The sequence below is a fragment of the Lathyrus oleraceus genome, unplaced genomic scaffold, assembly GCF_024323335.1.
Source record: "Lathyrus oleraceus cultivar Zhongwan6 unplaced genomic scaffold, CAAS_Psat_ZW6_1.0 chrUn0443, whole genome shotgun sequence".
Taxonomy (NCBI): domain Eukaryota; kingdom Viridiplantae; phylum Streptophyta; class Magnoliopsida; order Fabales; family Fabaceae; genus Lathyrus; species Lathyrus oleraceus.
Genome location: NW_026112834.1, coordinates 1 through 58521, shown reverse-complemented (window position 1 = coordinate 58521; position 58521 = coordinate 1). Strand labels below are relative to the sequence as shown.

Sequence of the window (58521 nt, the reverse complement as noted above, 5' to 3'; positions counted from 1 at the left end):
ACTTTAATTTTACAGCGTCCTATTAAAGGTGTCCATCTAATGGGCGAAGTTGAAAAAATTCTCTGATGTGCAGATGTCAAATGAGATCAAAGCAAATGTCGTTGATGTCGGCTGATTCTGGTGGTGGATTGTTCCCTCACCATGCTCGACGCTATATGGTTGTTCTAGGGGTTACACCGATGATGGTCTTAGAGGAGTTCATCCATCCATCTAACTTAATATTGATCGTCTTATTTAAGACATTTAGGTTGTCCATCAATCCAATTTAATATTGGTCATCTCATTTAAAATGTGTGGGGTAAGTGTCTTTGTTACGAAGAATAAGGTGACATAGTTTATCTCTTCAAACTCGCTTAGTTTGTTGTTTTGTAAGAGAAAAACTTAGTTATGTTTCTAAATTTGTGATTCATTTTCTTTGGGGTACAACATTCTGCCGTTTGAGTTTTATTTCAACAATTAGGAATAATTGAGGTCTCCTTTCCATCATGTGTAATTCTACGGGGACATCACTTTATTCCTTTTATAGTTTGGGGTTTCCAGGACCTTATGGTTTCAACTTCTCATTTTTCAAAAGGTTCTCGTAGTTTCTTATGACCAACTTAAGGATTAGATTTCAACAGTTCTATAGCCTAAATTTAATTTCCTATAGATTTGACTCGTACTTAGGTACTTCGATCTCATAAGCCGACTCTCTTTCACATTTTGGGGAGTTTCGACCTATTTCTATAGTTGGTTCATAGTACAAACTTGTTACCAAAGTATTAGCAGTAAGGCTTGCAAATGTGATGGATATTTGATATCTCCTATTTAGTTTGTCTTTCTTAAAAGTTGTCTTTTGGTTGATGATTTGGTGGTGGTTAATTAGGCTTTCTATTTTGGCCAAAAAAACTAAGAACGATTGTCTTATCTTTAAGTTTTATTTTGAAAAGGCTTATGAATCTCTTAGTTGGAGTACATCGATTTGTGTGTGTGTCTTCTCTAGTTATCTTTTTATTTTGGTTAAAGATTTCCCCACCCTAGAGATAAATATTCATATATGCCTTAAGCAAGGCGATCTGTTGGCCCCTTTCCTCTTCCTTCTAGTGGTTGAGGGGCTTATTGATTTGGATAGGTAAGCGGTGGATTTGGGTAACTTATTTAGGTTTAAAGTAGGATGTTGTTGATTTCTCATCTCCTGTATGCAGATGGTACCTTGGTTCGGAAAGAGGCATGGGTTGAGATTCTTTGGACTATTAAGTATATTCTTCGAGTTTTTTAAGCTAGTTTTAGGCTTAGGTATTAATTTTTCCAAAAATTGTCTCATTGGTGCTAATGTTGAGTTGGTTTATTTATGTTTGGATGAAGATTTTCTTCATTGTCAATGAGATTATAACTTACATTGATCTTCTTATGGGTAGAATCCTTTGTTATGTGTATACCTGAGAGTCTCTTATAAATTGGATTACTAAAAATTGCACTCGTGAATTCATATGTTAGTTTAGATGGTCGTGTTATCATCCTTAACTCAATCATCAATTCTATCCTGATCTTCTAGTTCTCTTTCTTGAAGTTTCCTATTAACGCGTGGAAGGAGATCATTAAAACTCAGAGGAAGATTCTTTGGGGATAGGTCAAGGATTTGTTTAATATTTCTTGGATTAAGTGGACTAATGCTTGAATATATAATCATTTAGATGCGTTATAAGTTCACAACCTTAGGAAGATTTCTTGCGCTTGTTGTTGAGTTGTTTTGCTTTGGTTGTTTATGTGCTTAATAAACCTTTAATTTTCTTTTTGTATGTTTATAAATTCTTTTAGATTTTTCTAATACCAATGGAACCTTTCTTTTGGTGCCCTTAAAAAATGTCACATGCTAATTTCAAAATATGGTTGATACATATTGATATCTTCATATGAAATTTGCTATTAATTAACATAAAATATAGTTAAAAAAATTCAAACCTACAATTCCTCTTAATTAATTGTTTTTGGTTACTTTTTTAAATTTTCTCAAGGAAGAACTATAGATAATTTACTAAACATCAATAAAAATCAGTTTCATTTAGTTTATAAAAAATTTCTCGTGACTAAAAACCCTTCGATGTATGTATATTATTCTCTTAGTTTAAAATATATGTCACTTAAACAAAATATAGTAAATTGACTGTTAATTTTGTTTTTTAATGTAATATTTTTATCTTTCAATTATGTTATTACTATTATTTATCTTTGTAGTTACAATACTACAAAACACGCCAATAATTATTTCTTTATATAAAAAAATAATATTCAATTAAAATATTCTTTCTCTTTTTTGTATTTACGATACTGTAAAATACGTCGATAACTTTTTTTAATCAAATATATTATATATAAAAAGATGATAATCAACTAAAGTCCATTAATATAAAGACAGAGGACTAAATGTACAAGAAGTGTGAAACTAAACTACTATAATAAAAAATAGAAGAGTCTAAACAGAAAAGTAAAATACAACACATCAATTAAGATAGTTAGCCAAACCAAATCATGCTAAAAAGAAAAAGAAAAAAGAAATCAATAAAAGATAACACCTAATATAATGAAAAAATAAGTTAGATTTTAGGCTTCGGGACCAACATCAATAAAAACCAAAAGCATTAAAAGACACTAAAAAGACTATGTCTAAAGAGCTGGTCGAAGACTTTTAAATTGCTATTGACTCATATAGATTATAGGATTGTCGAGCTAAATGGAGAGATTCAAACCAAAAACATTAAAAGACAGCAAAAAGACTATGCCTAAAGAGTTGATCGAAGACTTTTAAATTGCTATTGACTCATATAGATTATAGGATTGTCGAGCTAAATGGAGAGAGCACATGATATAGACATAAACCTAATTAGGTATCATTTTCAAATAAGGAAAATTATGTTATCCTCTACATCTTCCAAATATATAAATGTATTAATAAAGACAATATCATTTTAGGATTTCCATAACGACTATACTATTTAGTGTAAAATTAGTAAGACAACACTTTAATCCTAAAAATCAACGAGGTCATGAAGGGAGCAACAATACAAATGAGAGACACCACATATTAACTAAAGCCTTAAGGCATTAGGTATATGGGCTCTCTCACTTTTAAAGTGTTTCACCTCCATTTTTTCAATCAATGTGGGACTTTCAACTCACACTTATATCTTAGTATCCACCTCAAGTATGAGTTCATCCCCTTGTATGTCACTCCCGAAGCGGAAGGTCTTTCATCCACATACACTTGTATTGTTGTTGATACCCTTATCACGTAACAAACACTTCAACATGACATGCCACCTAACCACTACCATATCACGAAGACTTTTGATATAAGAAAATGATCCTTTACTCAAACCATCGACTCTGAAACTACTGATGGATCATACAGTCAATAATTGTATTGGGTAAAAAGAAACCACACAAGTGAAAGAGATACATTACATATTCACTCAAAATTTTAAGACATTGGATATATGAGTCTTCTCACTTATAAAATTCTCAACCTCCATTTTTTAAAGCAATGTGAGACTTTTAACGAAACACTTCTATCTCAACAAAAACTTCACACAAAGAGATAAATAGCTTAAAAAGAGAGGATATTTATACAAAGAATTATTGAATTATAATTCCTTGTGTCGAAGCAGTTTGCTCGATAGAACAAGGAAGTGTCGAACCACCTAGTGTGTTGAACTGTGTTAGTGTGTCAAAGTGTCGAAGCATGTTGCTTCAGATAGGATTTTGACTTAGGCCTATTTTAGTAGTGTTAGCTATTTTGGACTTTGGCTTGAGGTCCAACTTAACCTAAATCTACTAATAGAGAGAGTAACCCTTATTTTTGTAATTAAGTGAATAAAGCATTCATAACATTGTATTCATAGTATTTTGCAATTACAAAGTGAATAAGAAGGTTTCCACAGTTTGTGGGCAGGGAGAAACTCTGCAGAATTATATTAGTCTTCTCCTTCATCGTTCTTTACTTTCTTTCTTTCTCCATTATTCTTATTTTCATTGTCATTGTGTGGGTGATAACAATCTTGTCCATCAATATTGATTGAAATTCTCCATAGGTTTTTGGGGATTTCGAACATCTGATATCAAGAGCTCCGGTTTAATCGACTCCTTGGAAGAAAATCACCATGGCAACGAATCATCCAAACGGGAATTTTACATCAAATCTTCTGATTCTCAAGAACAACAATTATGAGAATTGGTGCAAGCAGATAAATGTTGTGTTATGTTATTAAGATCTTTGGGATCTTGTGAAGGAAGGAGTAACAACGCTTACGGAAGTCGCGACAGATCAAGAAAAGGTTGCACATAAAGAATTGAAGAAGAAAGATTATAAATATCTCTTTATAATACATCAATATGTTGATGCATATAACTTTGAAAAGGTTAGTGATGCAAAGTCAGCGAAAGAAGCATGGGAAATTATGGACAAATAATTTGGAGGTGCGGAGAAGGTGAAAGAGGTGAGGTTACAAACTCACAAAAGGACGTATGAATTGCTTCAGATGTAAGACAATGAAAGCATAACTGATTTCTTCACCAAGGTTACGAAATTGTTGAATCAAATCACGGTATATGGAGAAATGTTGACATCAAGATCTGTTGTTGGAAAGATCTTGAGGTCGTTGGCTCCAAAGTTCGACCACGTGGTAGTAGCCATAGAAGATTCGAAAGATTTGTTAAAACTGACAAAGGAAGAGCTTCAAGGGACGCTTGAATCTCGTGAATAAAGAATGGATGAAAGAGTTGCAGGAAAGTCGAAGAGTGATATGGCTTTGCAGGCTCAATCAGCAAAAGAAAGAAAAGGAAAAGGAAGTCGGAATGGCAACAAAGGCATAAGAGGTTACAACAATTCGACTGATCGAAATCAGTAAGAAGGAAACTGGTCGAATCAGAGAAAACCCTGAAACTAAGGAAACCAAAGAGGTCGTGTTGCAGGTAGAGGAAGAGATGGTGGTCAAAAGCCAGACAAGAGTCACATTTAGTGTTACAATTGTCAAAGGTATGGTCACTATTCTAGTGATTGTCTAGAAAAGAAGAATAATCAATAAACTTATGCAAAGTTGGAGAAAAATGAAGAAGAAGAGACATTGTTGATGGTTACAACAAGAGAAGAAGAGAGATTCAAGGACCAGTGGTACTTGGACTCGGGATGCTCATCACACATGTCTGGAAGAAAAGATTGGTTTATCAACATAAAACCCTCAATGAAGAACATGGTGAAATTTGAAATGACAACACTCTAGAAGCTAAAGGTGTTGGTGATGTTTTAATTATGAGGAAAGATGACAAGAGGTCAGTGATTTCAAATGTGTTGTACATACCAGGCATGAAAAGCAATTTGCTCAGCATAGGATAGTTAGTCAAAAAGAACTACAGAGTTTCGATCAAAGACAAGATGATGAGAGTTCTCGACTTAAATGGAAGGTTGATCTTGAAGGCTCCAATGTCTCAGAATAGAACCTTCAAGATTGAACTAAATGTGATGGAGCATAAGTGCCTTGCAACAGCAGCCAATGGAGATGAATGGATATGGCATTATAGACTTGGCCATCTCAATTTCAAAGACATCATAGATTTGAAGAGAAAAAATATGGTTTCAGGATTACCAGAAATCGACATTCCAAACAAAGTCTGTGAAGAATGTGTGCAAGTGAAGCAGCATAAGAAAAACTTTAGTAAGGATGCAGGAAGCAGGTCGAAGGCAATTCTTGAAGTCATATACTCTTATGTATGTGGTCCTCTCCAGGTGGATTCAACTGGAGGTAACAAATACTTTGTTACATTCATAGATGATTTTAGTCAAAAACTGTGGTCTTACCTGATCAAGAAGAAAAGTGAAATGATCAACGTATTTTCCAAGTTTAAATCTATGGTCGAAAGACAGAGCGGTCGAAAGATCAAGATTTTAAGGACTGATGGTGGTGGAGAATATGTGTCGAAAGATTTCAATGCATTATGTGTGAAAGAAGGGATTATGCATGAGGTGGTGCCATCCTACACGCCACAACAAAATGGGGTCACAAAAAGGAAGAATAAAACCATTATGAATATGGTTAGAAGTATGTTGAAAGGAAAGCATCTACCTAAAGAGTTATGGGGAGAAGTTGTGTCGACTGCGACATATATCCTGAACAGATATTCGACGAAGAAGTTAGAAGGAATCACGCCAGAAGAATGTTGGTCTGGTGTCAAGCGTAGCTTGAGTCATCTGAAGGTGTTTGGATCTATAGCACATAGACATGTTCCAGATTAGTTGAGATGAAAACTTGATAACAAGTAGAATCAGATGATCATGGTAGGATATCATTCGACTAGAGGATACAAGTTGTTCGACCCAATGAATAAGCAAGTGGTGATTAGTAGGGACATGATCATAGATGAGCTTAGAAAATGGGATTGGATTGGGAATGTAAGGAAAGATTTAGTGAGAATCTTTTGTAATGAACCAGCTAGTGAAGTCGAAAGAGAAGTTCGATAGGAAGAACTCAGAGGTGAAGCAGGCCCAAGCAGACCTCAGAAAATAAGACACATGCCTGCAAGGTTGCAAGAATGTGTGATTACATCATATGATGTGGTCAATGAAGAAGGTGAGCTGGTACATTATGCTTTCTACGCAGATGTCGAACCTATCAATGCAGCTGAGGCATTGAAAGATTCGAAATAGATGAAAGCAATGAACAAAGAGCTGAAGCCAATCGAAGTCAACAACACTTGGTCACTTATAGAATTTCCCCAAGATAAGAAGGAAATCAATGTGAAGTGGGTATATGAGGTGAAGTTGAATCCCATAGGAGAAGTGACTCGACACAAGGAAAGACTTGTGACGAAAGAATTTCTTCAGAAAGAAGGAACGACTTCGATGAAGTTTTTGCACCTGTTGCTAGGATCAAAACAATCAGGTTAGTTGTTGGTCTAGAAAACATTAACAACTGGAAGATGTGCCAGATGGATGTGAAATATGCATTCCTGAATGGTCCCTAAGAAGAAGAAGTTTATGTTGCACAACCAGCTGGATTTGTGAAACAAGGCGAAGAAAGAAAGGTGTACAAGCTGCATAAAGCCCTGTACGAACTTAAACAAGCTCCAAGAGTTTGGAACAAGAAGATAAATGGCTTTCTTGGGGAGAAGGAATATGTAAAGTGCAAATCTAAACATGGAGTATATGTAAGAAGAAGAAAGAGTGAATTTCTTAAACTATGTTTCTATGTCGACGACCTGTTGATAACATGTAGTTGCAAGAATGAGATTGAAGACTTCAAAGGTGATCTCAACAAGGAATTCGAAATGTCAGATTTGGGTAACATTTCATATTTCCTTGGAATCGAATTCTACAAGAGCGGTAGAGGTTTGATGATGCACCAAAGAAGGTATGCAAGCGAAATACTCAAGAGATTTGAGATGCAAGATTGCAACCCAACTTCGACTCCAGCTGAGCCCAGATTACAATTGTTGAAAGATTTAGATGAAGATGATGTCGACCCAACCCAATATAGAAGATTTATTGGTCACTTCGATACCTTTGTCATACAAGGCCTGACTTAGCATACAGTGTAGGTATGGTGAGTAGGTTCATGCAGAGGCCAAAGGTATCACATCTAGCAGCGGCGAAGAGGACTCTAAGGTATCTGAAAGGAACTCTCGACTATGGAATTTTGTTTCCTGTAGCCGATGAAGGAAAAGAATGCAAATTAGTGGGATACATCGACTCAAATGGTGTAGTGATGTTGAGGATCGAAAATCCACAGTTGGCTATGTGTTTATGCTAGGTGGTGCACCAGTTGCTTGGAGTTCGAGAATGGAGCCAGTAGTGGCATTATCGTTGTGCGAGGCAGAATACATAGCAGCTTCTCTTTGTGCATGTCAAGTGACGTGGATGGTGAATCTGGTCGAAGAGATAACAAGAAAGAGTCATGGAGTAATTACCATGAAGATTGACAGCATGTCAGCGATCAATCTGGCGAAGAATCCGATAGCACATGGTCGAAGCAAGCACATCGAGATGAGGTTCCATTATCTTCGAGAGCATGTAGAAGATGGGTAAATAAATGTGGAACACTGCAGAATTGAGAATCAAATTGCAGACATCATGACAATCTAGTTGAAGTGTTTAGAAGACTAAGAGCTATGATAAATGTAGATAACTTAGACACAATGAATTAGGTGGTGTGTTGAATTATAATTCCTTGTGTTGAAGCAGGTTGCTCGACAGAACAAGGAAGTGTCGAACCACCTAGTGTGTTGAATTGTGTTAGTGTGTCAAAGCATGTTGCTTCAGACAAGATTTTGATTTAGGCCTATTTTAATAGTGTTAGCTATTTTGGACTTTTATAGTTTTGGGCTTTGGCTTAAGGTCCAAGTTAACCTAAATTTATAAATAGAGGGAGTAACCCTTATTTTTGTAATGAAGTGAATAGAGCATTCATAACATTGTATTCACAGTATTTTGCAGTTGCAAAGTGAATAAGAATATTTCCATGTGGGCAGAGAGAAACTCTGTAGAATTATATTAGTCTTCTCCTTCATCGTTCTTTACTTTCTTTCTTTCTCCATTGTTCTTCTATTCATTTTCATTGTGTGGATGATAACAATCTTGTCCATCAAGATTGATTGAAATTCTCCATACATTTTGGGCATTTCCAACAAGAATTAAACAACATCATAGTCATATAAATATCATATACAACAAGAAGGTCATCAACTCACATGTTACATACAAATGGGATCTCGATTCATCCCCATATACACGGTCGATGTAAAAAGTTTAGATGTGTTTAAAATATAAGACAAACAATTATAAAAATATAATATAATAGTTTTGAGATAAAATATATATCAGGAATCTTATTCCTATACTATTTTTTGGCACCAAATACTTACCCCATATACACTATTCACCGTATTTATACGGTGAACAGTGTATTTGTAAAATAAAAATATATATATTTATGAACAGTACGTCAACAATACATGAACAAGGCATATGGATCGTACACGTGAACAATGACTTAAAATGGTGAAAAAGATTGGTTAATTAAATGTAAAAAGTTGGTTAATGAAGTGACGAAGTTGGTTAATAAACGTCCAGATATTAAAAATAATTTTTAGTGATAAACAAAAGTTGGTTAACGAAAAATAAAAAAATAGATTAATGAAACTATGAAATTGGTTAATAAATATCCAGATATTAAAAATAATTTTGAGCAGCCCTCAAAGTTGATTATTACAAATTATGAAATTGATTAATAAAGTTATGAAATTTAAGATACTAATATATTATTATAATTTTTTCTATTCACTATATTGGTGAACAGTGAAATATAATAAGGTGGAAAATAGCATTTTTCAATATTTATTTTAAATCCGGAGAAGCATATTTAACTAAATTTCATAGTATCCATAATTTTTTAAAAGACAATTTAATCTATGTATCATTTTCAATTTTCCTTAAAAGTAATGATGTTGAAATTGCAAGCAACGATAACGAGAGTCATCCACTTATTTGAATTTTTCTTCTTTGCTTTTTCTTTCAAATTTAACAATATGTATGCATTTAGTATATCTTGGTTTTTTCTATGGATACAAATATGGGGCAATTAGCATTTAATGTTAACAATATTTTAGACAAATTACATTGCAATTTGTGAAATATATAATAATAAAAAAATTTCATCCATCCATGGTATAAACACAGGTAACGTTGTTGCCGACAGTGAATTAGAAAGAAAATAGTGACGTAATAATGAAACCACTCAAATTTTTAGAATCTTTTGAGCAAGACCAAATTAGTGCTTTAAATCGTATATTTTACAGCTTATCAACTCGCATGATAAAATTAGAGCTGTAAAGAAACTAATTTATAATATTATCTTTATAAATTGATATGTAATCTATACGGTATTCACTCATTTTTTATACCAAATAGTCTTATATGATGTAACCAAAAAATTGGCTTATATGAAATTTACAGAACCGCCTAAAACAATTCCTTCAATAATGGAAAGGTACTCGTGGCAATGGAATTCAAACATGTGGAACCAGAGAAAGCCACAAATATTTAGATGTTGATATCTCCTTTGCCAATTGCGACTTTAACATGAATAATGTCTTCATAAGATTTTATTGGTGAACAGACAAATCATCTTGTTGATCTTTTGCTAATTTTTATATCAAGTTAACAACATAATTATAACTTAATTACAATGATAAACATTTTATTTATGATATTAATCTATGCACTCATCCTTTTAGTTACTTAGGGGTAACATAATACCCTCTCTAACATATGAATGACTCTCTAGAGAGTCATTATCAACAAATCAATCTAGACAAAACAAATCAATCCTGAATATCAATAAAAAACCAAGAAAACTTCCAAGAACTATTAGATGTAGTTTCATGTAGGTCGTCATCACAATCATTTTCTTTGTAACTAGACATATCTTCAATCAGATCCACATGCGCATCATCTTTTTCAAAATCAAAAACAACATACTGAGATGAGGAAGCTCCAGCAGTTTGAGGATTCAACATCTTGATAATTTCTTCACAAACACTTTCCTAGAAGTGGACATAACAATAATATCCTTCATAACCTTTACTTAATGAATTAATGTGTTAAGAATATGATTTCTCACTGGTCCAGAGAAAGGAGCCACATCCTACACATCGTCATCAATTTCTAAACTTGTTTCATCAATAGTAGCAACAGTAGGAATGACATGTTCCACAATAAAACGCTTACAATTAAAGTCCAACACAATGGGGAAACACTTGTAGATATATGTTCTGAAAGGTATAATGTCTTCAACAGTCAACTGACTTATATGGTTTTGATTATGACAACATTATGAGGTGAAGTTGTCATTTGAAGTGATAATCAAGTTGTTATACTTGGGAGATCAAGATGTCAAAGCCATTCTCCTAAAGACAACTCCTAATGTCAATTGGTGTTCAGTGGAATCCCCGATGATCTCAGAGAAGCAATCTCTCTAATGATGATGTCTATCAAGAAGCCTTATCAAGTCTTTTAAGATAGAAGAATTTAAGTGTTAGATAAAATGCTAAATCATTTATGTATCAAGTAAGGGATCTTGAAGCTTCAGAATTTTTGAAAGAAAGGAAGTGCGAAAGCTTTCTTTGTCTGTGTCTGAGTAATCATAATTTTCTAATAGATACTAGAGAAATTTTTAAACCGTTAAGAAAATTCACACAATTAACTATTTGGTAAAACTCCTTAAAATTGTTAGAGGAACCATTAAAATGATTGTGGAATTGATAAAGGGTGTTCCTAAATATATAGGCGACATATATACATTTCCTAATCAATTAAGACCCTTTGCCAATCGATTTGAGCAAGGTTTACAACTTCCTAATAGATTAAGTACACTCCTAATTTATTAAGGCACTTGTCATTGTATGGTTTCCTTTTTGAGAATTAGTGTTTCCATTTTTACGAAGCACATAAACAATTAGACTTAACACTTAGTTGATTATGAGCATTAAAAAGTCCATGAATAATTTTACTTTTTGAGTGAGATTTCTCACCTATAAATAGAGGTCTTCACTCAATTTCACACTACACCAGAAAAATTATTTTGACATACTTTATCACTCTCTACTCATTTTATTCTCATTTCTTTCTTTTCACTAAAATTGCCTTAGTGTTTTATGAGTGAAAAGTATACGTGGGAATTTCATTGTGTAATTTGGTGCATGGTAATATAGTACTTTGTGCAAGAGGTTTTCATATCTTTTGGAATATCACTTGTGGGAAGTTTCTGATTGGTTTGTGAAATTGTTTGTTAAAATATCTATTTAGCTTATGAGTTTCTCATGGTAAAAAAGCTCTCATTTGACTCGTGAGGTTGTCCATTAAAATCATAGACTGGTTAGGTGTTGCGCTTGATATAAAAGCTCTCGTTTGGTTATGATATTAACCTGATATAAAATGTCGTGTTTGGTTGCATGGAGGTTCGTGGGCATATCATATGAAAATGTCACATCTATAGTGAAAATTCTCAAGAAGAATATTTTGGGGAGAGAAGTAGGCCAAGTGGTTTGGCCGAACCTCTATAAATCTATGTTCATATTTCTCATCCCTAACTCGTTTTTTTTATGTTATTTGTTTATTTCCGTTGTGCCTTGATATCTTATTTACTCTGAATTTATGCTTACTCTTTGTTCAAGTTTCAAAATTGTTTTAAATAATAGCTTTTTCCAAAAAAAATTTTATTAAACATCATTTTCAAAGGTTCACAAGTCACAGCCCATTGTGTATAGAGTCACTAGTCCAACAAGTGACATCATATCTTAACTTATCTTATAAGACTTATCGTCTCAGAAGGTAGAATAATGAATACCAACACTTTCGTTTTAAACAAATGTCTTTTCATGATTATACCTCAATCGTTTGATGGTAAAAGGTTTAACTTATGGAAAGCTATGATATAAAATTTTATCCAAGCAAATGATTTTGAAATGCGAGATTTTATTATCAGTAGTCCATTTATTCCGACTTATTTTTTGATAATAAAGTTGTAAATAAACCTGATTTACTTTGGATCGAAGAGTATAAAAACAAAGTCAAAATAAATTTTAAAGCCAAGTAATTAAAGATAAGTCTTACAATCACCAAAGATCACTTCAATGTTTTCTATTTTATTTCTGCCAAGGAAGTATGAGACACACTTGAAAGGATATATGAAGATTTTTTTAAAATTGACCAAGAAAGAATGAACCTATGAATTCGGGAAGATGAAACACCAAATGAATATGAAGGCTATCTTCATAGATGGTGCTCAAACATTGAAATCTTTGGAGGTCGTGTTAAAATTTTGTTATTTAACATATATATTATGTTCAGGAATTAGAGCCATAAATATGATCCAATCTTTTATTCAAAAGATAGAAGTGTATTTATTGAGTTTCAGGAAAAATCCAGGAAGAAGGAAATCATTGAGAAACTCAACGAAATGATTTAGATGTTGAAAGATGAAGGAATGAATTTAAGAATATTAGAAGAGTCGTCATCTTCATCAGAAGAAGAAAGAAGTCATAAATCAACACTAGAGGTGTCATTTGAAAGAATAGTTACGATAAATGAATGATCTTTTGAGGAGTATTTATTGAGTAGATGATTTGAAGAAGCTTCATATGATAAAATATTTGAAGAAGCTTTGTCTATTAAACAAACAGAAATAAGCCTCATCAAGTAGAAAATTTGAAGGTTTAGAAAGATCGTTTGGATATTAATCACATGAAGATGATACAACCTCAAGAAACTCTCGCAGAGATCTCTTATACAATATTCACGAAAATATGTTGGAAGACTCTCACAAAGTATCTTCTCAAAGAAGGAAATTGACGAAGAACATCATGTGTGCTTCAAAGCTTCAAGAGAAGATGACAACACTGAGGTAACATATGTATCTTATGATTAAATGTTTAACCTAAGTTTTAAAATCAGTAAAGATAATGATAAATGAAAAAATAGCATTGTCGATTTTAAAGAGTATATTTAATTTTTAGAAAATAATAATAAAATGTAAGGTGAAGAAATTGCTAGCATTAAAAATGAATCTTTAAATTTAGAAATATGAGAAACATGGGAATCTCTGAAAACTAAAGCAACAGTCTTGCGTGAAACCTTAGAAAAATTTACTAAGGGTAAATATAAGATATAATTCGGTCTAGTGAAACCTTAGAAAAATTTACTAAGGGTAAATATAAGATATAATTCGGTCTAATAAAAGAGCTTCGTATAGTAAAAATGTCTTAGGTTATAAATCTAATAGTTCATTTGGAAATATGTTTCATGTTAGGAAAAAATCCAATTGTCCTACTTTTAAGTACGATTTTTATAATAAGCTCGGACATTAGGAACCGTATTATTATTTTAAGTTAAATAATTTTATATATTCTGTGGGAAATAATTTTAAACCTCTTAAAACCACTAATGCACCAAGACCCAAAGAGATTTGAGTACCAAAGGTGAAAATTAATCTATTTTTTTAGGATTGCTTTACAGTTTCGAAGGAGCTAAATAAAAACTTAATAAAGCTGTGAAAAACATGTGTATACTCTAAGTATACAAAGAGAAATATGATATTTACTTTTTTTTTATGACCCTGATAAAGATTAATCAAGTTTTTGTTGTTGATGGTTTTGTTCAATAGTCATAGTGGTTCTGATGCTTATGGATTATGAGGATATTTGATATTCATGCCAATCTTGAGGATTGTTTTTAGCTAACTCTCGTATCAAGCAATTCACAAAGATTGAAATCTGACAATGGTTTCTCATTCCCTCTTAAGGGGGATTTTTCTCAAGGTATATTGAGATTTTTGTGGTAAAACACTTGGTAGGAATTGAATTTTAAAAACTCTGATGAAATTCTCTAGTATATAAGTGCCTAAGAATCATATTTTCATTAAGACATAATCGATTATGCATTTTCCTAATCGACTTGTGAGCTTATTTTGGAAAGATATGCAAATCAATCTCTTATATGCATAATCAACATGATTTTAGGTGATTTTCCTAGCCAAAAATAACTCTGAAAAATGTGATTTAAAGGTACACAATCCTAACCCTTCTTTTATCCCATTTTCTCTTGTTTTTAGTGCAAGTGTCTGTTATTATTATCATCGCCGCTATGGATGATAAGTAGTTTTTGCATCGTTTTGTTAGTTATGTTTCATTTTCTTTTTTTCCTTTTAAATCCTTTTTTATCTCGTTTTAGCATGGTTGTGTGTTTCATCTACTTTAATCTCTTATCTAATAAATGTTACATTTTAGTCCCTTAAAAATCATTATCTAACCAAATTGATCATTTATGTTAAATGTTGATAAAAAAAACATTAAGTTGTGATAATGTGGCATGACAACATGGAAAAAGTTAAAATAATGAGTTAGCAATTTAGTTAAGGGATTAAATTGAAACTTTATGATTAGTTAAGGGATTAGATCAGGACATCAATCAAACTGTAATTAAAGTGACTAGACCTGAAATTCATCTCTTTTTATCATATCATAACATGTTATTTACCATACTAGAATTTCATATCAATAGTTTCTTGAATTTAATGGTATAAAACTGAATTTTGTTACCTTCTTTGATTAAAACGAAAAGCAAAAACCAAAATGGAGAACCAAACAAGTGCTTATATGCACTAATAAATAATGAACTGGGTATTTCTTTTTACTTTGATTAAATAAAGTGTATGTATTCATGTGTATGTAGAGTATTTCTCTTTTGCTATCATTTGATTTAAAAACATCTTCGAATGAATCGCCATTAGAGTTGATGGCTCGTACAATCTTTTTAGAAAGAACTAATATTCCATGCTCAAGATTTGGATTCCAAACATATCCATGAAGGATTCTTGGCTCATCAAACTATTCTTCCATAACAATTAAATGCAATATAGAGCTTCTTTGACCATTTTTCCTGGACAAATAACATAAAATATAAGCATTCATGCTTAGAGAAGACAATGGACACAACACAATAATAGCAGTTTTTTCTTGGAATACTAAGAACAAAACCAACCTGATCATATGTATCAGCAGTTGAAGTGATATGGTAACCGTTGTCCCACCTTTGATGAATACCTTCACTAGGATACAGGAAATTAAGCTCCACAACCTAAAATGAATTATAAAAAATATTAAATATTATTAAGTGTGCAATTAAAAAATTAATTTAATTTTTATTTAAATAAAATACTAGAACCTTATCTAAAAATCCATCACCATGAGACGTAACAATTGCCCATCTACTTCCATAACTGGCCATAGCAATGACAAAAAATTCTTCTTACCATTTTTAATTAATCCACTTGCTACAATACTTTGTATCACAAACCAAACAAACCTCTTTATCAGTTAACCTAATCCCCTTAATACATCTATAACAATTCTAGTGACAGTTTCCATAACATCAAATTCATCATGGAAAGCACCATCATCATCATTATCATCGAAGTCCACATTAAAAGTAACAACAATAACATGTTTATCCCAAATTCGATACCTGGTACTCTAAATCTCATCGAGTCAAAAACACTTCCATTATTTATAAAAGAGTTTAAAGGTAACAAAAAAAGTCACAGTATGATCAACAATGTTACATTACTTGAAGATTTACCAATCTATTAATCACTGCGAGTTAAAATGCCAAAAGAAACTGCAATATGTGGTCTTGCTGAAATTACACGAACTAGGCGCTTCAAATCTGTAGGCCTTAAATTATTTGCTTTGACATCAACCAGAATGGAAAATGAATGAGTCATATACTTATTCACTTTCACTTTCTGCACAGAAATAAGATATTCATCAATGCACCATCATAATCTCATGTATTACAAATTTCACGAAACAATAATGAAAACATCAGAAATATACACTTAAATCAGAACCACCCTCTACATGCGTTCCATTTACATTATCTCCACCTGAATTTGCAATTTGAATAACCAGTAACGAATGTGCAACCTTTTTTTTTATGAAAGGAACACAATCTTGTTAAGATAAAGCACTCTCGAAGTAGAATGCTTATACAAAGAACCATTTGATGATAAATAATCAGGAACAATCAAACCCATTTTTTCACAATCTTGTGATTAAGTTTTTGTCCTAAAGTAGGAACACATTCAGTATCATAATTATTTGAAACCTAGCATTAACTCAACTGAACCCAAATCTTGTTGGTTTAACTCGTTAAAATAAAAACTCTCCTTCTCATAATCATTTGAAGCCCTAAAACCATCAAGCTCCACAATACTAGAGCCTCTAGTTCTACTGCTTCTACTAACTCCAATAAGTAACTATAACTAATATCACGAGGACATGTAACATCCTATCACATCATATCACGATTGTCATATCCCAATTTTGTCCAGGCATATTTAAATTTTCATAAATTCGATTTAATTTTCAGTTTACATCATATGTATAACATAACATGCATTTTATCATTAATAATATCCGAAATATCAGTCAGAATAAACTTATTAAAAATACAGACAAATCGGTTGAATCTTTCCTCAAGTACGGACAAAATCAGCAGATAAAGAGTTTCGAAATTAAAATCGCAGACGCCAGTATTATTAATCTACGGTTCATGTAGTTTAACCTGATGTGTTCTTTGTATTTTTCAGCGGCTGTTTCAGTTGCATTTTGACCCGCATAAGCCTTTTAATCGATGAAAATTTATTTCAAAATTTAAAGAAACGCTGTATTTTTTCAATAAGTATATTCCGCACTGATAATTTTCATGCATCCGATTTAATTTTTCGAGCAAATTTTCGTCCGACTTTTATTCATATTTAGTCATTTTAATTTTATTCTTTCGCCAAAATATTCGGATTAAATAAATAGAATTTTTCATGTCCTTGTTTTGTTTTTATCATACTCATTTTAGAAGTTGAGAATTTTATTTGATTCAATTGGTTTAAATTGTTCTAAATCAATTAAATCATATAAGAAAGACATTATATGCATTTTAATCTATTTAAAATAGTATGTGCTTCTTGGTGTGTTTCTTTGATTTGATCCAGGCCATCAATTCAAATTGATCAATGCTCCTCATTAGCAATCTGTGTCTATTTCTATCATCCAATCAAAAAATAGCATTTAAAATAATTGCATAATAAATAAAGAAAATGAAAAATATCTCTTCTTCTTTTGGACACGCCAACAGTCAGAAAGGAGAGAAAGGAAAACTCTCTCACACTCCAACGTCTCTCTCTGAGCCAAAAAGAACAAAAAGAAAAATAATAAAGACTCTAACGGACAAAAACACAAAAGATATCCCTCACGTCCCTCTCTCTGTTGCAACAAGAAAAAGAAGAAGCTCAGAGCTTTGAAAGAAAAAATAAAAGAGTTTTCATTGTGGAGGCACATGCACACTCACATTACATAACTCTCTCCACTGTAACTTCACAAAATCTTCCTTCACCCCACTCCATCTTCAACGTAATACTCTTTCTTTCTCTTATATCCAAGTCCCTCATTCTCTATCATATACCATTTCTTCTTCCCTTCAAAAGAACAAAACCTCCTGCTACTTCATTCCAAGTTCCAACAACACACAAACCACAAACTTCTCCCTCCATCTGCAAAGTGCATACTCACCACCTTACATCATCTTCTCATCTATCTAACACTCACAATCTAACCAACATCCAGCTACATAAAACAACACAACGAAATACCATTATTCATCCGCAAACCCTCACGCAATCCTCACGCAAATTCCAAATGCATCGTCTGCTACAGTGCGCAAACCGCCACGAGGTCGCCGAGCCACCACTTCAAGATACCGTTTCGTCACCGGAAAATCATGAGCATCACCGACAAGCCATAGTCACCACGTATTTAAAATGAGGAAGACGAGCACAATGAAGCACTCTGCGGGACCTGCGGCATAAATTACAATGCCGACGAGTGTTTTTTTTTTGGGGGGGGGGGGGGGGGGAGGGGGTTGTGATATATGTAAGGGGTGGTCCCATAGGAAATGCATGAAGATCACTCCTGCTAGAGCTTATAGAATATTTACCAGAAATCAAACACCGCAACAACAACTGCATCATGGTGGCATGCTTACATATCGACGTTCACGCAATAACACAGAGTGAAGGCACCAACTCATAACACGACAATAAAACTCAGCGAAAATGTTGACAGACGCAGCAACAACTTGTAGCATTGGGAATCCGCGTTTCGGTAACGATCTCGAGTTTTTTCAAACATATCTATTATGCTGCTTCATTTTGGTTCAAAATCATGCGTTTGTTTTTTACAAATTGTTACGAATTTCATTACCGTATTCCATATTTTACTATCAAAAATTGTTTGTCTTCGACTCGGTGCACCTGATGTGTATTTGCTGTTATGCTAGTGCTATTAATTTATGATTCTCGAATCGCCGTAATAATTTACATAATGGCATGCGAGTGTTGTTGTTCTGTTTTGGTAATTACATTATTTTCGTTTTTTGCTTTACGTGGTTGCGTTCGACTCTAAAACAACATTGCAGCTTTGAGTTTTGTTTCCAATACTTATTTGTGCGAGTTGTGTTGCGGTTTGGGTCCTATAAAAACAGTGATACCAATATTCTTGTTGCAAATAAGTAGTATTGCTATTTTTATCGGGGCAATCATTCTATATTGCGGTTTATTTCCGTTCGACATTAAGGTTGAAACCATAGCTAAATGTTGGAGATAGGTTGTCTTAATTTTAGAGTATGTTTTTTGTTGTTGCTTGTGTTTGTGGAGTATGTGTTGAATTTAAGAAGAAAACTGAGGAAAATTTAGTTCTGTTTTTCATTGGAATGTATTGGGCTTCAGTTTGCTTTTTTTTTTCTTTCTTTGTCATTTTTGACCCCACAGGCCTTAACACCATTAGCCAAGGATAATTCTCTTGTAAATACAAGATTACATGGAATCAGGAAGTAGGGGCAGTGTTCCCCTTTGCATCTTTTTTCTTATTTTCTTCTTCTTCTTATTATTATTATTATTATTATTATTATTATTATTATTATTATTATTATTATTATTATTATTATATTATAAAGTTGAATTAAGTTTTGGATTTCCCTGGTGCATATTAGGCTCATTGATACTGTTACCCCCCTTTTATGATAAAAATAATTTTGTAAACAACATTGTTTTTTTATTTTTTGTCATGTTATATGAATCGGACATGGAAACGTGGAGTCGACATCTTTATGCCGTTATTCCACCAAAATGCAATATATTAATCGCGTTACGATTTTGTGAATGACGTTAATCATGTTGTCATTTCGCGCAAACCGGTTTGAGCACACCGATTCAATTAAATAAATCGATATCGTCACTTAATTTTTTTTATTTTAATTTATATTAAATTAATTAATTAAATTTTGACCAATTAGTTAATTATTATTAATTAAATTTAATTAACTTGATTATTTGATTTAACTAAATAATCGTTAATTAATTTTAATTAATTTAGTTAATCGATTCAAGCGAACTTTAATCAACTAATTTTAATAATTAAACATTGGTCGATTTATTTTACAATCGTTTCAATCATTTCTAAACCAATACCAATTCAATTTCATCATCAATCCAAACCAATTTCAAAACCACTTTAAACCACTAAAAATCACACAGTTCTTGATTCCAAGTCAAGCCCATTTTCAAACACATTTGTAAGTCGATCGCTTTTAAAGCATCGCCATCAACCTCACATAGCTTACTCTTGGGCTTTCTTAGAATGATACCTATTCAGTTATTAAATAATCGATTAGATGATTGATTCACTCAATAAAACAAAATTTATTCACAAACACCAATTCAAACCTCAATCTAATATCGAGCATTTTTATTCAAACTCAATTAAAATACTCAATCACAATCAAATACCATTTCATTTGGAAATGAAAAGGGGGATAGTTTTGAGTTTTCAACTCCTCTCCTCGATTATTTGAGTAACGAGTTCTCTTACTCGGTTAGTCAAATAGTCGTCATTTTTATCCTCCTAAACACAATTAAAATGAATCATTCTTGTAATCACGAAATGAAAAGGGAGATGGTTTTAAGCCTTTAACTCCTTTCCTCGATTGTTTGAATACGAGTTTTCTTACTCGGTCAGTTAGACAATCGTCATTTCTTTACGAACCTTAAACCAAGATTAAATCGAATTATTTTCATACTAACAAAATGAAAAGGGAGATGATTTTGAGCCTTCAAACTTCTCTCCTCAATTGATTGAATACGAGTTCTCTTACTCGGTTAGTCAAACAATTGTCATTTTCCTCCCCTCAAATGCTTGGATATGAGTTGTCTTACTCAGCCATTTTAGTACTTGTCATTTATTCTAAAATACATCAACCATACACAACCTTATTTTCATAAATATTCAGATGAAACAGAAAGCGGTCTAGAGTCTTCTATTCCTTTTCTGATTATTAGGATACGAGTTGTCTTACTCGATTATCCGAGTATTCGTCATCCGTCCAAAACACCTTAACTATTATCAAATCTTCCCTATAATTAAGGATGAAAAAGAAAGTGGTCTAGAGTCTTCTATTCCCTTTCCCGACTGTTAGGATACGAGTTGTCTTACTCGACTATCCGAGTAATCTTCATCCAACCAAAAACATCTCAACCAATCAGAATATCCAACATATTAATCCAACTTGTCACCTCCGTGTGGCCTAAACTCTTTTCAAAAAGAACACCATTTAATCCTTTCTATGACAAACTAGTGCTTAAGCCTCCGCCGAGAGTAGACAAGCCGATGTTTAGCCTTTAGAACGCGATCTAAATAGTTGTTCGATAAAAGACATCAACCAACCGTAGTTTCCCGAACTACGAATGCTCTGGTTTCCTTATTTAAGGATACGTAGGCAGCAGATTGCTGTATCTTCGCGAGCACACTAATAAAAAACCTCCCCTTTCTCCTTTCTGAGGTTCTCATCCATTTCTATTTTCAATATTTTATAACCCAAAGATAACAAACAAACATAAATTAACACACGAAATGAAAATTAGAACTAAAAGGTTCTCGTTGAGTACAACGGACGTGAGGGGTGCTAATACCTTCCCCTTGCGTAATCAACTCCCGAACCCGAATATGGTTGCGACGACCATTATTCCATTTCCAAAAGGTTTTATCGATATTTTCCTATCCCTTTATCGGGATAAATAAAGTTCGGTGGCGACTCTGTTCGAACACTAAATGTTTCCGCGACCATCGCGAGGAATCGTATTTTTCGAGATGCGACAACGATCAATTCATATCTTCAAATTCTCTATAACTAATATGTTATTTGTAAGGGGTCAATTTTCCATCATCCATGTCAAATCAAACAAAACATACTATACGGTATTATAAAACAAATCATATGAAACATAATAGCTTAAGAGAAATAAAATTCAAAAAAATATTATTTTACAAATATCTTTACGTATGATTATGCATGCTCTTAAAATGGCAATGAATCCTCTTGGTTTCTCCTCCTCCCACTTGTAGAAGCTTAATGGAATGAAAATGGCAATGAATCCTTGGAGTTCTTGTTCACAAACAGAAGTTGAACAAGAGCTCGATTTCAAGTGAAATGTTCAAGTTATTATGTAGAGTGAGGCTTTAGGATTGATTGGCAAAGCTTGGGAAAGGGTCCTCCTCAATTCTGAGGCAATGGCAATGTATTTATAGGCCAAGCATTTTGATTTCCACACCTTTTCAAGTTTGAACCAAAAATATCAATTCAAGTTGCATGGATGCATGGGTGCGTGCTCAGGCCCAATGGATGATTGCAATCCACTCCAATTCATGCAAAAGTTCTACTGAGGTCATCACATGAGGCCATGCAAAGTTGTACCAAGTTTGAAGTTCAAAACTTGCTAAATTAAGCCAATGAAAAAACTCATGCGCAAGTCCTTCAGTTCTTGTTCAAATGGAGTGGTCTTGGACTTTTTTGAAAGCCCTCAATATAAGGAACAACTTTTATGCTGGGAGTTTTTCAATTTGAAGCTTGTAACATGGAGAAAGTTGGCCTTGAAGTTGGAAGAGTCAAACATATATAGAAATTTTTCTAAGTTATAAGTCAAATGAACCCTTTTTCCACATTGAGTAACCTTTGTTATGAGCTTCAAATGAACTTAGTTCCTTCTACAAAGTTGTATCCCTTTCAATTATCTTCAATTTGATCATAAATTTGACACCATTTGGAGTTTGGATGATAAAATTATGGATTTTAGAAGTTGAGGAAAATTGCTTGTTCAATGATGAGGACCAAAATTGACCTTGCATTGAGGGTCCCAAACCCTAGTTGTGAGCTTGGTGAGGCACAAATGGACACACACAATACCTAAAAAATAAATAAAGCTACACTAGATATCTTTTTTGTATTTTGGTTAGTAAACAAATAAAATAAAGTATGATACAATTAAATACGCTTGGTGATCTCTCCTGCTGCAAACCCAATGAATGAAAGGTGAAGAGGATATCAAGGTGTGATCTCAATGTCAATGCAAAGCTATGAGATGGAATGAGGGATCTTAGGGGTCAAATTTGGGGTCTTAAAGAGGGCCTCAATCCTCATCGAGCACTTTATCTATTTCTATTCTTTCTCCATATTCTTTCGTGAGTAAACTTTAGATATAACACCCATTCAAGCTAAGAACAATTAAAACAGTTCTCGTTAAGTACAACGGATATTAGAGGTGCTAATACCTTCCCCTTGCATAATCGACTTCCTTACCCAGTTTCTCTTTCCCCTGGTTTTATCGATGTTTTCCCTTTCCTTCGGGAATAAATAAAGTTCGATGGTGACTCTGTTGTATTTTCGAATGTGAGATGCCTTCGGGTATATTTTCGCTAGCTTCAGTTGGCATTGAGCTTGATTTTTTTGCACAAACACAAAAGCTTTCAAAGGATAAGAACTCAATTCTGAAACCTAAGTATCATGCACAAATTTCACTTGATTATCCTGTTGCACGAAGGCCCAAGGTGTAAGAAACTCTGGAAAAACTAACAAGAGAGGACCTAGATAGTGGGTACCTAAGGATAAAATCATCTAGGTTGCAGACATCCTTAGTAGCTCAGTTGAAACATCAGTCATGGTGTCTGGAAAGCGGATGCTCTTGACATATGACGGAAAAAAAGTCTATGTTCCAAGATTTGGAACTTAAGCCTGAAGGATTTTTTGGTTTAGGAGGAAACCAGAAAGGGAAGATTATTGGCTCCAGAAGTATTGGTAACAGTAAACTTCCTTCTATTACTAATGTTCTTTTATTCGACGGTTTGATACATAACCTATTATCTATTAGTCACCTTAGTGACAATGGTTATGATATCATTTTTAATCAAAAATCATGTAAGGTTGTTACTCAGAAAGATGGTACAATCATTTTTAACGAAAAGAGAAAGAACAACATTTATAAAACCAAACTTTTATATTTTGAGGATCAAAATGTAAAATGCTTAAATTCTGTTAATGAGAAGCAATGGGTATGGTGTAGACATTTGGACCATGTTAGCATGAGAATGATTCCTCAGCTAAATAAGCTTGGATTTGTGAGAGGCTTACCCAACCTGAAGTTCGCTTCAGATGCTCTTTGTGAAGCATGTCAGAAAGGTAAGTTTTCAAAAACATCTTTTAAAGCGAAAACTGTCGTGTCTACCTCTAGACCGTTATAACTTTTGCATATAGATTTGGTTGAGTCTGTGAAAACTCCCTCTATTAGTGGTAAGAAGTATAAATTGGTCATCATTGATGACTATAGTCGATGGACATGTGTAAAGTTCTTGAAACACAAGGATGAGTCACATTTTGTGTTCTCTATTTTCTACTTACTAGTGCAAACAGAAATAAATGGAAAAATAGTCAAAGTCAGAAGTGATTATGGTGGCGAGTTTGAAAATAAACATTTTGAATTTCTTTTTTATACAAATGGCATTTCCCATGATTTCTCCTGTCATAGAACTCCACAACAAAATGGAGTCGTAGAAAGGAATAATAGGACTTTGCAAGAAATGACCCGCACCATGATCCAAGAAATTGATATGGTTAAGCATTTTTGGGTAGAAGTAGTTAACATAGTTTGTTATATTCAGAACATGATTTCTATTATACCTATTCTAGGTAAGACTCCCTATGAATTGTGGAAGAACAGAAAACCCAACATTTCTTACTTTCATTGAATCTCTATAAATTGAATGCTTTTTTATTGTAATATACAACACAAATAATTGTGAGATCTCGAATACAAATTCACATCAATGTTTTATTTGACATAAATTCTAAGATACTCTTAACATCTAAGATATATATATATATATATATATATATATATATATATATATATATATATATATATATATATATATATATATATATATATATATATATATATATATATATATATATGATATTTTGAGTACCGTAAATTTTTTACATCAAATGCTATTAAATATATCTATTTTTATGTTTTTGATAACTATCTAGAAGGTTAATTTTTTATTAAAATTTATAATTATAAAAAAGTTGTCACAAACATGTAAACAATGAAAACAAATTAAAATTTATTAAAATCATTAAAAAATTTATTAATTTTTTATAAAACCCGAATATGCAAACAAATTAAAAATTCAGACAATGCAAACACAATGTTCGGAATTATAGGAGTAGTCAGAGTTATCAACCTCGAGTGTCGTGATCAATTTAAGTTGCTTCCTCGTTCCTTTCTTTCCCTTTCCTTTGTACTTTTCTCCCTTCTTCTTAAGTGCAAGATTCTTCCTTTTTTTTTTTAAACTGTTGTGTTGATATTATTTAAATAAAATAATAAAAATTTCATGATAAACACAAATACAAATAAATCACTATTACTGAAATAATTTAATAAATAAATAAAAATTAAACTAAAATTAAATAAGTAAAGATTATTTATAAATTCCCAATAATCTTTTGTTTTCTTTGTAAGAAAAAAAGAAGTTTAGGAGGGCGCAATATGAGATACAATAATATCAATTGATAGTGGATGGTTTATATTGATTAATTAATTATAACATAATGCTTCAATGGCTAGAAAGAAAGTAAATAATAAAACAACCGAATAAAGAATTTAAGGGTCTCATATAATACAATTTAATAGGAACAAGTTGATAATAATAATGATAATGATTAATTACTAATGATATAACATACCAATAATATGGTAATAATGCTAATTGAGTTCTAGTAAAAACATATAATAGTATATATTAAATATAATAGATAAAACGAAATTAAATTTGTCAACTGAAAAAACTTCTGTATAAATAAAATATTGCCTTGTTGTGTTAGTTGTTATGCTAGTGAATGTATAATGTTGGTGAATTGGGGTTTTTAACGTGTAGTTAAAATTGTAGGAATTGTTAGTGTTAGTAAATAAAATCCAAATGGAACCATAGAGAATCATCACATGGTTCAAAAACAAGATAAATTAAAATAAAATAATAGAAAAAGAAGCGCAAAAATTATTTAATAGAAAATTGAGACTCTTGTAAAAATTTGAGACATTCATAAAATTGGGACTCTGATATTCTGTGTCTGTAAAAGTGTGAGTTAAAATTGTTTATAATGTTGGTGCAAAGGTAGAATAAATAAAGAATGGAAATATTCTATTAAGAGAATGACGGCTACAAAAGATGATAAAAGTTACAATGATTGTCACCCTATTTATAAGCTAAAACTAAGGTTACTAGAATAGGATAAAATACTAAAATACCCTCTAACAAACTTAGGGGCTAAGAAAATAATATAATTAATAAATATGAATTAATTCTAATACCATCCCTTAATTCATATTCCATCAAAACTTGTAACACCAATTCCATCCCTTAATCTGAGGAATTGATCAGTCTTGATAGCTTTCGTCAGAGCATCTGCTAACTGTTTCTGAGTGCTGCAGTGTACAATGTAACACCCCGATAAAAATAAAATAATTATTTAAATTAAGTTAATAGTATATTTATTAATTTAATTAAATAATTGGATTATTATTGGAATATTATTGGGATTATTATTATTGGATTATTATTATTATTATTATTATTGGAATAAAAGTTGGAATTAGAAAAGGTCCCATTTGGTAAAAAGAGGTTTTCACGTGAAAACAGAGAAACAACTCTAAAGTGGAAAAGGGCAAAGAGCAAGAGAACGAGGGTTGAAGAGAGGAAAAGCTTAAAGCTCAGAGATTTGCCGGATTAACTCAGGTAAGGGGGGTTTATCATCGTTTAATGGGTATTATGGGTTAACATGTAATGGGTAGTGATAAACCATTGATTTGACTCTAATTGGAATGATGCATGATGAAACTGTGAACTTTTGGATGAACGAAATTGGGATTATAATTGAAGGAAATTCGTAGGAATTAGATGTAATAATGGTAGGAATTGTGAAATCGAATAGGGTATGATTTGTGTTAGATGATATGAACGATTACTGTGTAAAATTGGATTGTAGGAGGTTGGATCTGAGGAATCTCGTGGTAGAGAAAACCATAGCAGATCTGGAAATCTGGTTTCTGGTCATACGCGTATGGCACTAGGCAATACGCGTATGAGATGGTCTGGTACGCGTATGGCACTAGGCAATACGCGTATGGATGAAGAAGATGATGTTTTGAACGTGGTTTGGTCTCTGTTGGTACGCGTATGGGAAAGTGGTACGCGTAGCATACGCGTATGAGATAGGTGGTACGCGTATGGGATTGGCTGAGAAATGGGCCATACGCGTATAGGACTAGGCAGTACGCGTATGGGCAGATTTGTGATTTTCCTGTGCTGTTGTTGTGCGGTTTTTGGTTGTTCAGCTGAGTAATGTAATTTAGCTGATGTATGATAGAGTAGGGATCATTTCCCGTTGTTTGAGTAGTATAGGTATTAGTAGAGTGTGCTAATGCTGTGATTGATTATGTGGTATGACATGATATGATTGTGTGGTGAATATGTTGATGATGTATGATGATATGCATAATGTTGTGAATGTATCTATCATGTATGAAATTATGAATGGACTGTTTATGGCTTAGAGTGTGAGCATATGTCCATTGTGGATGATTGTTGATGTTTGCATGACTAAGTGATTTAGCTTGCATATTGTGGCCTTTATGGTGGTAGCTAATTCCCATGGTGAGGAATTAGTGAGTTAGTATTGTGGATTGTTGTTGATGTTTGCATGCTAGGTGATTAGCGTGCATATCATAGCCCTTGGGGTGGTAGCTAATTCCCATGGTGAGGAATTAGTGAGTGAGTCACTAGGTCTCAAATGAGTGGGACTAGTGAGCTTGGTAGCCGTATCTGGATTTGATCGGTGAGGTTGAACTATATGTTCACGAATAGTCGGTACCGCATGCATGGAGTCTCATTGCATAATGTATGTATGTATGGCGTATAATATGAATGGATGTATTCCAATATTATACGTGTGTTTTATGGTTGTGTTGAGTTTGAGTATGATGATGATGATGATGATTATGAGTTGATATTGCCGTTGCTGAATATGTGTATGATTAGGGTGATGAAATGTGTTAATTTACTTATCATTACATGATATTTTATAATGCGTATTATATCGATTGAGGAACTCACCCTTACAACTATTTTTCAGGTAACGAACAGTGATTGAGTAGAAGCTAGTCCTTGGAGTCTAGTGTAGTTCCTTAGTGGGTCATGCTCTGGTAGATGTAACATCGGGACGGGATGTTTTACCTTATTTTCATTGTTGGTTGTTGAATGATCTTACCTGTAATGTGTTACATGGTTTGCATGTTGTTGTTAATTTCTATCCGCTGCGAATTATGCAAATGTTTATTTTGATAAATAAATGAGTATGAACGGATATTTTGGAACACGGTGTGAAGTGTCAAGTGTGACACCCTTAATTGCATATATACTCTGAATTATGTTTGGTTGTTTTAATTAATTATTGGGGGTATTTTAGAAGGGTGTTACATACAACTTCTAACACTCCCCTCTGAACTTGATGTCTCAGAAAATGATACTTGGTCTCAATGTGCTTGCTTCTCCCATGCAACACGGGGTTTCTGGCAAGATTGATTGCAGACTTGTTGTCAATCATCAGCTTCAGAGGTTTGTTTACTTTAATCTTCAGATCCTGCAATAGATTCAGAATCCACACAGCTTGGCATGCAGTAACAACACCTGCAATGTATTCAGCTTCACAAGTTGACAACGCCACAACAGGTTGCTTCTTGGAACACCAAGAAATGGGACCTCCCAGAAATTTGAATAAGTACCCAGATGTACTTCTTCTGTCAACTCTGTCTTCACACCAATCAGAATCTGAATAACTCAGAAGTTCTGACTCATCCTTTCTTCCAGAAGGAAATAATACTCCATACTTCAGAGTTCCCTTGATATACCTCAGAATCCTGACAGCAGCTTGGTAATGGGACCACTTAGGTTTACTCATGAACCTACTAACCATCCCAACTGAATAGCAAATATCAGGTCTGGTATTGCACAAATACCTCAGAGAACCAACCAATTGTTTGAAGGTTGTAGCGTCCACATCCTTTCCATCAGAGTCAGAATCCAGTTTCTGATTTGTATCAGAAGGTGTGACAGCAATCTTACAATTCTTCAGTTCAAATCTCTTCAGAAGTTCTAATTCATACTTGAGCTGATGCAAAATAATACCTTTCTCAGAGTATCTGAACTCCATCCCTAGAAAGTATGTCATTTTGCCTAGATCAGTCATTTCGAATTCATTCATCAGAACTTTCTTGAACTTGGCTATCTCCTGTTCAGAACTTCCAATCAGCAGTATATCATCAACATATAAACATACCAGAGTCATATTTCCTTCAGAAGTATGCTGAACATAGACACCGTACTCCATCTCACATTTCTGAAAACCTTGCTTCTTGAAAAATGAATCAATCTTCTGATTCCAAGCTCTGGGTGCTTGTTTCAATCCATATAGAGCTTTGTATAATCTGTACACCATCCCTTCCTGATTCTTTTTCACAAATCCAGGAGGTTGTGACACGTAAACTTCTTCTTCTAATGGACCGTTCAGAAATGCAGATTTTACATCTAAATGCATCAGAGGCCAATTCCTGTTAGCAGCTATTGCAATCACCATTCTGATTGTTTCATGTCTTGCTACAGGTGCAAACACTTCAGAGTAATCCAGCCCAGGTTTCTGTAGAAATCCTCTGGCTACCAATCTTGCTTTATGTTTTCCAATTGAACCATCTGGCTTTAACTTCTGCTTGAAAACCCATCTGACGCTGATGGCTTTCTTGTCTTTTGGAAGTTCTGTCAGCTTCCAAGTCTTGTTTCTCTCTATAGCATCAAATTCTTCTTTCATGGCCTTCAGCCAGAGCTTCTGCTTAAGAGCCTCTTCTGTCCTTATGGGTTCAGAGTCTACTAACATGACACACTAAATAACTTCTCCTTCAGAGTCTACTTCAGTGTCTTGCAGCATGTCAAATTCTGCATATCTTTTGGGGATGTTTCTGATTCTTTGTGGTCTCTGAACTTGTTCAGAGTCTTGAACTTCAGAGTTTCTAGCTTCAGATGGTTGACTTCCTCCAGAGCTTTGATCATCTTCAGGGTCTGGCATATTTCTAGAGTCTGAATTGCCACCAGAATCTGGATTACCATCAGAGTCTGGGTCATCAGAGTCACCTTCATCTTCTGAGTCTTCTCCAGAGTCAGACTCACTATCAGAATCAGAATCAACGTCAGAGTTTACTCCAACTTCAGAAATTTTTAACTCTGACCTTTCTTCAGAAGTTCTAACATCAGAATCAAATTGAGACTTATCCCAATTCCAAACTTCTGATTCCTTCACAATCACATCTCTGCTGAATTCAATTTTATTGGTTTCTGGACAATAGAGCTTGTATGCACCTGTACTGTGGTACCCTATCAGAATCATCACTTTGCTTCTATCATCCAGCTTCTGTCTTCTGGCTTCTGGAACATGTTTATAGCAAACAGAACTAAACACCTTCAGATGACTAACACTTTGCTTATCTCCAGTCCACTTATGTATTGGAACTATTTCTTTCAACTTCTTCGTAGGACATCGGTTGAGTACATACGTTGCAGTGGCAACAGCTTCTCCCCAGAGCTTCTGAGGAAGCTTCTTCTCCTTTAGCATGCTTCTCACCATATCAAGCAAAGTGCGGTTTCTTCTTTCAGCAAGACCATTGTGTTGAGGGGTATAAGGAGCAGTAACCTCATGCTCAATTCCATTCTCCTCACAGAACTTCTGGAACTCTTTGGAGTTATACTCACCTCCACCGTCAGTTCTAAGAATCTTCAACTTCTGACCACTCTGATTCTCAGCCTTCATTCTGAACTTCTTGAATTCATCAAACACCTCGTGTTTAAACTTAATAAGGGATACCCATGTCATTCTTGTGAATTCATCAACAAATAACACAAAGTATTTATTCCCTCCAATCGATGCTACTGGAAATGGACCACACACATCAGAATGTACAACTCCCAAGGCATGTTTTGCTCTTGGAGCAGTTTCTGACGCAAATGGCAATCGTGGTTGTTTTCCTTCGATGCAAACTTTGCATGACTTTTCAGGCTTCTTAATTGCAGGAATTCCATGTACCAACTTCTTTGAATTCAGATGTTTTAAGCTTCTGAAATTCAAATGACCAAATCTTCTGTGCCACAGCTCACTCTCCTTCTCAGCACTTGTTGCACTAAGACATTCTGAGTCTGCAGTTCTGACATTCACCTTGAATGTTCTATTCCTTCCCTGTTCTGACTCCATGATCAACTTCTGATTGCAGTCATACAGCTTCAGAAGATTGTCCTTCATGGTAACTGAAAAACCTTTCTCAATTAATTGTCCCACACTCATCAGATTGCTTCTGATGCCAGGTACATACCACACGTTCTGAATCAATGTTGTTTTCCCATTGTTCAGAATCACTCTGACATTTCCCATACCTTCTGCATTAAGATATTTGTCATCAGCACATCTGATCTTTGTCCTCTTTTCAGAGTCAAAGTCAACCAGCCATTTCTTGTTTCCAGTAAGATGATTTGAACAGCCAGTGTCCATATACCACCAGTCTATCAGATCCATATCATCAGATTCAGAGGCCATCAATAGCACAGATTCGTCATCAGAACTTATGGCTATATTTGCTTCTTCTGATTTTCTCTCCTTGTTTGACCAACAGTCTCTAGCAAAGTGACCAAACTTCTTACAATAGTAACATTGGATCTTCTTCTTGTCATACTTCTCTTTTCCCTTCTGAGCATTCTTTTGTCTATCAGAGGTTGAGCTTTCTGACTTCTGACCACCATCAGATCTTCTCCTGGCTTCTGACTGCTTCTGATACCTCCTATCAGAAGTTGCTTTTAGAGCCTGCTGCTCTACTTCCCTTTCAGAAGTTCTCTCAGTCAAACGCAACTCTTGCGCTTCTAGACTGCTATGCAGCTCTTCAATTCTCATGGTGCTCAGATCTTTGGAATGTTCTATTGCTACCACAATGTAATCAAATTGAGAGGTAAGGGATCTCAATACCTTCTCCATGATTGTTTCTTTAGAAAGAGTTTCTCCACACGCTTTCATCTCATTAGTGATCAGAATCACTCTGGAGATGTATTCAGAAACTTTCTCATTATTCTTCATGTTGAGATTCTCATATTGCTTTCTCAAGGACTGAAGTTTCACCTTCTTCACTGATGCGTCACCACCATAACATCTAACCAGTGTGTCCCACGCAACCTTTGCTGTCGTTGAATCTGCAATCTTCTCAAACACATTTACATCAACACATTGATGAATGAAGAACAATGCTTTTTGATCCTTCTTCCTTACTTCCTTCTGCGCGTTTTTCTGTTCATCCGTCGCATCTGCTGCTACCGGAACATAACCATCAGTGACAAGATCTAGAACATCTTGAGCACCGAACAGTACACGCATTTGGATCATCCAACGATTCCAGTTTTTACCGTCAAATACTGGAAGTTTGGTGTTCATGTTGCCGTTTCCGTTCATCTTTCTACCTTGCACAGTACACTCAGATTTCTCACACAGTGTTTCCCAACCCACAAAATTAAAATTCTGATCAGATTTTGTTCAAGATTCAACACGAATCTAAGAATCAAAATCAAACACACAAGACCTCACGTTCACTCGTGTTTCCCGTGTTTCCCAATGAATCCGAACCGGAGCTCTAGATACCAATTGTTGGTGCAAAGGTAGAATAAATAAAGAATGGAAATATTCTATTAAGAGAATGACGGCTACAAAAGATGATAAAAGTTACAATGATTGTCACCCTATTTATAAGCTAAAACTAGGGTTACTAGAATAGGATAAAATACTAAAATACCCTCTAACAAACTTAGGGGCTAAGAAAATAATATAATTAATAAATATGAATTACTTCTAATATATAATTGGTGTTAAAACTGTTGATCAAATGATTTTTACAAGAAAAAAAAGAGTCATCAGAAATCATCATATGATTTAAAAAAAATTGAGAAACTCAAAAATAAAATTGGGACTATAATTATTATTTATTATTGTTTATTTATATAATTGTTAAAATTTAGATTCATTATCATTGGCACGACCGTGCATATGGTCGACAGTAGTTTAGAGTTTGAGGTATCATTATAATTTTGAGTTCGACATCTTCGGGACCACTATATCGGTACCATATTGGAGCTGAGGTACGATTTTAAGGTCGGTGTTTGTGTCGGTGATGGACACCATATTAGAGCTGAGGCGTTATGGTTTGTAAAACCGTGCAATTTCTTTGACTTTAATGCATTTGAGAGAAATTGTTAAGAACTGACAAAGAAAATAGCAGTTGACTGTTGGATCACATTGACATGTTATTTTCTTGTCATACTCCACACTGATGACTAGTTGACGGAGTCCGTAGTATTTGTAACTATAGAAGGTTTGATGTCAATGAAGGATATAATGATCACCGTGATTCAATATTTGCTTAACTTTTGTTGGATGAAGTCATATTCAGACATTGCATATGGAATCATGCATTTCCTTAAAATGGGGCCGCATTTTAAGAAATTAGTCATTAACTCGAGAGTCGTTTTCAAAATATATTTTAAAAATATAAATTACCCAATTGATTTTGCGCAAGTGGGAGAATGTTAAATTTATCTAACTTTTTGTGGTTATAGTCAATTGTTGTTTAGTTTGTGAAAAATGGGTTAATCGTGATTTTGACGGAGTGCATAAATAAGTCATTTTATTGGTAAGTGATCTTTTTAATTAAATGACGAGTTTCTAAAACATGATTGGTGTGGGAAAAAGGTGGGCTTTAACCCTTTGTTAATAATTGATGAGACTAGGGTTATATATATTATATAGTTACATCCCCTTTGTAATCATAAGAATCAGAAACGTAACAGTTTGATAATTTATGCCATTGAGAGTTGTGAACGGGAGTGGAATAATATATTATATAATATTATATGGTATATTATATGATACACTCACTTATTTTTTCAAAATTGTAAATCAATCTAAAAAAATGACAACTCTTATATAATTGACCGATTACATTTGGTACCAAAGCTCATATTATATGTGATTATGAATTAATGGTTTTTATGCAATCTTAAACTAATGCCATTATAACCTATTCCAGCAATTATTTAATTAAACTTTGAAGTAAGACATAAATTGAACTAATAAGCTCTAAGTATATTACAAATTTAATAATACATATGATAATTTTGAGATATCTTTTGGTTGAGTTGTGATGATGGAAATTATTGCTTCATTGCAGGGGAACAAACACCAACATTGTTCTGTATACGATGTTTACGTTATGTTGCTGTTATTTTGTTATCATATCTAATGGTCATAATTTTACCGATGAACATTGAACATTGATTTATACAACGCTTTTCATTACTAAGATTTTAAATGCATGAAGCAATTTCTTAGTCTCACTTTATGTTAAATTTGCTTGTTCCGTCAATTCATGGACGAATTTTCTTACACAAATCAGCGGAATGGATTATATAAAAGGAGGCAAAGTACTAACAACAACGATGATATTTGATATATTACACATGATAACACATTCACCACTTTTACTCGAAATCAAACTCATCTTCACATATACATAGTGATTTATCTTTACTCTTTTGTTGAAAACCCAACATTATTTATTACACTTAACACATGCATGCATGATGATATAATCAGTTACCATTGTTGAAACTACCACCATGTCCACCTCCACCACGATAACCACCACCTCCATGGTTGTAGCCTCCTCCACCACCATTGTAACCACCGCCTCCATGGTTGTATCCTCCTCCGCCACCATGGTTGTATCCTCCACCGCCACCGTTGTAACCACCGCCTCCATGGTTGTATCCTCCTCCGCCACCATTGTAACCACCACCTCCATGGTTGTATCCTCCTCCACCACCATTGTAGCCACCACCACCATGGTTGTAGCCTCCTCCACCACCGTTGTAACCTCCGCCGCCACCATGGTTGTAACCTCCACCGTAATATTTGGCATCATTTAATTCATCTGACTTTTCAACAACGTCTGCAAATATAAATAATATGTGAATTTAATTCTTAAACAGCACATGTACTCATATTTTGGAGAATAAAATAAAAAACATAATTTACCATCTTTGGTATTAGTTGAAGTCTCAGTTAAGTCCCTAGCTGACACCTCTGAGGAAATAACAAGAACCATGGCCATTAGGCCAAGGATGAGAATTGCTATTTTGGAATCCATTATACTCAAATCAAGCTCAATTGAAATGTGATATTTAGTAGTGAAGGATGAAAATAATAGTAAGAAAGTGTGGTCTATTTATAATGGAAGGAAGGATGAATCAATACGGAAGCTTTACTCGGTAGTTGGGATGGAGCTAATATGTATTAATTCAATCTTGTCTACTTGCCATTAGCTGAAAGTGACGGTTTTGAAATCACAGTACTTCTAGTCAACACTTCATATATCGTGCTGCCTCGTGGAGCTGTTATCCAAATAGAAACAATCTTTGTAGTTTCTTAATTTTAAGTGTGTCCAAGTTTCAAAGGCATTCGCAAATGTGTCTTTACTTAGTTATTTATTTTCTCAAATGTGTATGTTATTAGGCTTTTAAGTTCTCAACTATATTTTCATTACACAGTTTACTTTATAAATTAAAATTATGTAGAAAAGACACTTATAAGATATTTACAATTTATGTACATTCAAATGTTATATAGACTATAATTGTTCATAACAGTAGTTAAAAAAAATGAAGGTTCAAAACAACCAAAACATAAAAAAAAAAACTTTTTTATGGAGCGGTGTATTGTTTCTAAATTTTAAGTTGTTTTTATTTATTATTGATTAATTGAAAGTAATTGATGGTTTATACTTTAATTTTAGAGCGTTCTATTAAAGGTGTCCATCTAATGGGTGAAATTGAAGAAATTCTCTGATGTGCAGATATCAAATGAGATCAAAGCAAATGTCGTTGATGTCGGCCTGATTCTGGTGGTGGATTGTTCCCTCACCATGCTCGACGCTATATGGTTGTTCTAGGGGTTACACCGATGATGGTCTTAGAGGAGTTCATCCATCCATCTAACTTAATATTGATCGTCTTATTTAAGACATTTAGGTTGTCCATCAATCCAATTTAATATTGGTCATCTCATTTAAAATGTGTGGGGTAGGTGTCTTTGTTACGAAGAATAAGGTGACATAGTTTATCTCTTCAAACTCGCTTAGTTTGTTGTTTTGTAAGAGAAAAACTTAGTTATGTTTCTAAATTTGTGATTCATTTTCTTTGGGGTACAACATTCTGCCGTTTGAGTTTTATTTCAACAATTAGGAATAATTGAGGTCTCCTTTCCATCATGTGTAATTCTACGGGGACATCACTTTATTCCTTTTATAGTTTGGGGTTTCCAGGACCTTATGGTTTCAACTTCTCATTTTTCAAAAGGTTCTCGTAGTTTCTTATGACCAACTTAAGGATTAGATTTCAACAGTTCTATAGCCTAAATTTTATTTCCTATAGATTTGACTCGTACTTAGGTACTTCGATCTCATAAGCCGTCTCTCTTTCACATTTTGGGGAGTTTCGACCTATTTCTATAGTTGGTTCATAGTACAAACTTGTTACCAAAGTATTAGCAGCAAGGCTTGCAAATGTGATGGATAATTTGATATCTCCTATTTAGTTTGTCTTTCTTAAAAGTCGTCTTTTGGTTGATGATTTGGTGGTGGTTAATTAGGCTTTCTATTTTGGCCAAAAAAACTAAGAACGATTGTCTTATCTTTAAGTTTTATTTTGAAAAGGCTTATGAATCTCTTAGTTGGAGTACATCGATTTGTGTGTGTGTGTCTTCTCTAGTTATCTTTTTATTTTGGTTAAAGATTTCCCCACCCTAGAGATAAATATTCATATATGCCTTAAGCAAGGCGATCTGTTGGCCCCTTTCCTCTTCCTTCTAGTGGTTGAGGGGCTTATTGATTTGGATAGGTAAGCGGTGGATTTGGGTAACTTATCTAGGTTTAAAGTAGGACGTTGTTGATTTCTCATCTCCTGTATGCAGATGGTACCTTGGTTCGGAAAGAGGCATGGGTTGAGATTCTTTGGACTATTAAGTATATTCTTCGAGTTTTTTAAGCTAGTTTTAGGCTTAGGTATTAATTTTTCCAAAAATTGTCTCATTGGTGCTAATGTTGAGTTGGATTATTTATGTTTGGATGAAGATTTTCTTCATTGTCAATGAGATTATAACTTACATTGATCTTCTTATGGGTAGAATCCTTTGTTATGTGTATACCTGAGAGTCTCTTATAAATTGGATTACTAAAAATTGCACTCGTGAATTCATATGTTAGTTTAGATGGTCGTGTTATCATCCTTAACTCAATCATCAATTCTATCCTGATCTTCTAGTTCTCTTTCTTGAAGTTTCCTATTAACGCGTGGAAGGAGATCATTAAGACTCAGAGGAAGATTCTTTGGGGATAAGTCAAGGATTTGTTTAATATTTCTTGGATTAAGTGGACTAATGCTTGAATATATAATCACACTACGCCAAAAACTGGAATAGACAGCGCACCTTAGAGGGCACTTTATTACAAAAGCGCACTCTAAAGTGAAGAGAAAAAATAAGGAGCGAACAACTGGAATAGACAGCGCACTTTAGAGGGCGCTTTTGTAACAAAGCGCCCTCTAAAGTGAAGCGAAAAAATAATGAGGAAATGAAGGGACACCAATAAAGGGTGCGTTTATGAAAGCGCCCTCTAAGGTGGCCCTTAGAGGGCGCTTTTAAAAAAGCGCTCTCTAAGTCCATGTACATTTCCAGTTTATAAGGCGCTTTTGGAAAGCTTTAGAGGGCGCTTTTGTAACGAAGCGCCCTCTAAAGTGAAGCGAAAAAATAATGAGGAAATGAAGGGACACCAATAGAGGGAGCGTTTATGAAAGCGCCCTCTAAGGGTACCCTTAGAGGGCGCTTTTAAAAAAGCGCTCTCTAAGTCCATGTACATTTCCAATTTATAAGGCGCTTTTAGAAAGCCTTAGAGAGCGCTTTTAGAAGCGCCCTCTTAGGCCCCCTTTAGAGGGCGCTTTTTTTACACAAGCGCCCTCTAAGGTCCCTTTTAGTAAACATTAAAATTATAACATGTACTGCATGTCTCTTTATTTTCCCTCGCTATATGCTATTTCGTTTACGTAACTGAGTTTTCTCTCTACTGCGATTACTCTCTACTGCGATTACTCGTCCTCCGTTCGTTCTCCCTCCCTCACCATCGTCGTCGCCGTCGCCTTTTTCTGCTGCTGCGTTCACGTTCACTGAGTTATCTGCGTCCACCGTCGCTGTTCACTTTCTTCTCCATCGTTACCGTCACCTTGAAGGTATTTCTCTCAATAGTTTGTATTTTCAGGTGTTTGATTAGGGCATTTTCTAAACTGAGTTTTACATTTTGTGCATTATGTTGATTAATGTTGTTTAGGGCAAACGAGCACTATATGGTGTTCATGAGCACCTTGTTGAAAATCTATTTTTGTTATTTTTGTGTGTATGGTTTTGATCACTGAATGTTGTATGTTGTATGGTTATGTAAGGTTTTTTATTTCTGATTGAAAACTGATGTCATTTGGAGTGTGTTTGAGCTTGTGCATGGAAGTTTGATGATTATGGATGCAAGTTTGTTCATGTTCCAAACACCATAAGTTTGCATTGGTCTTTTGTATGCAGTAGGTGTGTGTGAGTTTGTATTCAATAATGATGAAAAAAAGAGAGAGTTTAGATTGTTGTAACATGAGAGAAATGGAAGGTATATGAATGTGTTTTTTGTGTAGCTTCACGAATATGGTCATTGTCTTACTTGGGTCTTATTGAATCATTTCTATATTACAGATAAAATGGCTAGTAACCAAGACGATACCCATGACGCGAGTGGATCACGTAACAATGTTAAAAATGAAATCAAACGAGGATTGACTGTTATGAAGTCAATCATTCGTGCAAGAGACAAGGGTGAAAAATTCGAAGTACATTGGAGTGCTGAAGACCAACTAATTGAGCCTAACGATTCAATGTTGGCAAGTTACATTGGTTTCCTTGTTCGACAACATATTCCGATTACATGTGATAATTGGAGAAGTCCAGAATTGAAGGTTGGCAAAGAAAAAATATGGTCCGAGATACAGGTACTTACCATATATTGTTATATGTTTTTTTTGTTGACTATTTGTTGACCATATATTGTTATAATATTACTTATAATAACACACTCCATGTGTATGTTTTTTAGAGATCCTTTCACATCAATGAAAGTCGGCAAAAATATTGTATTCAATTGGCCGGAAAAAGACTCCGAGGATTTCGATCCTTTTTGTCCAACAAATTTCTCAAGGATAAGGAAGGAAAATTTGTTGAAGCAGGACGGCCAATGAAGTATGCGGAGATTATTTCAGCCGAAGAATGGGATAACTTTGTCGCCAAACGAAGAAACGAAAAATTCCATGTAATGTCTATTAATTATGGTATTATACAATTGTTAAGTTACTTGGTTCTGATATGCCTTAAACTTTTTTATCCAGGAAGTAAGCGACAAAAATCGGAAAAGGGCATCAAAACCCGCGTATCCGTACAAAAAAGGGCGTACGGGATATGCACGGTTACAACAAAGAATTGTGAGTATATTCAAATGCTATGAACTTATACATTGTCACAATATGTTATAATTGATGATCTTATAATCTGATTCAATGTGTAGCTAGCCGAGGAGAAAAGTGACGCAACATCTCTTCCGGAGCACGTATTGTGGAAGGCTGCTCGGGTTGGGAAGGATGGGACTGTCGTTGAAGCGGTTCAAAGTGTTTATGACGAATGTGTAAGTATATATAACATTATTTCTTTAATTATATCGAAAATTTTGTTAGACATATAATTCATTTTTAATCTCCTCTAATAATATTTCAGGAGACTTTATCCCAAACCTTACCTCCAACCGAGGTCCAGGATTGCAGGAGCCTACTTAGTCGAGTACTAAATGTTCCTGAGTATTCCGGTCGTGTGAGGGGTAAGGGTTTTGGTGTGACTCCGTCGTCATTTTATAAAAAACCAAAAACAAAAAATCCAACCAACAAAGAGGTGATGGAGACCTTGGCGGAGTTAAGAGCACAAGTACTCGAACTGCAAAAGGAGAATGCAAGGTATAGAGAGGAAAGACGTGATTCCGAGGCAAAAGATACTAGTGACCGAGCTAGTATCAATTGTCAACCGAAATTTCCCGAGGTAATTATATATGTTATTATGAAATTAAAATAGCACTTTTTTACTTGACACATATACACGTTAACAATAACATATTTGTTATTGGTTTAGGGCATTACACCTTGTCAGTTGTATCTATCGTCACCAACTTATCGCATAGTTGGCAAGGGAAAAGTGCACAACACTTCGGGTGAATTACTTCACCATAATCTCCTCCCGGTGGGATATATGAAAGTTTCGGTTGACCTTGTATTAGATACGGACGCGCTTCTACCATTACCTGACGTTGTTTCAGAGACAACGTTGATGCGAGATGCAGTCGGATCCTTTGTTGGATGGCCGTCAGATCTAATTTTCCCAGATGCCGAGGTATATATGTTCTAAATGATTATGAATATTTAGTATTCACATTTCAATTCAGCTACAATTATGATATTTAATCAATCCTTATTACATGGTAATGTTAGACTCCTACAAGACCCACACATAAAGTTGGTAAAGGGATTTCAAGACGCATCGAGTCGGTTGCATCTCAAAAAGAGGTACAAATATATATACCCATTGAATTATATACGCAATAATTTTGTTGTATCACAAAAAGTCATGATTTAATTTATATGAATTTTTAGGTTCCCGGTCGAATGTTGAAAAAAGCTGGTAAGGATATTCCGACGAAGTCCGGGACAAAAACAAATCCTAAATGTAAAAAAGAGGTACAAATATATATACCCATTGAATTATATACACAACGATTTTGTTGCATCATAAAAAGTCATGATTTAATTTATATGAATTTTTAGATTCCCAGTCGAATGTTGAAAAAAGCTAGTAAGGAAATTCCAACGACGTCCGGGACAAAATCTCAAATTATGATGCGTCTTGAGAAAATGGTGGAAGAGTCAGATATTATGCACGGCGCCATCCGTAGTGTAGATATGGATGAAGGTGTTTTCGGAATTGCTCATTCCGAAATAATTGCAAAGGAGGACATGCAACAACTTTTGAACACGAAGAATTGGGCATTGCTGTCATTCATACATACATATGGTATGTAACACCCGAATAAAATAAGAGAATTATTTTATTAAGTTAATAATATTATTTTATTAATTTAATTAAATAAAATGGAATTATTGGATTATTATTATTATTATTATTATTATTTGGAATAATAATCATTGGAAAATATATAAGTTGGGATAAGAGAAAAAGTTTCTCATTTGGAACAGAAGAGTTTTTCGTGGAAGTTGAGAAGCTGCAGAGAAGGGAGAAGCTGTAGAGCAAAGGCTGAAGAGCGGAAAAGCTGAAGCGTTGAGTTGCCGAATTATCTCAGGTAAGGGGTCTGAACCTTATTAAATGATAATATGCGAGCAATTTCATGATGTATGTTAGATCGTTGATTGATTTTTGGGAATTTTAGGGAGATTGGGGAAGTTGGGGTTTACCGTCGTTTAGTACTATGATGAATAAGTCGAATTAAGCTGAAATTGAATCCGTAGTTGTGTGAGTCGCGTTTTCCCGAACGCGTAGCCTTTTACGGAAGTTGAATCGGAGGTCCGGAAGTCCTCCGACGGCGGAAAATGCGGAGAAGTCTGCATTCTGCCTTGTGTTAGCGCAGGAACTGCTGTTTTGTCTGCGTTAACCGGTTAACCCAGGGTGTTAACCGGTTAACACTGTTATGTGTTGTGAAAATGTTGATTTTTGCCTGCGTTAACCGGTTAACCTATAGCGTTAACCGGTTAACACTGTTGCGTTTTGCCTGGGGAGGTATTGTTGTCCTGCGTTAACCGGTTAACGCATGGTGTTAACCGGTTAACACTGTTCCAGTATTGAAAAATGACTAATTTTTATGTTGAAATTGTGATTTGGCCTATTGTGGTTGATTGTGATGAATCCATGTGTTAAGATGTAATGTTGTTGTTGTTTTGTTGAGTTGTATGTCATGCTATTAATGATAAAGATAACATGATCATATGATGTGGTTGTTGCGATGTTGATTATGATGCATGTTTGGTGTGCATGCATTCATGAAAGGCCGATGCCTAGTGATGAACGGACTGAGTTCCAATGATGTTGTTGACTCCGGGCTTGTTGAGAGGCTTGGTTCCTTGCGGGGAATCCGGATTCTATGGTGATGAATCTGGGAGTGGTGATCCTGTAGTGGTCACAAAATGGGTATACCGAGTCGTGTTGAGTCATGCATGGGTGTGTGCATTGCATTTGATATGTTGTTTTGTTGATGTTCATGAGTATGTTGATTATGATGATTATGATGAGCTGTGTTGGCATATGTGAAATATATTTATGTTTATATTTCTGTCGTTATATTATTATTTAATAATGTAATTCTCACCCCTTCTGCATGTGTTTATGTTCATCTATGATGAGCAATGTGCAGATAAAGAGGAGTAGCTGTGTTGAGGTTCGAGGAATAAGTGTAGAGTTATTCTACAGAGTCGAGTCAAATGCTCTGGTCATGTGACACCGGGGATTATGGGATTCGATAGCCAAATTATTTTATTTATGTTGTTTATGATGAATAATTGTTGAGATGTTTTGTTGAGATCATGTTGACACATTATTATAATAATTATGTTGTTGTCCGCTGCGAAGTTTTAAATCAAATAAATAATATGTTTTATGTTGTGATGCGAAATTTGTTATGTTGTAAGGAAATGTAAACTCTTCTACATGTTGTACTCTGATAATCTATTTAAATATGTCGTGTGGGTAGAAGGGTGTTACATTAGTGGTATCAGAGCATGGTCAGTCCAGTCGAGTCATATTGTGAAGTTTTCCCTGTTGGTCGATTAGTGTAAATGACACTGTCGATATTTAACGGTTGTGGTTGTGTTGTGCAGAGTATGGCTGGAGAAAATGACCGTGCGATTGCTGAGGCTTTGGCTGCTATGGCGCAGGCTATGCAGGCGCAGCAGAATCCGCCGGTCGACGAGTTTAAGAATTTGGGAAGGTTTCTGAAGAATAACCCTCCTACATTCAAAGGGCGCTATGATCCAGATGGTGCTCAGATTTGGCTGAAGGAAATAGAGAAGATTTTCCGGGTGATGACGTGTACTGAAGCACAGAAGGTGCAGTTTGGTACGCATATGTTATCTGAAGAGGCTGAAAACTGGTGGGATAACACTCGCCAGAGAATTGAAGTACCAGGTGCTGGGATGACTTGGGAAAGGTTCAAGACGGCCTTTCTGGAGAAATATTTTCCTGCTGATGTGCGCTGTAAGAAGGAGATGGAATTTCTAGAACTGAAGCAGGGTAACATGTCTGTTGCTGACTACGCTTCGAAGTTTGAAGAGCTGGTACAGTATTGTCCTCACTATAATAATGCTGATGCTGAGGGATCCAAGTGTGTCAAGTTTGAGAACGGGTTGCGTCCCGAGATCAAACAAGGCATTGGTTACCAGGAGATTCGTAGGTTTCCTACATTGGTTAATAAGTGCAGGATATTTGAGGAAGATAGCAAGGCTAGGACTGCTCATTACAAAAGTCTTAGTGAGAAGAAGAATAAGGATCGTGGTAGTCCTTATGCATCTCCGAATGGTAAAGGTAAGCAGAAAGTGGTAGATGAGAAGAAGCCAAGTGGGGGAGGATCTTCCCTAGCTGGTAAATGTTTCAAGTGTGGCGAGCCAGGCCACCGTGCTGATAGCTGTACCAAGAAAGTGCTGAGATGTTTCCGATGCGGTCAGACTGGTCATAGAGTTACGGAATGTAAGGATGCTGGTCCGACATGTTTTAATTGTGGCGAGAAAGGTCATATCAGTTCGCAGTGCTCGAAACCGAAGAAGGCGGCTACTGCAGCTCATACTACTGGTAGGGTGTTTGCTCTGAGTGGGGCTGAAACTCCTAAAGAAGATAATCTGATTAAAGGTACTTGCTTGATTAATAATGTTGAATTGCTTGCTATTGTTGACACTGGTGCTACTCATTCGTTTATTTCGTATGAGTGTGCGACCAGGATTGGTGTGATTATGTCGTCCCTAGGCGGAAGTATGGTGATAGATACTCCTGCTAATGGTTCTGTGAAGACTTCGGTTGTCTGTCGAGGTTGTCATTTGACGATCTTTGAGAGAGAGTTCGTGGTTGATTTGGTGTGCTTACCCTTGCGCCAAATCGATATTATTCTGGGAATGAATTGGCTAGAATTCTATGGCGTGTTTATCAACTGCTATAGGAAGACGGTGCGGTTTTCTGAAGTTGGTGAGAATGATGAGGCAAGATTTCTATCTGCTAGGCAGGTGGGGGATTTTGTGAAAGAGGAAGCTCAGATATTCGCTTTATTTGCGTCTCTGCAAGCGGATAAGAAAGTGGTGAGTATAGAATTGCCTGTTGTCTGTGAATTTCAGGATGTGTTTCCGGAGGATGTAAGCGATTTACCTCCAGAACGTGAAGTCGAATTTGCCATTGACTTAGTACCAGGTACGAGTCCAGTGTCGATGTCTCCTTATAGAATGTCGGCAACTGAATTAGTTGAATTGAAGAAGCAACTTGAAGAATTGCTTGAGAAGAAGTTTGTGCGTCCAAGTGTTTCTCCTTGGGGTGCACCAGTATTGTTGGTGAAGAAGAAAGAAGGTACGATGAGGTTGTGTGTCGATTATCGGCAGTTGAATAAGGTGACTATCAAGAATCGGTATCCATTGCCGAGGATTGATGATTTGATGGACCAGTTGATTGGAGCTCATGTTTTCAGTAAGATTGATTTGCGGTCGGGTTATCATCAGATCCGAGTGAAGTCAGATGATATTGCGAAGACTGCTTTCCGTACGAGGTATGGTCATTATGAATACACTGTGATGCCGTTCGGTGTGTCTAATGCTCCAGGTGTGTTTATGGAATATATGAATCGTATATTTCATCCGTACCTTGATAATTTTGTTGTGGTGTTCATAGATGATATATTGATATATTCTAAGACGGAAGAAGAGCATGCAGGACATCTGAGAATTGTTTTACAAGTGTTAAGAGAAAAGAAATTATATGCAAAGTTATCTAAATGTGAGTTCTGGTTGAAGGAAGTGAGTTTCCTTGGCCATGTGATTTCGAGTGGTGGGATTTCTGTTGATCCTGCTAAAGTGGATGCTGTATTACAGTGGGAGACTCCGAAGTCTGCTACTGAGATACGCAGTTTTCTGGGGTTAGCTGGTTATTACCGCAGATTTATTGAGGGCTTCTCTAAGTTGGCATTGTCGTTGACGCAGTTGACTAAGAAGGGTCAAGTGTATGTGTGGGATGCAGCTTGTGAAGCGAGTTTTGTTGAGCTGAAGAGGCGGTTGACCAGTGCTCCAGTGTTGATTCTGCCTAATCCTGGTGAGTCCTTCGTTGTTTATTGTGATGCTTCTTTGATGGGTCTTGGTGGTGTTTTGATGCAGAATGGTAAAGTTGTAGCTTATGCTTCTAGACAGTTGAGAGTTCATGAGAGGAATTATCCTACGCATGATCTAGAACTTGCAGCTGTTGTATTTGTGTTGAAAATGTGGAGGCATTATCTGTATGGTTCCAGATTCGAGGTGTTCAGTGATCACAAGAGTCTGAAGTATCTGTTTGATCAGAAAGAGTTAAATATGAGGCAGAGAAGATGGTTAGAATTACTGAAGGATTTTGACTTTGAATTGAGTTATCATCCCGGTAAGGCTAATGTAGTTGCAGATGCGCTGAGTAGAAAGTCTCTACATATGTCTATGATGATGGTTCGGGAACTTGAGTTAATTGAACAGTTCCGTGATATGAGTTTGGGTTGTGAAGTCTCCGCTGATAGTGTAAGGTTGGGTATGCTGAAGTTGACTAGTGGAATTCTGGAAGATATTCGGAATGGTCAGCAAGTTGATGTCGCTCTAGTGGATCATATTACTATGGTTAACCAGGGTAATGGTGGTAATTTTGAGATTGATGAGAATGGCATCCTGCGATTTAAAGGTAGAGTTTGTGTTCCTGAGGTGTCTGAATTGAAAAAGAGTATTCTTGAAGAGGGCCATAGGAGTGGATTGAGTATCCATCCAGGTGCAACTAAAATGTATCAAGATTTGAAGAAGTTGTTTTGGTGGGCGGGTATGAAAAGAGATGTTGCTAAGTTTGTGTATGCCTGTTTGACTTGTCAGAAGTCAAAGATTGAACATCAGAAACCGGCAGGTATGATGCAACCTTTGAAGATTCCTGAATGGAAGTGGGATAGCATTTCCATGGATTTTGTGACGGGATTGCCGAGGACGGTGAAAGGTAATGATTCTACTTGGGTGATTGTGGATCGATTGACTAAGTCGGCGCATTTCTTGCCGATGAAGATTAATCACTCTTTAGAGAAGTTGGCAGAGTTGTATATTGAGGAGATAGTGAGGCTGCATGGTATTCCATCCAATATTGTGTCTGATAGAGATCCCAGATTTACTTCTAGATTTTGGGAAAGTTTGCAGAAAGCGTTGGGGACTAAGTTGAGGTTGAGTTCAGCTTATCATCCTCAGACTGATGGTCAGACTGAGAGAACTATCCAATCCTTGGAGGATTTGTTGAGAGCTTGTGTTGGAGCAGAGTGGTTCTTGGGATAGTTATTTGCCGTTGGTGGAGTTTACTTATAATAATAGTTTTCATGCTAGTATCGGTATGGCTCCATATGAAGCATTGTATGGTAGGAGGTGTAGAACTCCATTGTGTTGGTATGAATCAGGTGAGAGTGTTGTACTCGGACCTGAGATTGTGCAGCAGACGACTGAAAAGGTTAAGATGATTCAGGAGAAAATGAAGATTTCTCAGAGTCGTCAGAAGAGTTACCATGATAATAGGAGAAAGGCACTTGAGTTCAAAGGGGAGATCATGTGTTCTTGAGAGTTACTCCGACGACAGGTGTGGGAAGAGCTTTAAAGTCTAAAAAGCTTACTCCGAGGTTTGTGGGTCCGTATCAGATTTTGAAGAGAGTTGGGGAAGTGGCGTATCGGATAGCTTTACCGCCGTCGCTTTCTAATCTGCATGATGTGTTTCATGTATCTCAGTTGAGAAAATATATTGCGGATCCTTCGCATGTTGTTCAGTTGGATGATATCCAGGTGAGGGATAATTTGACCGTTGAGGTGTTGCCAATTCGGATAGATGACCGAGAAGAGAAGACCCTGAGGGTAAGAAGATTGCTCTAGTGAAAGTTGTTTGGGGAGGTCCAGCTGGTGAGAGCTTGACTTGGGAGCGTGAAGATCAGATGAAGGAGTCGTATCCGACTCTATTTGCTTGAGGTATGTTTTCGAGGACGAAAACTCTTTTAGTGGGGGAGAGTTGTAACACCCGAATAAAATAAGAGAATTATTTTATTAAGTTAATAATATTATTTTATTAATTTAATTAAATAAAATGGAATTATTGGATTATTATTATTATTATTATTATTATTATTTGGAATAATAATCATTGGAAAATATATAAGTTGGGATAAGAGAAAAAGTTTCTCATTTGGAACAGAAGAGTTTTACGTGGAAGTTGAGAAGCTGCAGAGAAGGGAGAAGCTGTAGAGCAAAGGCTGAAGAGCGGAAAAGCTGAAGCGTTGAGTTGCCGAATTATCTCAGGTAAGGGGTCTGAACCTTATTAAATGATAATATGCGAGCAATTTCATGATGTATGTTAGATCGTTGATTGATTTTTGGGAATTTTAGGGAGATTGGGGAAGTTGGGGTTTACCGTCGTTTAGTACTATGATGAATAAGTCGAATTAAGCTGAAATTGAATCCGTAGTTGTGTGAGTCGCGTTTTCCCGAACGCGTAGCCTTTTACGGAAGTTGAATCGGAGGTCCGGAAGTCCTCCGACGGCGGAAAATGCGGAGAAGTCTGCATTCTGCCTTGTGTTAGCGCAGGAACTGCTGTTTTGTCTGCGTTAACCGGTTAACCCAGGGTGTTAACCGGTTAACACTGTTATGTGTTGTGAAAATGTTGATTTTTGCCTGCGTTAACCGGTTAACCTATAGCGTTAACCGGTTAACACTGTTGCGTTTTGCCTGGGGAGGTATTGTTGTCCTGCGTTAACCGGTTAACGCATGGTGTTAACCGGTTAACACTGTTCCAGTATTGAAAAATGACTAATTTTTATGTTGAAATTGTGATTTGGCCTATTGTGGTTGATTGTGATGAATCCATGTGTTAAGATGTAATGTTGTTGTTGTTTTGTTGAGTTGTATGTCATGCTATTAATGATAAAGATAACATGATCATATGATGTGGTTGTTGCGATGTTGATTATGATGCATGTTTGGTGTGCATGCATTCATGAAAGGCCGATGCCTAGTGATGAACGGACTGAGTTCCAATGATGTTGTTGACTCCGGGCTTGTTGAGAGGCTTGGTTCCTTGCGGGGAATCCGGATTCTATGGTGATGAATCTGGGAGTGGTGATCCTGTAGTGGTCACAAAATGGGTATACCGAGTCGTGTTGAGTCATGCATGGGTGTGTGCATTGCATTTGATATGTTGTTTTGTTGATGTTCATGAGTATGTTGATTATGATGATTATGATGAGCTGTGTTGGCATATGTGAAATATATTTATGTTTATATTTCTGTCGTTATATTATTATTTAATAATGTAATTCTCACCCCTTCTGCATGTGTTTATGTTCATCTATGATGAGCAATGTGCAGATAAAGAGGAGTAGCTGTTGTTGAGGTTCGAGGAATAAGTGTAGAGTTATTCTACAGAGTCGAGTCAAATGCTCTGGTCATGTGACACCGGGGATTATGGGATTCGATAGCCAAATTATTTTATTTATGTTGTTTATGATGAATAATTGTTGAGATGTTTTGTTGAGATCATGTTGACACATTATTATAATAATTATGTTGTTGTCCGCTGCGAAGTTTTAAATCAAATAAATAATATGTTTTATGTTGTGATGCGAAATTTGTTATGTTGTAAGGAAATGTAAACTCTTCTACATGTTGTACTCTGATAATCTATTTAAATATGTCGTGTGGGTAGAAGGGGTTACATGCTCAAGGGCTTGAAGTTCAGATTTCATGGCTTGGAGCTGGCAAGAATGGTTACTATCTTAGGAAAAGGTGGTGGGTTCAAGAGTGAAGGAAAGAGAGAGGCAAAAGTTATTGTAAGTTGTGTTACAGTTATCCTAGGAAAGGACAAAAGAGAGAGGAAATGGTATAGTATATGGATTCACATAGGTAATGGGGCACTTTTGAGAAGGTTGCAATAATAATCAGCTAGATACGAGGGTTTTTTACTTAGTCTAGTTGATTTTCTAATGCTTTTCTGCTTCTCTGCTTGTCTACTGTTTTCTCTTCTGTTTTTTCTTCTTTTCCTTCCTTTTCTATACTTTACTCATTTAAGCATGGGAATTGAAATACCTGCAAAAATAACTCGAACACTTGCGGAATAATCGGAATATAAATGAAAGTGGTACGATTTTTGAGTGTAAATCAATGCAAATATACGACGTATTTTCACGTTATCACAACACATCATTGCTATCAAAGTCACGAAAATGTCATGTGATCTGGCAAAAAAAAATCGTAATAATATTATTGTGTATAATTACCTTTTTACCCTCATGTTTATATTGAACATAAGGCATAGACTGTGTCACCCTTGTACAATTCAACATTGGATCTTTAAACATTTATCTTGTTACGCAGGATTGACAAATTCAATCTGAATCACTTATGTCCCCTCAGCATGATTTCTGGAGTATCCATCAATTGTCTTTATGATTATTCAGTTACGGATAATGTTTGATCAACAATAAAGTATTCGACTCCACATCTAGGGTCCATAGTGATTTCAGGTCGAATGATGGTATACACGATTATCACCATGAGAATAACTTATGACCCTTTCACATAGCATTTTATGTAGTATTCTCAAAGCGGGTCAATATGATATAAATGTTACTATTAATACTCATACCTATGTTAAGACTTGATAATTCTTTATCTATGATCCATGAGGTCTGATCATCAGTTTATCCACATAATAATCTTAATAATTTAATGTCATCACACTTCACAATAAAGCTCACTATAGAGAATAATGTCATTATATTTAATAGGATTTTATGATTAAGTCATAATTACCATTTCAATAAACGGACTAATTATTCTAAGAATTTTATTATTTTAAAAAATAAACATAATAAATAAATATTTTTTATTATTAATAAATAATTCAATATAAATACCAAAATTATTCACCACATGAGCTTACACCAATAAAAAGAGAGTCCAACGGCAAAAATTTGACACTGAAATCTAAAGAATTAAAACTCTTACAAATTTGATCATTCAATTACATATATATATATTTTATTATACTTCTGTCGAATAACTAACTCTTCAAAATTAATGCAGTGACCATAATAATAGGAATGAAATAACTAAGTAACTAACGATGATAATAATATTAATTTTGTCCAAAATTTAGACTTGTAATAATATCCTTAACTGAAAAGAATAATAGTATTACCTATGATATTTTATAACTTGGCATGTCTAACGTATAAGTGAAGTTGTTTGGCCTTTGAAATAAAACTAATGTGAAGAAAGTTAAAGGAGAGCGCACATCAAGTAGCGTTTGTAGTCCAACGGTTAGGATAATTGCCTTCCAAGCAATAGACCCGGGTTCGACTCCCGGCAAACGCATTTTGCAACACTCACTTCCTGTATACAAATCTAGGTGGTCACGTGGCTTTGAAAGCTATGGTACAATTTCGGCATTGTTTTTGTTTTCTGAAAAAACATAATCAAGTTAAATAGCAGAGATTATTTGCACAAGTAAAAAACCTCGATACATGATATCCAAAATATGAATTTTTATAAGTGAGATGATAAAAGTAAATAAAATATTAATCACTAAAAACAAATAACTAAGCAAATTACATCTACATCAATGTTTCCTAATTCCTAATAAAAAAGAACCAGAGTTGCACTTTCATATCATGCTATCTAATTTTGAAGGCATCCTTCTAAGCCAATTTTCATAAAAGGGAGGAAAGGGTGACAGTAATATTGGGTGCCTTAGCAAATGTAGCAACCAAACAAAGACAATAGCTTTGAAAGGAACAGCCAAAGTCACAATTCCAGCTATCAGACACAAAATCATGATAAACATTGTAGCTAATGAATCGTGCCAACTCAAAAGAGACTGCAGTCTCTCAACTCTCATGGCAAACTCGCCCATCTGCGTTACGTATCTCCCAGCAGCTACTCTTAATCGATCATATCTATGCCTCAAAATGACATCATTGAATTTCGACGGCATTGGATCAAACTCTTCTTCCAGTTCATCTACACTTGATGTATGAACATGAGACAAATGCAAATTTACATGAGATAGTGTTTTTGGCTTCTTTCGAAGCTGCAGCAGTGTATGCAGGATAAGACATGAAAACATTGCTGGCAATAAATGTTGAGGGTGGATAATCAAAATATAAAGAACCAGGCAAATTATAATTGTTAAAATAGGATTTTTCCACTTGCGTATCTCGTCAAATTGAGTATAGATACCAACAAACCAACTTACGAAGGCGTTAATCCTTTCAAAATCAGCTCTACATCTTCTCATACTCCACACAACTTCGCGTGAATCTAGCATATAATCAACAACCTCTCTTCTCAATGGTGGTTCAGCTTTGCTCATATGTGATGACACAAGCATGATAGTCTGTTTCCTTAACTCATAGAACTGAATTGGAGACAGCGGATCAGACGTATGTTGTGCGGGAAGCATTGGTAATGTGTACATTTTATACACATTAAGCATATCAGAGCAAGTAAACTTGAAAGCCAATTGAAGTTCCCCCATCTTCTTCAGCCCAGAAGGTTGAAGTTCAACAAGAGGATAAGAATAGATGTAAATTCTACCGGTTTCCATTTCTGATAGAGAGATTCTCACTCTCCCTATCCTTATATCCATTGCTTCTGTAGCTATATTTCCATCATGTAATTGACTATTATCAAACACAGAAATTGTGACAAATGTACATGGATCATAGACACACAAGAGTATTGCTCATTCCATTTAGGAGAAAGACTATTAACAACGGTTCTCGACCGTACCCATTTCGAGCCATATTTAGCTACACAATAGGCATCGGTGCGACCGTGTGGTTTCATCGCTGGAAGCCCTGTAGCATTCAATATCCCCAACTCAAAAACTCCGACGGTTGGTCTCCATAATGAATCACAGGTTGGATTCACATCACTACTGTACCGTGGATCTTCGTCAAACATATGATACCCGCCGTCCAAACAGATCCTCAGACTAAGCTTACCGACAAACTCATTGTTCTGTATAACATCAATGGTTTTCGTAGACGGGGCGGAACCATCAAATATCATGGCTGCATTCTTCACAGGAAATCCACATTTCCCTAACCTCTTGTGCCTTGTGAATGTTCCTTGCTCCACACTTAAAAACAATATCTGATTTAATGGCTCAGCCACAGCAAATAAAATATCTTTTTCATTCCATATTGCGTCTCCATTGTTGCTTTTCGCCAACTTGGTATTGAAAGTCCAATTCCCCAAAGTAGCATGGATGAAAATGTCAGAGCTTTCAGATGGGTCATCATCAGCTTCAAGCATAAGCCCCTCAACTTGAATCAAATTAAATCTAAGACACCAAATCCTAGGCATAATATAAATCCTTGAGCAAGTAGTAACAATATTGTGAGAACCAATTTGCACAACACCTACTTGTAAATGCCAAGCTTCATGAAATGATTCATCAGCTTGAGTTCCTATCCAACAAGACATCATAAGCTCCCCCATACCGCGTCTCCCGCATTGATCCTCTAGTACATGCCACTGTGGTGCTAGAGCACTATCAGTTGGAAACCTTGTAGAAATATCGGAAATATCCAATGAAATCCTACCCATGTATCCATGCTGCCTAAGAGCATCATCCTTCACAACAATCTCAACGCTTGTCATCTCTTTGGTTTCAACTTTATCTTGGTCAAGGGCAAAGACTTGGTTCCATTCTGGATCTGAATTGCCTCCGAAGCACAAAGTTATCCCATGAAAATCCCCAGCCTTCACTTCCACATAAGGAGCAAAATTGTAATGGCCATAATGCACAAACAAATTTCTGGCTCTGACAATTTTTACAAATAAAAAGAGATTGATTTCAACAAGGTCAGTCTCAGTTGTGATTCCCCCATTGCCTGTAATGTTATTGGCTCCAATGTTGGGAGAAATGACCTTCAAACTAAAATCCACTTTTTCATTTGCCATGTTTGGTAATAGCAGCTGCAAATATAAGATAAGGAAGTATTAAAATTAAATTAGTGTAGTAATCATCCCAAAAAAACCTTGATAATCACAAAAATATACACCATCATCTATATGGGAAAGGCTTTATAAAATGGTCCGTTTCCGCGAAAAACGGCTGCGACAAAACGGAATCAGAAAGTGCCAATACCAATATTGTTATTTTATGATGAAAAAGAAATTGTGGTTAATTCACACCGCGACGAAGGCAATCAGTATCACAATACCTATACCGACCAAAATCACGAAAGTCTTTATGTGACTGCAATCTTATTATAACCATGAACTGTCGCAGTCATGAACTGAACCAAACCATGAACTGAACCAAACCGTCGAATCAAACTGAAGTTAAAATAACCGAACCGTCGAATCACGAAAGTCTTTATGTGACTGCAATCTTATGTCTGGTTAGTGAACCAAACCATATTGCACAAAATGGTTCTAGATTCGAACTGAAACTAAAACCGAAACTGAAACCGAAACAAAACAGAAAATGAAAATGCTAAAAAAGTTTTAATTTTTTTTTTAATTTGAAAAATAATTTAATGGTTTGATTTTTAATAAATTGTTCGATTTGAAAAAAATTGTTTTTTAACTGTTCAGTAAGGTTCGGAATTTCTAAACTGTATACCAAACCAATAATTTTTGTTCGCTTCGGTTCTGAGTAAATTGAAACGGTTCGGTTCAGTTGAAGTCAACTTTTACTATGATTTGATTCGGTTTAGTTTTCTCATTGATTTGTACCATGAACAGCCCTAAACACGACCGCGTTAACAACAATCCTAATTTTGAGCATATCAAGAAGTAATCAAGTAAACAACAACAATGAGCATATGAAATCAACAACAATGAAATTCTATCATTCTAAACATATTTTTGACAAAATTTGCATCTATTAATAGGCTAATAACAGAGGGCGAGGATGAACAATACTTACTACCGCCGCGCCGACGAGACTTACGCCGCCGGAACCACCGACGGTGAACCAACGGAACGATGAAGTTGAACGGAGAAAGGGCAAAGTTTGTTTCAGATTGGTGCGTTTACGAGGGAAAAGTTACTAAAAGAGTTTGAGTTTTTAATTTATATATATAAATTAATTTTCCAATTTTGTATTCTAAACATATAGAAAAAAGTAATTTAGTTTCATGAATTTAGGCTTGTGTTTAATATAAAAAGAATATCATAATTGTTAATGAACCAAATATGGAAATTATATATTCAACTTTTGCCTTAGCTAATCTTTTAAGTAAATAAAAATTGTAAGAGATTAATATTCAGGATATAAAATATGTTCAAACATATGCATTCAATCGAATTATATTAAATAGATATTTTTAGAAATTAACTTCAATTGAATTATATTAAATAGATTTTTAAAAATTAACTTTAAAATAAATGTCTAAAATATATCAGTAAATTATATAAAAAAATAATAGATGCACTAATATTAATTATAACTATTGAATTAATTATAATTATCGAAATCACGCAAATCTTTAAATAATCTCAACGCAATTATTTAAAACCTACACAACAATCCTCACTTTTGAGCAAATCAACAACTAATCAAGTAAATAACAACATGAGGGAGCTAGGTGTGTGAGAGGGGGCATTTATTTATTTATTTATTTTAAAAATCTATTTTAAAATTAAAATAAAGTCAAATTAATTGTGTTTAATTTTAAAATATTTTTTAGTAAAACTTTTAAAAATAATTTTTTATTTTATTTTAACACTAAGATACCATCACAAAATATTAGAGATAATTACTTATTTTACATTAATTATTTATATATAAAAATAATTATATAATTTTGTTAATAATAAATTGAGAAACTACACAAATAAAAATTAAGAAAATTATTAAATACTTTTTTAAAATTAAATATCATAAAAGATAAAAAAAATGATGTATAATTTTTCTTTTAAAAAATAAATTGCATATATTACACTACTAATTTATAAATTATATGTCGTCCCCACAATTTAAAATCTCTAACTTCGTCCTTGAAAACAACAATGATCAAATGAAATCAACCACAATGAAGCTCTATCATTCTAAACATCATTTTTACAAAATCTGCATATATTAATATGCTAATAACAAATGGTGAGAATGAACAATACTTATTAGCCTCGTGCCGATGAGACTTTCAGTAGAGAAAGGGCAATCTTTGTTTCAAATGGGTGTGTTTGCTAGGGAAAAGTTGAATTTAATTTAAATACATTGATTTTACACCTTCCGTTAATTTGAAAATAATTTAAGGATATATATATATATATATATATATATATATATATATATATATATATATATATATATATATATATATATATATATATATATATATATATATATATATATATATATATACTCTTGATCACTATCAATGAAATTCGCAGATTTATTTTCTTCATGGTATCAGAAGTATCTCAATCAAAAAAAAATCCTAAAAGTTTTCGAACCCTTGTATTGACCATTCCTTGTTCCTATACTTACCGCACAGTTGTCTCTTCAACACGAGACCTCCTCCGCGTCACCGTCAGTCGCGCCACCCACTGTCACGTTCAGCAACTGCAGCACCTCCTTCTCTCTCATCGCGTCGCGTCTCTCTGTTAATCATCATTTCTTCCTCTTCCGGTGATCAGTCCAAGCATGCTTCTTCCAAGGTTGACAATCCCACCAAGTCACCATTCTCTTCGAATAGACAAAAGTTCCATCCAAACCTTGTTGTCACTAACATCAAAAACAACATTCCCTTTGTGCTAGAGATGGAGAAGGATCACTACAGCTTGTGGGTTGAATTGTTTGAAGTTCACAATCGTCCTCACAAAGTGGTTCATCACATCATTCTGCAACTAGGAAAAGAAAAACTTGCCTCCACTGATGTTGATTTTGAAATATGGACAACCATTGATTCCACAATACTCCAATGGATTTATTCCATTGTCTCTCTTGATCTCCTTACCACTATTTTGGAAAAGGGATCCACCGCCATGGCTATCAGGCAGTGTTTAGCTGATATTTTTTAGGACAATCAAAACTCATGTGATGCTGCTCTTGAGCAGGACTTCTCATCCACCCGCATTGAGATTTTTCTAATGTCTCTGCTTTTTGACCAGTTAAAGAACATTGGAGCATCTATTTGCAATCACTGTTTAGTCCTTCAACAAATGTTTCGTCTTTTTGATCCGTACTTTAGGGTTTCTACCCTAATCCACCAAAGCAATTTATTGCCATCATTATTTCAGGCTCACTCCATGCTCACCTTAGAGGAATCCGGTCTGGCAAAAATGCACAACACTAGTTCTCACAGTGCCTTGCATACTGCTGCTCAACGCAACTCCAATGACTCCTCTCAACAGAACTTCAATTGTCATTAGAATAACCTCTCTGGATCCGACCACAACCGCGACAATCAGAATCGCAGCAGGGAGTGTAGACTCGATGGTGGTTCATGCTTTGATGGTCCCTTAACAACATCTCCCCATTGGCCCTCTCAATCATGGCATCAATATCCACCATGGTCTCCTTAGGGTAGAACCCAACTCTTTGGGGTGTACCTCATTGTCCTTACCTTACATCTCATTAGACTCACCCCACCGAACCTTCGAAGCAACCAAGCATCATAGGTTAACGCCCTCAGGCTCACCCGCCACAGCTTCCCCATCTCTATTGACATTGTCGTTGCTATGCATACCATGTCCCTCAATCCTCCAGACAGCACGTGGTACATGGACACCGGAACTCCATCCCATATAGCAGCATCACAAGATAATCTCTCGTCTTATTCTAATTTGAGTCATTTAAATCAGAAACTTATTGTTGGAAGTGGACAAGGTATTTCAATTCAAGGGTATGGTCACACAACTTTACCTAATTTTCACAAACACAAACCCTTAAACCTTAACCATGTTTTACACACACCACAAATTATTAAAAATTTGATTTCAGTGCGACAACTCACTACTGACAATAATGTTTTTGTTTCCTTTGATCCATTTGGTTTCTCTATATTTGACTTTTAGACGGGGATTTCTCTCATGAGATGTAATAGCTTTGGCGATCTCTATCTGGTCACCTCTCCCTCTCACTTTACTGGTCTTGCTTCCAGTCTCTAGCACAATCGTGTCGGCCATCCTGGTCCTTCTATTTTACAGTCTCTTCATAAAAATAAGTTCATCAGTAGTGAACATTTGAATACTAAGACAATTTATAACTTTTGTGTATTTGTGCTTTTCGCCAACAATCTCTAGCCTTCCTATGAGAGGGTTACTTGCAGGATCGGCTACAAAGTCCTAGACTTAGTGTTGAGTGTATGGTGGTTTAGTAGGAAAAGTCTTTGGAATGTTCAACAGGGAGTGGACACAACTCTTAGTGAATTTAAAACATAGTAAAGTAAATGCAAATAGAAAGCAAACAAAAGGATGGTAGAAGTAAAAACAACAAGGTAAAGACAATTTGATAAGTTAAATGACTGATAAATATAAGTAGTGGAAGCAGAAGTACATTTTTCGTAGGGAGATAACTCTTTTCTCGTAAAGGCTTTGGTACTTCAAGTGTACTACTACTGCAAATACTAAAATTTTCACCCGTGAAATGATCCATAATACTTGCTTAAATACTAATAAAACTACCCACGTTTCGGTCACCCACAATCACTCCTCACCGTGGAGATATCCTTCGACTTCGACTGGCCCTTTTACTGTCGACCCTGGATTGTCCAATTCCTTCGTCGACCTCATGTTCTGGCGGACTTCTTAATCGACCATGCTATACCCTCTTTGGCCGAAATTTGTCAGCTAACCGTTTGGCAACACATGCTAAGTTGCCTTTTAATTCATCCAAAAATCTTAATTAATGCATTTTGATATTTTACACAGTGATTTATGGACATCACTAATTTTATGCTCATCTGATCATCGATTTTATATTTTATTCTTGGATGATTATTCTGATTTTTT

General features: G+C 35.0%; 1 protein-coding gene, 1 non-coding gene and 1 pseudogene across 6 annotated transcripts; 1 reads left to right on the top strand and 2 right to left on the bottom strand.

Moving 5' to 3' along the window:
• Window positions 1-34580: 34580 nt before the first annotated feature.
• Window positions 34581-35358, bottom strand: LOC127114232 (abscisic acid and environmental stress-inducible protein). 5 transcript variants are annotated; one of them, XM_051046554.1, is made up of 3 exons: window positions 35186-35358; window positions 34986-35099; window positions 34581-34904 (listed from the first exon to the last, which is right to left on the bottom strand). In XM_051046554.1, the coding sequence occupies exons 1-3, from the start codon at window positions 35295-35297 to the stop codon at window positions 34741-34743; spliced, it is 390 nt and encodes a 129-aa protein (XP_050902511.1). In that variant the 5' UTR covers window positions 35298-35358; the 3' UTR covers window positions 34581-34740. The 5 variants fall into 5 exon arrangements, with proteins under 5 accessions (XP_050902511.1, XP_050902509.1, XP_050902512.1 ...); XM_051046552.1 differs by having other exon boundaries at window positions 34581-34946; window positions 34989-35099; XM_051046555.1 differs by having other exon boundaries at window positions 34989-35099.
• A 15492-nt stretch (window positions 35359-50850) lies between these two features.
• Window positions 50851-50922, top strand: TRNAG-UCC (transfer RNA glycine (anticodon UCC)). The gene has a single exon. It is a non-coding gene; the product is annotated as a tRNA-Gly (tRNA).
• A 222-nt stretch (window positions 50923-51144) lies between these two features.
• Window positions 51145-54633, bottom strand: LOC127114234 (FT-interacting protein 4-like; annotated as a pseudogene).
• Window positions 54634-58521: the final 3888 nt, after the last annotated feature.

Coding starts and splice junctions, on each gene's coding strand:
- LOC127114232 (XM_051046551.1), bottom strand. CDS start 35,297: ATGGATTCCAAAATAGCAATTCTCATCCTTGGCCTAATGGCCATGGTT. Junction 35,100..35,185: donor TTCAACTAATACCAAAGATG/GTAAATTATGTT, acceptor TTATATTTGCAG/ACGTTGTTGAAAAGTCAGAT.